General features: G+C 42.6%; 9 non-coding genes and 3 pseudogenes across 9 annotated transcripts; 4 read left to right on the top strand and 8 right to left on the bottom strand.

Moving 5' to 3' along the window:
* Positions 1–3,325: 3,325 nt before the first annotated feature.
* LOC140308070 (U2 spliceosomal RNA) lies at positions 3,326–3,502 on the bottom strand (annotated as a pseudogene).
* A 4,985-nt stretch (positions 3,503–8,487) lies between these two features.
* On the top strand, positions 8,488–8,678 carry LOC140307986 (U2 spliceosomal RNA). Its single transcript, XR_011916002.1, has one exon. It is a non-coding gene; the product is annotated as a U2 spliceosomal RNA (small nuclear RNA).
* A 14,406-nt stretch (positions 8,679–23,084) lies between these two features.
* LOC140308051 (U2 spliceosomal RNA) lies at positions 23,085–23,261 on the bottom strand (annotated as a pseudogene).
* A 4,971-nt stretch (positions 23,262–28,232) lies between these two features.
* LOC140308010 (U2 spliceosomal RNA) lies at positions 28,233–28,423 on the top strand. Its single transcript, XR_011916024.1, has one exon. It is a non-coding gene; the product is annotated as a U2 spliceosomal RNA (small nuclear RNA).
* Positions 28,424–33,187: 4,764 nt separating this feature from the next.
* On the top strand, positions 33,188–33,378 carry LOC140308009 (U2 spliceosomal RNA). Its single transcript, XR_011916023.1, has one exon. It is a non-coding gene; the product is annotated as a U2 spliceosomal RNA (small nuclear RNA).
* Positions 33,379–43,436: 10,058 nt separating this feature from the next.
* Positions 43,437–43,624, bottom strand: LOC140308039 (U2 spliceosomal RNA). The gene has a single exon (XR_011916049.1). It is a non-coding gene; the product is annotated as a U2 spliceosomal RNA (small nuclear RNA).
* Positions 43,625–43,922: 298 nt separating this feature from the next.
* LOC140307826 (U5 spliceosomal RNA) lies at positions 43,923–44,034 on the bottom strand. The gene has a single exon (XR_011915855.1). It is a non-coding gene; the product is annotated as a U5 spliceosomal RNA (small nuclear RNA).
* Positions 44,035–44,449: 415 nt separating this feature from the next.
* On the bottom strand, positions 44,450–44,640 carry LOC140307908 (U2 spliceosomal RNA). The gene has a single exon (XR_011915930.1). It is a non-coding gene; the product is annotated as a U2 spliceosomal RNA (small nuclear RNA).
* Positions 44,641–54,814: 10,174 nt separating this feature from the next.
* On the top strand, positions 54,815–54,964 carry LOC140308073 (U2 spliceosomal RNA; annotated as a pseudogene).
* A 4,653-nt stretch (positions 54,965–59,617) lies between these two features.
* Positions 59,618–59,805, bottom strand: LOC140308033 (U2 spliceosomal RNA). The gene has a single exon (XR_011916044.1). It is a non-coding gene; the product is annotated as a U2 spliceosomal RNA (small nuclear RNA).
* Positions 59,806–60,080: 275 nt separating this feature from the next.
* LOC140307818 (U5 spliceosomal RNA) lies at positions 60,081–60,194 on the bottom strand. The gene has a single exon (XR_011915848.1). It is a non-coding gene; the product is annotated as a U5 spliceosomal RNA (small nuclear RNA).
* A 411-nt stretch (positions 60,195–60,605) lies between these two features.
* On the bottom strand, positions 60,606–60,795 carry LOC140307974 (U2 spliceosomal RNA). Its single transcript, XR_011915991.1, has one exon. It is a non-coding gene; the product is annotated as a U2 spliceosomal RNA (small nuclear RNA).
* Between the last annotated feature and the right edge of the window lie 11,294 nt (positions 60,796–72,089).

Raw genomic sequence — 72,089 nt, 5'->3', positions numbered from 1 at the left:
GTGCGGTTGGATATTCGAACATTTTTTTTCATGTTTTCTAGCAATTATTGATGGACATTCAGACCTTCTTGCAGCTGAACACCTCCGCTCCCGCTTTTGATGGTGTATAGTCGGGCTTCCGAGCCTTTTCTTCCCCGGTTTTTACAAATTATGGTTGGACATTTAGACCTTCTTGCAGCCGAAAACCTCCGTTCCCTCTTTTGATCATACATTGTCGGGCATTCGCACCTTTTCTTACCCGCTTTTTACAAACCATGGTCGGACTTTCACACCTTCTTGCAGCCGAACACCTCCGCTTCCGCTTTTGATGGTATATATTCGGGCATTCGAACCTTTTCTTACCCACTTTTTACCAACTATGGTCGGACATTCACACCGTCTTTCAAGTGTAACACCTCCGCTCCCTCTTTTGATGGTGTATGTTCGGGCATTCGCACCTTTTCTTACCCGCTTTTTACAAACTATGCTCGGACATTCAAACCTTCTTGTAGCCAAACACATCCACTCCTGCTATTGATTGTGTACAGTCTGGTATTTTAACCTTTTCTTACCCGCTTTTTACCAATTATGGTGGGACATTCACACCTTCTTACAGCGGAACACCTCCGCTCCCTGTTTTGATCATTTATGGTCTGGCAATACTACCTTTTCTTACCCGTTTTTGAGTTATTATGGCTGGACATTCACAGCTTCTTGCAGCCGAACACCTCTTCTCCGGCTTTTGATGATGAATGGTCCGGCATTCGAACCTTTTCTAACACATTTTTCAGCAATTATTGTCGGTCATTCACACCTTTCTCATCAGCTTTTTACAAATTATGATCTGACATTCACAACTACTTGCAGCCGAACACCTCAGCTTCCGCTTTTGATGGTGTATATTTTGGCATTCGAACCTTTTCTTACCCGCTTTTTACAAACCATGGTCGGACTTTCATACCTTCTTTTAGCCGAACAACTCCGCTCCCGCTATTGATTGTGTAGAGTTGGGTATTTTAGCCTTTTCTTACCCGCTTTTTACCAACTATGGTCGGACATTCACACCTTCTTACAGCGGAACACCTCCGCTCCCTCTTTTGATGGTGTATGTTCTGGCATTCGAACCTTTTCTTACCCACTTTTTACAAACTATGCTCGGACATTCACACCTTCTTGCAGTGAAACACCTCCGCTCCCTCTTTTGATTGTGTATGTTCGGGCATTCGAACCTTTTCTTACCCGCCTTTTACAAACTATGGTCGGACATTTAAACCTTCTTGTGGCCGAACACATCCACTTCTGCTTGTGATGATGTATAGTTGGGCATTCACACCTTTTCTTACCCATTTTTCAGTAATTATTGGTGGACATTCAGACCTTCTTGCAGCTGAACACCTCCGCTCCCGCTTTTGATGGTGTATAGTCGGGCTTTCGAGCCTTTTCTTCAACGGTGTTTACAAATTATGGTTGGAAATTCAGACCTTGCAGCCGAACAACTCCGCTCCCTCTTTTGATCATACATTGTCGGGCATTCGCACCTTGTCTTACCCGCTTTTTACAAACCATGGTCGGACTTTCACACCTTCTTGTAGCCGAACAACTCCGCTCCCGCTATTGATTGTGTACAGTCCGGTTTTTTAACCTTTTCTTACCCGCTTTATACCAACTATGGTCGGACATTCGCAGCATCTTACAGCGGAACACCTCCGCTCCCTCTTTTGATGGTGTATGTTCGGGCATTCGAACTTTTTCTTACCCGCTTTTTACAAACTATGGTTGGACATTCAAACCTTCTTGTAGCAGAACACATCCACTTCTTCTTTTGATGATGTATGGTTGGGCATTCGCACCTTTTCTTACCCATTTTTCAGGAATTATGGGTGGATATTCACACCTACTTGCAGTCGAACAGCTCTGCTCCCACTTTTGATTATGTTTGGTTGGATATTCGAACCTTTTCTTAACTGCTTTTTACAAACTTTGGTCGGACGATCACACCTTCTTGCAGCCGAACACCTCCGCTTCCGCTTTTGATGGTATATATTCGGGCATTCGAACCTTTTCTTACCCACTTTTTACCAACTATGGTCGGACATTCACACCGTCTTTCAAGTGTAACACCTCCGCTCCCTCTTTTGATGGTGTATGTTCGGGCATTCGCACCTTTTCTTACCCGCTTTTTACAAACTATGGTCGTACATTCAAACCTTCTTGTAGCCGAAAACCTCCGTTCCCGCTTTTGATGGTGTATAGTCGGGCTTCCGAGCCTTTTCTTCCCCGGTTTTTACAAATTATGGTTGGACATTTAGACCTTCTTGCAGCCGAAAACCTCCGTTCCCTCTTTTGATCATACATTGTCGGGCATTCGCACCTTTTCTTACCCGCTTTTTACAAACCATGGTCGGACTTTCACACCTTCTTGCAGCCGAACACCTCCGCTTCCGCTTTTGATGGTATATATTCGGGCATTCGAACCTTTTCTTACCCACTTTTTACCAACTATGGTCGGACATTCACACCGTCTTTCAAGTGTAACACCTCCGCTCCCTCTTTTGATGGTGTATGTTCGGGCATTCGCACCTTTTCTTACCCGCTTTTTACAAACTATGCTCGGACATTCAAACCTTCTTGTAGCCAAACACATCCACTCCTGCTTTTGTTGATGTATGGTTGGGCATTCGAACCTACTTGTTGCCCGCTTTTCATTAATTATGGGTGGACATTCACACCTTGTCACAGCCAAACACCTCCGCTCCCTGTTTTGATCATGTATGGTTGGACATTCGCAACTTTTCTCACCCGCTTTTTGCAAACTATGGTCGGCCATTCACAGCTTCCTCTCCACCATACTTGTATGGTGGGATATTCACACCCACTTGCATCCGAAGACCTCCGCCCCCACTTTTGTTGATATTTAGTCGGTCATTCGCACCTTACCCGCTTTTGGCAAACTATGGCCTTCTTGCAGCCAAAAACCTCTGATCTCGCTTTTGATGATGTAAGGTTGGGCATTCAGACCTTGCTTCACCTGCTTTTCACCAAATATAGTCGGACATTCACACCTTCTTGCAGCCGAACACTTCCGCTCCACCTTTTAGTTTTCTATGGGGCATTCACACCTTTATTTTCACCGCATTTTATAAAAACACCACAGGAACACCGTATTGAGGCTTTGTTCTGACCGCTCATTCGGTGTCGCGTTTCTTTCAAGCATTTCTCCTGGTTAGCCCGCACTCGGCTCGCTCCCAGAGCCGTGTTAAAGTCTACTTCGCATTCACTCTCTTTTCTCAGCAGACTAAAAGAAACTTCCATCCTGCACCGCTGTTAGCTTTTTCACAAGAGCAGAGGAGAGCGCACCGTTCCCAACGGCACTGCAGTACCGGGTCGATGCTTGGAGTGAACGGAGCAAGCTCCTTTTTCAACTCCTATTGATAAAAATCCATTTAATATGTAGTCCTTGCATAGACATATCACATATTAAACTGATAAGTACAGATGGATTATGTGCAATTAGTAAAGAGAGTAGAGGACGATCTCTCTCGTTGGAAGTCCTTACCTATATCACTTATGGGGAGAGTTACAACCATTAAAATGATGATACTACCAAAAGTTAACTATTTGTTCTCAATGATCCTCATAAAACCATCTGCTACTTGGTTTAAGTCACTAGATTCATGCATCTCCAAATTTCTGTGGAAAAACAAACCACCACGTATTAGTTTAAAAACCCTACAGAAGACCAAGGACAGTGGTGGATTAGATTTACCTCATTTTCAGCACTATTCCTTAGCCAATAGGTTACAATATATATCAAAATGGTTTAAACCTTGTTGTTGTCACAGTTCCCAGAGACGTTGTAATCGTTGAGGATTCTATATTCACCCCCTCATTAGAGGCACGTGTTGCAGATTGATGACACTGAATCTTCTTCTCTGTTCATTGCTGGCATCATTCCCAGCATCGTAAGTGTTCGTGGCATTGTTAGCCTCTTCTTCTGGATCTTGATATCGAGCATCCTTTTGTATTTCTGGTTTGTAAGTCCTCTCTCTTCGTTCACCGGAGTCTTCGTCTCTTTGTCCTTGAGTTTGGTGATTTTTTCTTCTTTTGATGCCTTGACACAGTGTGACAGGTGATACCACATGGGAGATCCTTTAACTTGGACTGCTGTCCCTGTGCTGCGAAATGGCTGTGCTGCTCAAATGGTCTCTCCTTCATCATATACACAGTTATTTATACATCACCTTCCACCATGAAGCGTTGTCCCTTTTTGTTTCTCTCTTTGTTCTTAAAATGCTGTTATGCATGTCTAAACCAATCCATTAAACTAGATCATTTTGGCAGTAAAGCGATCTACAATGTGCTTGGTCGCAAAGCTGCTCATCTGTGGTAAACAGCTCTTCAGAAAGGCATTCTTCAATTGATTTCACTCATTTTATGTAATAATTTTGTGATTTCCTACAAAACTACACTTCTTCTCCCATCTGTCTGAGTATTTAATATTGTCTGGGTCCCGTTAAAACATGTATTTTTCCCATCTAATTCCTTGTTTGCTTTAAAACAAGTATTCCCCATTTTCTATCCCTTCAGTAGCCAACCAGTTTGTATGGAGTACACTGGAGCAACTTGACTGATCAGTAAAACACTGCTTTTGTTGTCACCGCAAGGCTTCCCCCGTCGGTTGTTTCACTGAGACACTACTGAGTAACTACAACTCAACACAGTTTATACACATAACATTCATATACATACTAACAAACAAACAAACAATAATTTATCGCAATTTTCTCATCTCTGTTTGAACGTACACCCAGGTAAATATTCCTGTAGTCTTCTCATACCGACTATGGACCCATTCATTGTTTAACTTCACTGTTTTGCAAATCCTAATTGAATATTACACATTGACATTGAACTTTACTGGATAAGCAGGTCTTCATTGCATTCAGCAGCCTATATGTGAGCATTTATGCGTAAGCTGTTCTTCTTTGCATTTATCAGCAGCAAGCAATTCTTCACTGCACATGCATATGTAAATAGTAAAACAATTCCAATGTGTTAGCGAAACCTTCTATATCACAGTGGTTTCTAAGGTCTATTTTAAGTTCTTTGCCATCAGTGAGATGACATTGTTTACAAAGTGTGTCAAATTATCACTGAAGATCTTTTCAGGAATTTCAAATCTAGAAATGAGTTATTTTACGCGTGATTTTGCTACTGAGAGTGCATCTGCTTGTGCACATGGAAATATTTCAGACCATTTGGTAAAAACCTCTGTTGTCACTGAGCAGAATCGTTTCCCTTAACATTAATTTAGTTCAATGAAATCTACAAAATAATGAAATAATGAAATCCAAACAAATATGTTGAAAAAGATACACTGGCTTAGGGAATTATCTTCGTTTTGGTCTTAGATTGCCCTGTGGAATGTATTTTGCACATATTTGACCTGCTAGACAAAACTTTATTCATTTATTTATTCTAAAAAAATGTTTTTAATAATTAGTAAAACCATATGCTGTAAAAACCTGGTTCATTATTGCTTCCATCCCTCCTGTTGAGACATGACATGGTCCGTGGCTCAATACTGCAGCATATTTAAACAAATTCTTTGGCAGTATGGTTTTCCTTCCGGTCATTCATACGAGTCTATTGTAGATGGCAATTGAATAACATCTAATAATGCTAAAATATTTGTAGTTTATACATTTAGCTGTGGATGTCAACATACCTGTTTTTCCAATGCTGTGTTAACACATGTACAGTTGAGAAGGCATACTGACTGTCAGTGTAAACGTTAACAACCTTTTTGTTATTTAATTTACAAGCTTCAGTTAAAGCTACCAATTCGACTGCTTGAACAGAGTAATTTTTTGGTAGTGGTTGTTTTAAGAAAACTTCAGTTTCTGTTACTACTGCAAATCCTGTAGCATTTGTGCCATCAGGGTTTTTTTCCTTGATCTGTTGAATAAATATAGTTATTTCTGCATTTTCATAATGTATATCAGTTAAGTCTGGCCTGGGTAAAACACTGATGGTTATTTCTGACATGCAATCATGAGGCTTTCCATCTGTGGGGTAGGTAGCAGTGTGGATGGATTAAGTGTAGCACATCTCTCGACAACAAGGTGTGGCTGTGAAAGAAGAACTGTTATGTAGGAGAGATGTCTGGTAAAGATATTTTGTTAAGTAACCATATCACAGCCACTGCATGAGGTACCTTAAGTGTTAATGGGTGAAATAACACCATTATTGTTGATGCCTGCACTGCCAATGGCTTCTGGCCATTGATTCAAAAGTACGATCTCGTCCCTTTTTCCCCTTTCAGTGGACACTGGCCCCTAATTACCGCAATTCAGCAGGGGGTCTTTCATTAGGAGTACTGGACTCCCCCGTGCACGGTTTCAGCTCCGACCCTGGACAGCGGAAAAAACGTTGAGATCTGGTTTGAGGACCCAATTGTTGAGAAAAGTCTCTCAATGAGACTCAGAGTTGCTGGAGTCAGTTAATGCAAAGGTTTAATCTTGCAGCAAGTTCAAGAATGTGTGTGTGTATGGGTGTATGTGTGCGAACGTGTGTGAGTTTGTGTGTGTGAGAGTTTAAAGAACCTGTAATCCACAGGCAGGCCTTAACTAGTATGGCACGGGTCCAGCCTGTCTCATCTTTTTTGGAAGGTCCAGCGCTCGGCCGTAACCCTTCTGTCTGTTTGGACTCTCACATACATTCGGTTAATCATAGAAAAACGAGAACAAAACTTTTTAGCCCCTTAAATTCATAAAACAGACATGGTGCAGTTATTTCCATTCTAGAAAATAAGAGTAATCACCACCATTCCTATAAATTCTGGATATTCTAACAATCTGAATCTTTTTTAAATGTTCGATGAAGCCCTTTGCTGTTCTGTTTAGAGACTCAGCTGATCATAAACCAAGTTTTGCTCTTGAACCAAGCTTCTAAACTCTTCACCTTTTTCATTTCTCAGTTAGTATTCACTTTAAAACTGATTAAAAGAAAAATTAAATGAATGCCTATCAACAAATGTGGGATCTAAACTCTAGTGCTTCCTCTAAAATAATTTCCTTTCTCAATTCAGAAATGTGTGTGTGTAAGTCACAACACCCGTGACACCAAAACGGCTTTCTTTTCTCTCTTTTCTCTACACTCTGCACTGTGAGCACACACAACAAATCAGAAAGGCTTTTTTCTCTCTTTTCTACATTATGGACTGTGGGGACACAAAACCGCTCTCTCTTTTTTTTTTTTTGATTGTGTGCCAGGGCGTTGTCTCACGTATTAGATTATGCTTAAGATACGAATGAGTTTATCAGTCACATCAGAATCCATATATACTGATCCTCCCGTAATAAAATGGTCGGATCTTATCAAACACACTTTGTTTCTTGTGACAAGTCAGCGAAACAGCGTATACACGTCAAGACACTGAATCAAGTTTGCCACAAGAACTCATAAGTTTGGCAGTATTGCTCTGCCGTCAGCAATCATACACCCATTTTATTTTCATGAGACATGTGCAGGCACCTGTTCATCTACTGTTCTATCACTATGAATTAGTTTATCTATTATCAATAAGGATACTTCTACAACTACTATCAAAGTATGTCCGGACTTCTTATGTTGTCAGTTGCTATATATGAATAAGTGGGTTGCTACTGAAAAGCATTAAGCATGTCACACAGCCCAAACATATAACATTTCAGGACACACCACACAGTTAACAACCACAGTGAAGCGTGTCAAAGCCCAAACATGTAACATTCAACAGGACACTTACACAACACACTCAAATCAAACAGTCAGACAACATACAAGAACCTATACCCCAGCCGGCATTGCTCCCTGCCTATTTTCCTACAACTCACTATGTGTGCGCACACCTTTATTCACAAACTCTTCAACTTATACTCTTTTACCGAAGCTGCTACAGCTCGATTGGCCAAATACCCTTAGATCCTATTTCGGTGAATTTGACATCTGCCTTGCATGTAACAGATTAGCGGTTTAGCAGTTTTAATTTAGTTTGAGTGAAGGAATTCATTTTATAGCAAAATCCGAAATCGTGAAGAACTCATGGAAGTAAGCTTATTCTCGGATTCCTGAATCTTTAGATTTGCTCTTTCTTTTACTGCAAAGTACAACGTTGAGCAGCACTAATGAGTTGTTTCTATTTTTGGCAGGCTTTACCTTTGCGGATGAAGCCCTTTCTGTCTGTGCAAAAGAAATCTTGTTACTGTGCAGAGTGACTTCTCTGAGTAGAGTCGCCTTACTTGTTGCGACTGTGCCAATGTTCGAAGCTGGAGTGCAAAGTTGTTGCTTGAATGGTGCTCGCTGGAGCGTGCGGTAGTGTAAAGTTATACCATTTAAAAGGGCTGAAGAGTGCTCAGTGCAGCGGGTGGGCGGAGGTGCAAAGTGACACTATGGCCATAAAAAGAACACCGCTACAAGTGCGCATTGTGCCAGGAAGGGCCCTCGGACGTGAACCAGTGGACAGTTATCGCTTCTCGGCCTTTTGGCTAAGATCAAGTGTAGTATCTGTTCTTATCAGTTTAATGTCTGATGTGTCCTCTATGCGAGGACTACATATTAAATGGATTTGTATCAATAGGAGTTGAAAAAGGAGCTTGCTCCGTTCACTCCAAGCATCGACCCGGTACTGTAGTGCCCCTGGGAACGGTGCGCTCTCCTCTGCTCTTGTGAAAAAGCAAACAGCGGTGCAGGATGGAAGTTTCAGGGAGCCCAAGATGAAACTTTCTTTTAGTCTGCTGAGAAAAGAGAGTGAATGCGAAGTAGACTTTAACACGGCTCTGGGAGCGAGCCGAGTGCGGGCTAACCAGGCGAATTGCTTGAAAGAAACGCGACACCGAATGAGCGGTCAGAACAAAGCCTCAATACGGTGTTCCTGTGGTGTTTTTATAAAATGCGGTGAAAAAAAAGGTGTGAATGCCCCATAGAAAACTAAAAGGTGGAGCGGAAGTGTTCGGCTGCAAGAAGGTGTGAATGTCCGACTATATTTGGTGAAAAGCAGGTGAAGCAAGGTATGAATGCCCAACCTTACATCATCAAAAGCGAGATCAGAGGTTTTTGGCTGCAAGAAGGCCATAGTTTGCCAAAAGTGGGTAAGGTGCGAATGACCGACTAAATATCAACAAAAGTGGGGGCGGAGGTCTTCGGATGCAAGTGGGTGTGAATATCCCACCATAGAAGTATGGTGGAGAGGAAGCTGTGAATGGCCGACCATAGTTTGCAAAAAGCGGGTGAGAAAAGGTGCGAATGTCCAACCATACATGATCAAAACAGGGAGCGGAGGTGTTTGGCTGCGACAAGGTGTGAATGTCCACCCATAATTAATGAAAAGCGGGCAACAAGTAGGTTCGAATGCCCAACCATACATCATCAAAAGCAGGAGTGGATGTGTTCGGCTACAAGAAGGTTTGAATGTCCGAGCATAGTTTGTAAAAAGCTGGTAAGAAAAGGTTCGAATGCCTGAACATACATCATCAAAAGCAGGACTGGATGTGTTCGGCTACAAGAAGGTTTGAATGTCCGACCATAGTTGATAAAAAGTGGGTATGAAAAGGTTCGAATGCCCAAGTTCGGCTGAAAAAAACTGTGTTCGGCTGCAAAAAGGTGTGAATGTTTGACTAAAGTTTGTAAGACAAGGTTCGAATGCCTGACAATGTATGATCAAAAGCGGGAGCGGAGGTGTTCAGCTGCAAGAAGGTCTAAATGTCCATCATTAATTGCTAGAAAACATGAAAGAAAATTTTCGAAAATCAATCTGCACATGATCATAAGTGGGAGAGGAGGTGTTCAGCTGCAAGAAGGTGTGAATGTCCTACCATAATTGCTGAAAAATGTGTTAGAAACGGTAAGAATGCCGGACCATACATCATCAAAAGCTAGAGAGGTGGTGTTCGGCTGCAAGTAGGTGTGAATGTCTGACTAAAGTTCAAATATATTAACAAAAGCGGGAGGAGAGGTCTTCGGATGAGTGGTTGAGAATTTCCAACCATAATCTATAAAATGCGGTGAAAAAAAAGGTGTGATAGAAACCTAAAAGGTGGAGCGGAAGTGTTCGGCTGCAAGAAGGTGTGAATGTCCGTCTATAGTTGGTGAAAAGCAGGAAAAGCAAGGTCTGAATGCCCAATCTTACATCATCAAAAGCGAGATCAGAGGTGTTTGGCTGCAAGAAAACGGGTAAGGTGTGAATGACCAACTAAATATCAACAAAAGTGGGGGCGGAGGTCTTCGGATGCAAGTGGGTGTGAATATCCCACCATACAAGTATGGTGGAGAGGAAGCTGTGAATGTCCGACCATGGTTTGTAAAACGCGGGTAAGACAAGGTGCGAATGTCCGACAATGTATGATCAAAAGAGGGAGCGGAGGTGTTCGGCTGCAAGGTCTGAATTTCCAACCATAATTTGTAAACACCGTTGAAGAAAAGCCTCGAAAGCCCGACTATACACCATCAAAAGCGGGAGCAGAGGTGTTCAGCTGCAAGAAGGTCTGAATGTCCACCAATAATTACTGAAAAATGGGTAAGAAGAGGTGTGAATGCCCAACTATACATCATCAAAAGCAGAAGTGGATGTGTTCGGCCACAAGAAGGTTTGAATGTCCGACCATAGTTTGTAAAAGGCGGGTAAGAAAAGGTTTGAATGCCCGAACATACACAATCAAAAGAGGGAGCGGAGGTGTTTCGCTGCAAGAAGGTGTGAATGTCCGAGCATAGTTTGTAAAAAAAGGGTAAGAAAAGGTTCGAATGCCCGAACATACACCATCAAAAGAGGGAGCGGAGGTGTTCCGCTGTAAGAAGGTGTGAATGTCCAACCATAGTTGGTAAAAAGCGGGTAAGAAAAGGTTAAAATACCCGACTCTACACAATCAATAGCGGGAGCGGAGTTGTTCGGCTAAAAGAAGGTGTGAAAGTCCGACCATGGTTTGTAAAAAGCGGGTAAGAAAAGGTTCGAATGCAAAAATATACACCATCAAAAGCGGAAGCCGAGGTGTTCGGCTGCAAGTAGGTCTGAATGTCCACCCATAATTAATGAAAAGCGGGCAACAAGTAGGTTCGAATGCCCAACCATACATCAACAAAAGCAGGAGTGGATGTGTTTGGCTACAAGAAGGTTTAAATGTCCGAGCATAGTTTGTAAAAAGCGGGTAAGAAAAGGTGCGAATGCCCGACAATGTATGATCAAAAGAGGGAGTGGAGGTTTTCGGCTACAAGAAGGTTTGAATGTCCAACCATAGTTTGTAAAAAGCAGGTAAGAAAAGGTGCGAATGCCCGAAAATACACCATCAAAAGAGGGAGCGGAGGTGTTCCGCTGTAAGATGGTGCGAATGTCCGACCATAGTTGGTAAAAAGCGGGTAAGAAAAGGTGCGAATGCCCGAATATATACCATCATAAGCGGAAGCGGAGGTGTTCGGCTGCAAGAAGGTGTGAACGTCCGACCAAAGTTTGTAAAAAGCAGTTAAGAAAAGGTTCGAATATCCAACCAAACATAATCAAAAGTGGGAGCAGAGCTGTTCGACTGCAAGTAGGTGTGAATTTCCACCCATAATTCCTGAAAAATGGGTAAGAAAAGGTGCGAATGCCCAACCATACATCATCAAAAGAAGAAGTGGATGTGTTCTGCTACAAGAAGGTTTGAATGTCCGACCATAGCTTGTAAAAAGTGGGTAAGAAAAAGTTCGAATGCTCGAACATACACCATCAAAATTGGGAGCGGAGGTGTTCTGCTGTAAGACGGTGTGAATGTCCGACCATAATTGGTAAAAAGCGGGTAAGAAAAGGTTAAAATACCCGACTGTACACAATCAATAGCGGGAGCGGAGTTGTTCGGCTACAAGAAGGTGTGAAAGTCCGACCATGGTTTGTAAAACGCGGGTAAGACAAGGTGCGAATGCCCGACAATGTATGATCAAAAGAGGGAGCGGAGGTGTTCGGCTGCAAGGTCTGAATTTCCAACCATAATTTGTAAACACCGTTGAAGAAAAGCCTCGAAAGCCCGACTATACACCATCAAAAGCGGGAGCAGAGGTGTTCAGCTGCAAGAAGGTCTGAATGTCCACCAATAATTACTGAGAAATGGGTAAGAAAAGGTGTGAATGCCCAACTATACATCATCACAAGCAGAAGTGGATGTGTTCGGCCACAAGAAGGTTTGAATGTCCGACCATAGTTTGTAAAAGGCGGGTAAGAAAAGGTGTGAATGCCCAACTATACATCATCAAAAGCAGAAGTGGATGTGTTCGGCCACAAGAAGGTTTGAATGTCCGACCATAGTTTGTAAAAGGCGGGTAAGAAAAGGTTTGAATGCCCGAACATACACAATCAAAAGAGGGAGCGGAGGTGTTTCGCTGCAAGAAGGTGTGAATGTCCGAGCATAGTTTGTAAAAAGCGGGTAAGAAAAGGTTCGAATGCCCGAACATACACCATCAAAAGAGGGAGCGGAGGTGTTCCGCTGTTAGAAGGTGTGAATGTCCAACCATAGTTGGTAAAAAGCGGGTAAGAAAAGGTTAAAATACCCGACTCTACACAATCAATAGCGGGAGCGGAGTTGTTCGGCTAAAAGAAGGTGTGAAAGTCCAACCATGGTTTGTAAAAAGCGGGTAAGAAAAGGTTCGAATGCAAAAATATACACCATCAAAAGCGGAAGCCGAGGTGTTCGGCTGCAAGTAGGTCTGAATGTCCACCCATAATTAATGAAAAGCGGGCAACAAGTAGGTTCGAATGCCCAACCATACATCAACAAAAGCAGGAGTGGATGTGTTTGGCTACAAGAAGGTGTGAATGTCCGAGCATAGTTTGTAAAAAGCGGGTAAGAAAAGGTGCGAATGCCCGACAATGTATGATCAAAAGAGGGAGTGGAGGTTTTCGGCTACAAGAAGGTTTGAATGTCCAACCATAGTTTGTAAAAAGCAGGTAAGAAAAGGTGCGAATGCCCGAAAATACACCATCAAAAGAGGGAGCGGAGGTGTTCCGCTGTAAGATGGTGCGAATGTCCGACCATAGTTGGTAAAAAGCGGGTAAGAAAAGGTTCGAATGCCCGAATATATACCATCATAAGCGGAAGCGGAGGTGTTCGGCTGCAAGAAGGTGTGAACGTCCGACCAAAGTTTGTAAAAAGCAGTTAAGAAAAGGTTCGAATATCCAACCAAACATAATCAAAAGTGGGAGCAGAGCTGTTCGACTGCAAGTAGGTGTGAATTTCCACCCATAATTCCTGAAAAATGGGTAAGAAAAGGTGCGAATGCCCAACCATACATCATCAAAAGAAGAAGTGGATGTGTTCTGCTACAAGAAGGTTTGAATGTCCGACCATAGCTTGTAAAAAGTGGGTAAGAAAAAGTTCGAATGCTCGAACATACACCATCAAAATTGGGAGCGGAGGTGTTCCGCTGTAAGACGGTGTGAATGTCCGACCATAATTGGTAAAAAGCGGGTAAGAAAAGGTTAAAATACCCGACTGTACACAATCAATAGCGGGAGCGGAGTTGTTCGGCTACAAGAAGGTGTGAAAGTCCGACCATGGTTTGTAAAACGCGGGTAAGACAAGGTGCGAATGCCCGACAATGTATGATCAAAAGAGGGAGCGGAGGTGTTCGGCTGCAAGGTCTGAATTTCCAACCATAATTTGTAAACACCGTTGAAGAAAAGCCTCGAAAGCCCGACTATACACCATCAAAAGCGGGAGCAGAGGTGTTCAGCTGCAAGAAGGTCTGAATGTCCACCAATAATTACTGAGAAATGGGTAAGAAAAGGTGTGAATGCCCAACTATACATCATCACAAGCAGAAGTGGATGTGTTCGGCCACAAGAAGGTTTGAATGTCCGACCATAGTTTGTAAAAGGCGGGTAAGAAAAGGTTTGAATGCCCGAACATACACAATCAAAAGAGGGAGCGGAGGTGTTTCGCTGCAAGAAGGTGTGAATGTCCGAGCATAGTTTGTAAAAAGTGGGTAAGAAAAGGTTCGAATGCCAGAACATACACCATCAAAAGAGGGAGCGGAGGTTTTCCGCTGTAAGAAGGTGTGAATGTCCGACCATAGTTGGTAAAAAGCGGGTAAGAAAAGGTTAAAATACCCGACTCTACACAATCAATAGCGGGAGCGGAGTTGTTCGGCTAAAAGAAGGTGTGAAAGTCCGACCATGGTTTGTAAAAAGCGGTTAAGAAAAGGTTCGAATGCAAAAATACACACCATCAAAAGCGGAAGCCGAGGTGTTCGGCTGCAAATAGGTGTGAATGTCCACCCATAATTAATGAAAAGCGGGCAACAAGTAGGTTCGAATGCCCAACCATACATCACCAAAAGCAGGAGTGGATGTGTTTGGCTACAAGAAGGTTTGAATGTCCGAGCATAGTTTGTAAAAAGCGGGTAAGAAAAGGTGCGAATGCCCGACAATGTATGATCAAAAGAGGGAGCGGAGGTGTTCCGCTGTAAGATGGTGCGAATGTCCGACCATAGTTGGTAAAAAGCGGGTAAGAAAAGGTTCGAATGCCCGAATATATACCATCAAAAGCGGAAACGGAGGTGTTCGGCTGCAAGAAAGTGTGAACGTACGACCAAAGTTTGTAAAAAGCAGTTAAAAAAGGTTCGAATATCCAACCAAACATAATCAAAAGTGGGAGCAGAGCTGTTCGACTGCAAGTAGGTGTGAATGTCCACCCATAATTCCTGAAAAATGGGTAAGAAAAGGTGCGAATGCCCAACCATACATCATCAAAAGAAGAAGTGGATGTGTTCTGCTACAAGAAGGTTTGAATGTCCGACCATAGTTTGTAAAAAGTGGGTAAGAAAAAGTTCGAATGCCCGAACATACACCATCAAAAGAGGGAGCGGAGGTGTTCCGCTGTAAGACGGTGTGAAAGTCCGACCATAATTGGTAAAAAGCGGGTAAGAAAAGGTTAAAATACCCGACTCTACACAATCAATAGCGGGAGCGGAGTTGTTCGGCTACAAGAAGGTGTGAAAGTCCGACCATGGTTTGTAAAACGCGGGTAAGACAAGGTGCGAATGCCCGACAATGTATGATCAAAAGAGGGAGCGGAGGTGTTCGGCTGCAAGGTCTGAATTTCCAACCAATAATTACTGAAAAATGGGTAAGAAAAGGTGTGAATGCCCAACTATACATCATAAAAAGCAGAAGTGGATGTGTTCGGCCACAAGAAGGTTTGAATGTCCGACCATAGTTTGTAAAAAGCGGATAAGAAAAGGTTTGAATGCCCGAACATACACAATCAAAAGAGGGAACGGAGGGGTTTCGCTGAAAGAAGGTGTGAATGTCCGAGCATAGTTTGTAAAAAGTGGGTAAGAAAAGATTCGAATGCCAAAATATACACCATCAAAAACGGAAGCCGAGGTGTTCGGCTGCAAGTAGGTGGGAATGTCAGATCATAATTTGCAAAAAGCTGATGAGAAAGGTGTGAATGACCGACAATAATTACTGAAAAATGTGTTAGAAAAGGTAAGAATGCCCGACTATTCATCATCAAAAGCAGAGAAGAGGTGTTCGGATGCAAGAAGCTGTGAATGTCCAGCCATAATTACTCAAAAACGGGTAAGAAAAGGTAGTATTGCCAGACCATAAATGATCAAAACAGGGAGCGGAGGTGTTCCGCTGTAAGAAGGTGTGAATGTCCGACCATAATTGGTAAAAAGCGGGTAAGAAAAGGTTAAAATACCCGACTGACACAATCAATAGCGGGAGCGGAGTTGTTTGGCTACTAAAAGGTGTGAAAGTCCGACCATACATCCTCAAAAGCAGAACTGGATGTGTTCGGCTACAAGAAGGTTTGAATGTCCGACCATAGTTTGTAAAAAGCGGGTAAGAAAAGGTTTGAATGCCCAAACATACACCATCAAAAGAGGGAGCGGAGGTGTTCCGCCATAAGAAGGTGTGAATGTCCGACCGTAGTTGCTAAAAAGTGGGTAAGAAAAGGTTAAAATACCCGACTGTACACAATCAATAGCGGGAGCGAATGTGTTCGGCTACAAGAAGGTGTGAAAGTCCAACCATGTTTTGTAAATAGCGGGTAAGAAAAGGTGCGAATGCCCGACAATGTATGATCAAAAGAGGGAGCGGAGGTTTTCGGCTAAAAGAAGGTGTGAATGTCCAACCATAATTTGTAAAAACCGGGGAAGAAAAGGCTCGAAAGCCCGACTATACACCATCAAAAGCGGGTGCAGAGGGGTTCAGCTGCAAGAAGGTCTGAATGTCCATCAATAATTGCTAGAAAACATGAAAGAAAATTTTCGAATATCAAACCGCACATGATCATAAGTGGGAGCGGAGGTGTTTAGCTGCAAGAAGGTGTGAATGTCCACCCATAATTCCTCAAAAATAGGTAAAAAAAAAGGTGCGAATGCCCAACCATACATCATCAAAAGCAGGACTGGATGTGTTCGGCTACAAGGTTTGAATGTCCGAGCATAGTTTGTTAAAAGCGGGTAAGAAAAGGTTCGAATGCCCGAACATACACCATCAAAAGAGGGAGCGGAGGTGTTCGGCCATAAGAAGGTGTGAATGTCCGACCGTAGTTGGTAAAAAGCGGGTAAGAAAAGGTTAAAATGGCCGTCTGTACACAATCAATAGCGGGAAGGGATGTGTTCGGCTACAAGAAGGTGTGAAAGTCCGACCATGTTTTGTAAAAAGCGGTTAAGAAAAGGTGTGAATGCCCGACAATGTATGATCAAAGGAGGGAGCGGAGGTTTTCGGCTGCAAGAAGGTCTGAATGTCCAACCATAATTTGTAAAAACCGGGGAAGAAAAGGCTCGGAAGCCCGACTATACACCATCAAAAGCGGGAGCAGAGGTGTTCAGCTGCAAGAAGGTCTCAATGTCCATCAATAATTGCTAAAAAACATGAAAGAAAATTTTCGAATATCAAACCGCACATGATCATATGCGGGAGAAGAGGTGTTCAGCTGCAAGAAGGTGTGAATGTCCACCCATAATTCCTGAAAAATGGGTAAAAAAAGGTGCGAATGCCCAACCATACATCATCAAAAGCAGGTGTGAATATCAGATCATAATTTGCAAAAACCTGATGAGAAATGGTGAGAATGCCCTATACACCATCAAATGCGGGAGCGGAGGTGTTCGGCTGTGAGTAGGTGTGAATGTCCGACCATACTTGCTGAAAAATATGACAAAGCAGTTTTCACTTTGTTTGAGTGAAGGATTTCATTTTATATAGAAATCCGAAATTGTGTAGAACTCGTGGAAATAAGTTTATTCTCGGATTACTAAAGGTTTAGTGTTGTTCTTTGGTATACTGCAAAGTAATACTTTTTATTTTGTTGAAACCGATTCAGACATGGTAAAATATCAAGGAAAAAGCAGTTTTAACTTGGTTTGAGTGAAGGAATTCATTTTATATCAAAATCCGAAATTGTGTAGAACTCGTGGAAATAAGTTTATTCTCGGATTCCTAAAGGTTTAGTGTTGTTCTTTGGTATACTGCAAAGTAATACTTTCTATTTTGTTGAAACCGATTAAGTTAAAACTGCTTTGTCCTTCATATTTATCCATGTCATAATAGCTTTAAACAAAAAAGAACGTTGTACTTTGCAGGATAGGAAAGAACAACAATAAACCTTTAGGAATCCGAGAATAATCTTCTTTTCACGAGTTCTACACAATTTCGGATTTTGATATAAAATGAATGCCTTCACTCAAACCAAGTTAAAACTGCTTTGTCCTTCATATTTATTCATGTCTAAATAGCTTTAAACAAAAAAGAACGTTGTACTTTGCAGGATAGGAAAGAACAACTCTAAACCTTTTCAGGAATCCGAGAATAAGCGTCGATTGACGAGTTCTACACAATTTCAGATTTTGATATAAAATGAATTCGTTCACTCAAACCAAGTTAAAACTGCTTTTGTCCTTCATATTTATCCATGTCTGAATAGGTTTCAACAAAAAAGAAAGTATTACTTTGCAGTATACCAAAGAACAACACTAAACCTTTAGGAATCCGAAAATAAGCTTCTTATCACCAGTTCTACACAATTTCGGATTTTGATATAAAATGAATTCCTTCACTCAAACCAAGTTAAAACTGCTTTGTCCTTAATATTTATCCATGTCTGAATATGTTTCAACAAAAAAGAAAGTATTACTTTGCAGTATACCAAAGAACAACACTAAACCTTTAGGAATCCGAGAATAAGCTTCTTTTCACCAGTTCTACACAATTTTGGATTTTGATATAAAATGAATTCCTTCACTCAAACCAAGTTAAAACTGCTTTGTCCTTCATATTTATCCATGTCTGAATGGGTTTCAACAAAATAGAAAGTATTACTTTGCAGTATACCAAAGAACAACACTAAACCTTTAGGAATCCGAGAATAAGCTTCTTTTCACCAGTTCTACACAATTTTGGATTTTGATATAAAATGAATTCCTTCACTCAAACCAAGTTAAAACTGCTTTGTCCTTCATATTTATCCATGTCTGAATCGGTTTCAACAAAATAGAAAGTATTACTTTGCAGTATACCAAAGAACAACACTAAACCTTTAGGAATCCGAGAATAAACTTATTTCCACGAGTTCTACACAATTTCGGATTTTGATATAAAATGAATTCCTTCACTCAAACCAAGTGAAAACTGCTTTGTCATATTTTTCAGCAAGTATGGTCGGACATTCACACCTACTCACAGCCGAACACCTCCGCTCCCGCATTTGATGGTGTATAGTCGGGCATTCTCACCATTTCTCATCAGGTTTTTGCAAATTATGATCTGACATTCACACCTGCTTTTGATGTTGTATGGTTGGGCATTCGCACCTTTTTTTACCCATTTTTCAGGAATTATGGGTGGACATTCACACCATCTTGCAGCTGAACACCTCCTCTCCCGCATATGATCATGTGCGGTTTGATATTCGAAAATTTTCTTTCATGTTTTCTAGCAATTATTGATGGACATTGAGACCTTCTTGCAGCTGAACACCTCCGCTCCCGCTTTTGATGATGTATAGTCGGGCTTTCGAGCCTTTTCTTCCCCGGTTTTTACAAATTATGGTTGGACATTCAGACCTTCTTGCAGCCGAAAACCTCCGCTCCCTCTTTTGATCATACATTGTCGGGCATTCGCACCTTTTCTTAACCACTTTTTACAAAACATGGTTGGACTTTCACACTTTCTTGTAGCCGAACACATCCCTTCCCACTATTGATTGTGTACAGTCGGGTATTTTAACCTTTTCTTACCCGCTTTTTACCAACTACGGTTGGACATTCACACCTTCTTATGGCGGAACACCTCCGCTCCCTCTTTTGATGGTGTAGGTTCGGGCATTCGAACCTTTTCTTACCCGCTTTTTACAAACTATGCTCGGACATTCAAACCTTCTTGTAGCCGAACACATCCAGTCCTGCTTTTGATGATGTATGGTTGGCCATTCGCACCTTTTTTTTTACCCATTTTTGAGGAATTATGGGTGGACATTCACACCTTGCAGCTGAACACCTCCTCTCCCACTTATGATCATGTGCGGTTGGATATTCGAAAAATTTTTTTCATGTTTTCTAGCAATTATTGATGGACATTCAGACCTTCTTGCAGCTGAACACCTCCGCTCCCGCTTTTGATGGATGTAGTCGGGCTTCCGAGCCTTTTCTTCCCCGGTTTTTACAAATTATGGTTGGACATTTAGACCTTCTTGCAGCCGAAAACCTCCGTTCCCTCTTTTGATCATACATTGTCCGGCATTCGCAACTTTTCTTACCCGCTTTTTACAAACCATGGTCGGACTTTCACACCTTTTAGTAGCCAAACAACTCCGCTCCCGCTATTGATTGTGTACAGTCGGTTATTTTAACCTTTTCTTACCCGCTTTTTACCAATTATGGTGGGACATTCACACCTCTTCTTACAGCGGAACACCTCCGCTCCCTGTTTTGATCATTTATGGTCTGGCAATACTACCTTTTCTTACCCGTTTTTGAGTAATTATGGCTGGACATTCACAGCTTCTTGCATCCGAACACCTCTTCTCTGCTTTTGATGATGAATAGTCCGGCATTCTTACCTTTTCTAACACATTTTTCAGTAATTATTGTCGGTCATTCACACCTTTCTCATCAGCTTTTTGCAAATTATGATCTGATATTCCCACCTACTTGCAGCCGAACACCTCGGCTTCCGTTTTTGATGGTGTATATTTTGGCATTCGAACCTTTTCTTACCCACTTTTTACAAACTATGCTCGGACATTCACACCTTCTTGCAGCGAAACCCCTCCGTTCCCTCTTTTGATTGTGTATGTTCGGGCATTCGAACCTTTTCTTATCCGCTTTTTACAAACTATGGTCGGACATTCAAACCTTCTTGTGGCCGAACACATCCACTTCTGCTTTTTATGATGTATAGTTGGGCATTCACACCTTTTCTTACCCATTTTTCAGTAATTATTGGTTGGAAATTCAGACCTTGCAGCCGAACACCTCCGCTCCCTCTTTTGATCATACGTTGTCGGGCATTCGCACCTTGTCTTACCCGCGTTTTACAAACCATGGTCGGACTTTCACACCTTCTTGTAGCCGAACAACTCCGCTCCCGCTATTGATTGTGTACAGTCGGGTTTTTTAACCTTTTCTTACCCGCTTTTTACCAACTATGGTCGGACATTCGCAGCATCTTACAGCGGAACACCTCCGCTCCCTCTTTTGATGGTGTATGTTCGGGCATTCGAACTTTTTCTTACCCGCTTTTTACAAACTATGGTCGGACATTCAAACCTTCTTGTAGCAGAACACATCCACTTCTTCTTTTGATGATGTATGGTTGGGCATTCGCACCTTTTCTTACCCATTTTTCAGGAATTATGGGTGGATATTCACACCTACTTGCAGTCGAAAAGCTCTGCTCCCACTTTTTATTATGTTTGGTTGGATATTCGAACCTTTTCTTAACTGCTTTTTACAAACTTTGGTCGGACGTTCACACCTTCTTGCAGCCGAACACCTCCGCTTCCGCTTTTGATGGTATATATTCGGGCATTCGAACCTTTTCTTACCCACTTTTTACCAACTATGGTCGGACATTCACACCGTCTTTCAAGTGTAACACCTCCGCTCCCTCTTTTGATGGTGTATGTTCGGGCATTCGCACCTTTTCTTACCCGCTTTTTACAAACTATGGTCGTACATTCAAACCTTGTAGCCGAAAACCTCCACTCCCTCTTTTGATCATACTTTGTCGGGCATTCGCACCTTTTCTTACCCGCTTTTTACAAACTATGCTCGGACATTCAAACCTTCTTGTAGCCAAACACATCCACTCCTGCTTTTGTTGATGTATGGTTGGGCATTCGAACCTACTTGTTGCCCGCTTTTCATTAATTATGGGTGGACATTCACACCTTGTCACAGCCAAACACCTCCGCTCCCTCTTTTGATCATGTATGGTTGGACATTCGCACCTTTTCTCACCCGCTTTTTGCAAACTATGGTCAGCCATTCACAGCTTCCTCTCCACCATACTTGTATGGTGGGATATTCACACCCACTTGCCTCCGAAGATCTCCGCCCCCACTTTTGTTGATATTTAGTCGGTCATTCACACCATACCCGTTTTCTTGCCGCCAAACACCTCTGATCTAGCTTTTGATGATGTAAGATTGGGCATTCAGACCTTGCTTTTCCTGCTTTTCACCAACTATAGATGGACATTCACACCTTCTTGCAGCCGAACACTTCCGCTCCACCTTTTAGGTTTCTATCACACCTTTTTTTTCACCGCATTTTATAGATTATGGTTGGAAATTCTCAACCACTCATCCGAAGACCTCTCCTCCCGCTTTTGTTAATATATTTGAACTTTAGTCAGACATTCACACCTACTTGTAGCCGAACACCACCTCTCTAGCTTTTGATGAGGTATGGTCCGGGATTCTTACCGTTTCTAACACATTTTTCAGCAATTATGGTAGGATATTCACACCTTCTTGCAGCTGAACACCTCCTCTCCCACTTATGATCATGTGCGGATTGATTTTCGAAAATTTTCTTTCATGTTTTCTAGCAATTAATTATGGACATTTAGACCTTCTTGCAGCTGAACACCTCCGCTCCCGCTTTTGATCATACATTGTCAGGCATTCGCACCTTGTCTTACCCGCTTTTTACAAACTTTAGTCGAACATTCACACCTTTTTGCAGCCGAACACAGTTTTTTGCAGCCGAATTTGGGCATTCGCACCTTTTCATACCCACTTTTTACCAACTATGGTCGGACATTCACACCGTCTTACAGCGGAACACCTCCGCTCCCTCTTTTGATGGTGTATGTTCGGGCATTCGAACCTTTTCTTACCCGCTTTTTACAAACTATGCTCGGACATTCAAACCTTCTTGTAGCCGAACACATCCACTCCTGCTTTTGATGATGTATGGTATGGCATTCGAACCTACTTGTTGCCCGCTTTTCATTAATTATGGGTGGACATTCACACCTTGTCGCAGCCAAACACCCTGTTTCGATCATGTATGGTTGGACATTCGCACCTTTTCTCACCCGCTTTTTGCAAACTATGGTCGGCCATTCACAGCTTCCTCTCCACCATACTTGTATGGTGGGATATTCACACCCACTTGCATCCGAAGACCTCCGCCCCCACTTTTGTTGATATTTAGTCGGTCATTCGCACCTTACCCGCTTTTGGCAAACTATGGCCTTCTTGCAGCCAAAAACCTCTGATCTCGCTTTTGATGATGTAAGGTTGGGCATTCAGACCTTGCTTCACCTGCTTTTCACCAAATATAGTCGGACATTCACACCTTCTTGCAGCCGAACACTTCCGCTCCACCTTTTAGTTTTCTATGGGGCATTCACACCTTTATTTTCACCGCATTTTATAAAAACACCACAGGAACACCGTATTGAGGCTTTGTTCTGACCGCTCATTCGGTGTCGCGTTTCTTTCAAGCATTTCTCCTGGTTAGCCCGCACTCGGCTCGCTCCCAGAGCCGTGTTAAAGTCTACTTCGCATTCACTCTCTTTTCTCATCAGACTAAAAGAAACTTCCATCCTGCACCGCTGTTAGCTTTTTCACAAGAGCAGAGGAGAGCGCACCGTTCCCAGCGGCACTGCAGTACCGGGTCGATGCTTGGAGTGAACGGAGCAAGCTCCTTTTTCAACTCCTATTGATAAAAATCCATTTAATATGTAGTCCTTGCATAGACATATCACATATTAAACTGATAAGTACAGATGGATTATGTGCAATTAGTAAAGAGAGTAGAGGACGATCTCTCTCGTTGGAAGTCCTTACCTATATCACTTATGGGGAGAGTTACAACCATTAAAATGATGATACTACCAAAAGTTAACTATTTGTTCTCAATGATCCCCATAAAACCATCTGCTACTTGGTTTAAGTCACTAGATTCATGCATCTCCAAATTTCTGTGGAAAAACAAACCACCACATATTAGTTTAAAAACCCTACAGAAGACCAAGGACAGTGGTGGATTAGATTTACCTCATTTTCAGCACTATTCCTTAGCCAATAGGTTACAATATATATCAAAATGGTTTAAACCTTGTTGTTGTCACAGTTCCCAGAGACGTTGTAATCGTTGAGGATTCTAATTTCACCCCCTCATTAGAGGCACGTGTTGCAGATTGATGACACTGAATCTTCTTCTCTGTTCATTGCTGGCATCATTCCCAGCATCGTAAGTGTTCGTGGCATTGTTAGCCTCTTCTTCTGGATCTTGATATCGAGCATCCTTTTGTATTTCTGGTTTGTAAGTCCTCTCTCTTCGTTCACCGGAGTCTTCGTCTCTTTGTCCTTGAGTTTGGTGATTTTTTCTTCTTTTGATGCCTTGACACAGTGTGACAGGTGATACCACATGGGAGATCCTTTAACTTGGACTGCTGTCCCTGTGCTGCGAAATGGCTGTGCTGCTCAAATGGTCTCTCCTTCATCATATACACAGTTATTTATACATCACCTTCCACCATGAAGCGTTGTCCCTTTTTGTTTCTCTCTTTGTTCTTAAAATGCTGTTATAAATGTCTAAACCAATCCATTAAACTAGATCATTTTGGCAGTAAAGCGATCTACAATGTGCTTGGTCGCAAAGCTGCTCATCTGTGGTAAACAGCTCTTCAGAAAGGCATTCTTCAATTGATTTCACTCATTTTATGTAATAATTTTGTGATTTCCTACAAAACTACACTTCTTCTCCCATCTGTCTGAGTATTTAATATTGTCTGGGTCCCGTTAAAACATGTATTTTTCCCATCTAATTCCTTGTTTGCTTTAAAACAAGTATTCCCCATTTTCTATCCCTTCAGTAGCCAACCAGTTTGTATGGAGTACACTGGAGCAACTTGACTGATCAGTAAAACACTGCTTTTGTTGTCAACGCAAGGCTTCCCCCGTCGGTTGTTTCACTGAGACACTACTGAGTAACTACAACTCAACACAGTTTATACACATAACATTCATATACATACTAACAAACAAACAAACAATAATTTATCGCAATTTTCTCATCTCTGTTTGAACGTACACCCAGGTAAATATTCCTGTAGTCTTCTCATACCGACTATGGACCCATTCATTGTTTAACTTCACTGTTTTGCAAATCCTAATTGAATATTACACATTGACATTGAACTTTACTGGATAAGCAGGTCTTCATTGCATTCAGCAGCCTATATGTGAGCATTTATGTGTAAGCTGTTCTTCTTTGCATTTATCAGCAGCAAGCAATTCTTCACTGCACATGCATATGTAAATAGTAAAACAATTCCAATGTGTTAGCGAAACCTTCTATATCACAGTGGTTTCTAAGGTCTATTTTAAGTTCTTTGCCATCAGTGAGATGACATTGTTTACAAAGTGTGTCAAATTATCACTGAAGATCTTTTCAGGAATTTCAAATCTAGAAATGAGTTATTTTACGCGTGATTTTGCTACTGAGAGTGCATCTGCTTGTGCACATGGAAATATTTCAGACCATTTGGTAAAAACCTCTGTTGTCACTGAGCAGAATCGTTTCCCTTAACATTAATTTAGTTCAATGAAATCTACAAAATAATGAAATAATGAAATCCAAACAAATATGTTGAAAAAGATACACTGGCTTAGGGAATTATCTTCGTTTTGGTCTTAGATTGCCCTGTGGAATGTATTTTGCACATATTTGACCTGCTAGACAAAACTTTATTCATTTATTTATTCTAAAAAAATGTTTTTAATAATTAGTAAAACCATATGCTGTAAAAACCTGGTTCATTATTGCTTCCATCCCTCCTGTTGAGACATGACATGGTCCGTGGCTCAATACTGCAGCATATTTAAACAAATTCTTTGGCAGTATGGTTTTCCTTCCGGTCATTCATACGAGTCTATTGTAGATGGCAATTGAATAACATCTAATAATGCTAAAATATTTGTAGTTTATACATTTAGCTGTGGATGTCAACATACCTGTTTTTCCAATGCTGTGTTAACACATGTACAGTTGAGAAGGCATACTGACTGTCAGTGTAAACGTTAACAACCTTTTTGTTATTTAATTTACAAGCTTCAGTTAAAGCTACCAATTCGACTGCTTGAACAGAGTAATTTTTTGGTAGTGGTTGTTTTAAGAAAACTTCAGTTTCTGTTACTACTGCAAATCCTGTAGCATTTGTGCCATCAGGGTTTTTTTCCTTGATCTGTTGAATAAATATAGTTATTTCTGCATTTTCATAACGTATATCAGTTAAGTCTGGCCTGGGTAAAACACTGATGGTTATTTCTGGCTTTCCATCTGTGGGGTATGTAGCAGTGTGGATGGATTAAGTGTAGCACATCTCTCGACAACAAGGTGTGGCTGTGAAAGAAGAACTGTTATGTAGGAGAGATGTCTGGTAAAGATATTTTGTTAAGTAACCATATCACAGCCACTGCATGAGGTACCTTAAGTGTTAATGGGTGAAATAACACCATTATTGTTGATGCCTGCACTGCCAATGGCTTCTGGCCATTGATTCAAAAGTACTATCTCGTCCCTTTTTCCCCCTTTCAGTGGACACTGGCCCCTAATTACCGCAATTCAGCAGGGGGTCTTTCATTAGGAGTACTGGACTCCCCCGTGCACGGTTTCAGCTCCGACCCTGGACAGCGGAAAAAACGTTGAGATCTGGTTTGAGGACCCAATTGTTGAGAAAAGTCTCTCAATGAGACTCAGAGTTGCTGGAGTCAGTTAATGCAAAGGTTTAATCTTGCAGCAAGTTCAAGAATGTATGTGTGAATGGGTGTATGTGTGCGAACGTGTGTGAGTTTGTGTGTGTGAGAGTTTAAAGAACCTGTTATCCACAGGCAGGCCTTAACTAGTATGGCACGGGTCCAGCCTGTCTCATCTTTTTTGGAAGGTCCAGCGCTCGGCCGTAACCCTTCTGTCTGTTTGGACTCTCACATACATTCGGTTAATCATAGAAAAACGAGAACAAAACTTTTTAGCCCCTTAAATTCATAAAACAGACATGGTGCAGTTATTTCCATTCTAGAAAATAAGAGTAATCACCACCATTCCTATAAATTCTGGATATTCTAACAATCTGAATCTTTTTTAAATGTTCGATGAAGCCCTTTGCTGTTCTGTTTAGAGACTGAGCTGATCATAAACCAAGTTTTGCTCTTGAACCAAGCTTCTAAACTCTTCACCTTTTTCATTTCTCAGTTAGTATTCACTTTAAAACTGATTAAAAGAAAAATTAAATGAATGCCTATCAACAAATGTGGGATCTAAACTCTAGTGCTTCCTCTAAAATAATTTCCTTTCTCAATTCAGAAATGTGTGTGTGTAAGTCACAACACCCGTGACACCAAAACGGCTTTCTTTTCTCTCTTTTCTCTACACTCTGCACTGTGAGCACACACAACAAATCAGAAAGGCTTTTTTCTCTCTTTTCTACATTATGGACTGTGGGGACACAAAACCGCTCTCTCTTTTTTTTTTTTTGATTGTGTGCCAGGGCGTTGTCTCACGTATTAGATTATGCTTAAGATACGAATGAGTTTATCAGTCACATCAGAATCCATACATACTGATCCTCCCGTAATAAAATGGTCGGATCTTATCAAACATACTTTGTTTCTTGTGACAAGTCAGCGAAACAGCGTATACACGTCAAGACACTGAATCAAGTTTGCCACAAGAACTCATAAGTTTGGCAGTATTGCTCTGCCGTCAGCAATCATACACCCATTTTATTTTCATGAGACATGTGCAGGCACCTGTTCATCTACTGTTCTATCACTATGAATTAGTTTATCTATTATCAATAAGGATACTTCTACAACTACTATCAAAGTATGTCCGGACTTCTTATGTTGTCAGTTGCTATATATGAATAAGTGGGTTGCTACTGAAAAGCATTAAGCATGTCACACAGCCCAAACATATAACATTTCAGGACACACCACACAGTTAACAACCACAGTGAAGCGTGTCAAAGCCCAAACATGTAACATTCAACAGGACACTTACACAACACATTCAAATCAAACAGTCAGACAACATACAAGAACCTATACCCCAGCCGGCATTGCTCCCTGCCTATTTTCCTACAACTCACTATGTGTGCGCACACCTTTATTCACAAACTCTTCAACTTATACTCTTTTACCGAAGCTGCTACAGCTCGATTGGCCAAATACCCTTAGATCCTATTTCGGTGAATTTGACATCTGCCTTGCATGTAACAGATTAGCGGTTTAGCAGTTTTAATTTAGTTTGAGTGAAGGAATTCATTTTATAGCAAAATCCGAAATCGTGAAGAACTCATGGAAGTAAGCTTATTCTCGGATTCCTGAATCTTTAGATTTGCTCTTTCTTTTACTGCAAAGTACAACGTTGAGCAGCACTAATGAGTTGTTTCTATTTTTGGCAGGCTTTACCTTTGCGGATGAAGCCCTTTCTGTCTGTGCAAAAGAAATCTTGTTACTGTGCAGAGTGACTTCTCTGAGTAGAGTCGCCTTACTTGTTGCGACTGTGCCAATGTTCGAAGCTGGAGTGCAAAGTTGTTGCTTGAATGGTGCTCGCTGGAGCGTGCGGTAGTGTAAAGTTATACCATTTAAAAGGGCTGAAGAGTGCTCAGTGCAGCGGGTGGGCGGAGGTGCAAAGTGAAACTATGGCCATAAAAAGAACACCGCTACAAGTGCGCATTGTGCCAGGAAGGGCCCTCGGACGTGAACCAGTGGACAGTTATCGCTTCTCGGCCTTTTGGCTAAGATCAAGTGTAGTATCTGTTCTTATTAGTTTAATGTCTGATGTGTCCTCTATGCGAGGACTACATATTAAATGGATTTGTATCAATAGGAGTTGAAAAAGGAGCTTGCTCCGTTCACTCCAAGCATCGACCCGGTACTGTAGTGCCCCTGGGAACGGTGCGCTCTCCTCTGCTCTTGTGAAAAAGCAAACAGCGGTGCAGGATGGAAGTTTCAGGGAGCCCAAGATGAAACTTTCTTTTAGTCTGCTGAGGAAAGAGAGTGAATGCGAAGTAGACTTTAACACAGTTCTGGGAGCGAGCCGAGTGCGGGCTAACCAGGAGAATTGCTTGAAAGAAACGCGACACCGAATGAGCGGTCAGAACAAAGCCTCAATACGGTGTTCCTGTGGTGTTTTTATAAAATGCGGTGAAAAAAAAGGTGTGAATGCCCCATAGAAAACTAAAAGGTGGAGCGGAAGTGTTCGGCTGCAAGAAGGTGTGAATGTCCGACTATATTTGGTGAAAAGCAGGTGAAGCAAGGTATGAATGCCCAACCTTACATCATCAAAAGCGAGATCAGAGGTTTTTGGCTGCAAGAAGGCCATAGTTTGCCAAAAGTGGGTAAGGTGCGAATGACCGACTAAATATCAACAAAAGTGGGGGCGGAGGTCTTCGGATGCAAGTGGGTGTGAATATCCCACCATAGAAGTATGGTGGAGAGGAAGCTGTGAATGGCCGACCATAGTTTGCAAAAAGCGGGTGAGAAAAGGTGCGAATGTCCAACCATACATGATCAAAACAGGGAGCGGAGGTGTTTGGCTGCGACAAGGTGTGAATGTCCACCCATAATTAATGAAAAGCGGGCAACAAGTAGGTTCGAATGCCCAACCATACATCATCAAAAGCAGGAGTGGATGTGTTCGGCTACAAGAAGGTTTGAATGTCCGAGCATAGTTTGTAAAAAGCGGGTAAGAAAAGGTTCGAATGCCTGAACATACATCATCAAAAGCAGGACTGGATGTGTTCGGCTACAAGAAGGTTTGAATGTCCGACCATAGTTGGTAAAAAGTGGGTATGAAAAGGTTCGAATGCCCAAAATTGGCTGAAAAAAACTGTGTTCGGCTGCAAAAAGGTGTGAATGTTTGACTAAAGTTTGTAAGACAAGGTTCGAATGCCTGACAATGTATGATCAAAAGCGGGAGCGGAGGTGTTCAGCTGCAAGAAGGTCTAAATGTCCATCATTAATTGCTAGAAAACATGAAAGAAAATTTTCGAAAATCAATCTGCATATGATCATAAGTGGGAGAAGAGGTGTTCAGCTGCAAGAAGGTGTGAATGTCCTACCATAATTGCTGAAAAATGTGTTAGAAACGGTAGGAATGCCGGACCATACATCATCAAAAGCTAGAGAGGTGGTGTTCGGCTGCAAGTAGGTGTGAATGTCTGACTAAAGTTCAAATATATTAACAAAAGCGGGAGGAGAGGTCTTCGGATGAGTGGTTGAGAATTTCCAACCATAATCTATAAAATGCGGTGAAAAAAAGGTGTGATAGAAACCTAAAAGGTGGAGCGGAAGTGTTCGGCTGCAAGAAGGTGTGAATGTCCGTCTATAGTTGGTGAAAAGCAGGAAAAGCAAGGTCTGAATGCCCAATCTTACATCATCAAAAGCGAGATCAGAGGTGTTTGGCTGCAAGAAAACGGGTAAGGTGTGAATGACCGACTAAATATCAACAAAAGTGGGGGCGGAGGTCTTCGGATGCAAGTGGGTGTGAATATCCCACCATACAAGTATGGTGGAGAGGAAGCTGTGAATGTCCGACCATGGTTTGTAAAACGCGGGTAAGACAAGGTGCGAATGTCCGACAATGTATGATCAAAAGAGGGAGCGGAGGTGTTCGGCTGCAAGGTCTGAATTTCCAACCATAATTTGTAAACACCGTTGAAGAAAAGCCTCGAAAGCCCGACTATACACCATCAAAAGCGGGAGCAGAGGTGTTCAGCTGCAAGAAGGTCTGAATGTCCACCAATAATTACTGAAAAATGGGTAAGAAAAGGTGTGAATGCCCAACTATACATCATCAAAAGCAGAAGTGGATGTGTTCGGCCACAAGAAGGTTTGAATGTCCGACCATAGTTTGTAAAAGGCGGGTAAGAAAAGGTTTGAATGCCCGAACATACACAATCAAAAGAGGGAGCGGAGGTGTTTCGCTGCAAGAAGGTGTGAATGTCCGAGCATAGTTTGTAAAAAGTGGGTAAGAAAAGGTTCGAATGCCCGAACATACACCATCACAAAAGCGGAAGCCGAGGTGTTCGGCTGCAAGTAGGTGTGAATGTCAGATCATAATTTTCAAAAAGCTGATGAGAAAGGTGTGAATGACCGACAATAATTGCTGAAAAATGTGTTAGAAAAGGTAAGAATGCCGGACCATTCATCATCAAAAGCGGGAGAAGAGGTGTTCGGCTGCAAGAAGCTGTGAATGTCCAGCCATAATTACTGAAAAACGGGTAAGAAAAGGTAGTATTGCCAGACCATAAATGATCAAAACAGGGAGCGGAGGTGTTCCGCTGTAAGAAGGTGCTAATGTCCGACCATAATTGGTAAAAAGCGGGTAAGAAAAGGTTAAAATACCCGACTGTACACAATCAATAGCGGTAGCGGAGTTGTTTGGCTACTAAAAGGTGTGAAAGTCCGACCATGGTTTGTAAAAAGCGGGTAAGAAAAGGTGTGAATGCCGGACAATGTATGATCAAAAGAGGAAACAGAGGTTTTCGGCTGCAAGAAGGTCTAAATGTCCAACCGTAATTTGTAAAAACCGGGGAAGAAAAGGCTCGGAAGCCCGACTATACACCATCAAAAGCGGGTGCAGAGGGGTTCAGCTGCAAGAAGGTCTGAATGTCCATCAATAATTGCTAGTCTCTCAATGAGACTCAGAGTTGCTGGAGTCAGTTAATGCAAAGGTTTAATCTTGCAGCAAGTTCAAGAATGTATGTGTGAATGGGTGTATGTGTGCGAACGTGTGTGAGTTTGTGTGTGTGAGAGTTTAAAGAACCTGTTATCCACAGGCAGGCCTTAACTAGTATGGCACGGGTCCAGCCTGTCTCATCTTTTTTGGAAGGTCCAGCGCTCGGCCGTAACCCTTCTGTCTGTTTGGACTCTCACATACATTCGGTTAATCATAGAAAAACGAGAACAAAACTTTTTAGCCCCTTAAATTCATAAAACAGACATGGTGCAGTTATTTCCATTCTAGAAAATAAGAGTAATCACCACCATTCCTATAAATTCTGGATATTCTAACAATCTGAATCTTTTTTAAATGTTCGATGAAGCCCTTTGCTGTTCTGTTTAGAGACTGAGCTGATCATAAACCAAGTTTTGCTCTTGAACCAAGCTTCTAAACTCTTCACCTTTTTCATTTCTCAGTTAGTATTCACTTTAAAACTGATTAAAAGAAAAATTAAATGAATGCCTATCAACAAATGTGGGATCTAAACTCTAGTGCTTCCTCTAAAATAATTTCCTTTCTCAATTCAGAAATGTGTGTGTGTAAGTCACAACACCCGTGACACCAAAACGGCTTTCTTTTCTCTCTTTTCTCTACACTCTGCACTGTGAGCACACACAACAAATCAGAAAGGCTTTTTTCTCTCTTTTCTACATTATGGACTGTGGGGACACAAAACCGCTCTCTCTTTTTTTTTTTTTGATTGTGTGCCAGGGCGTTGTCTCACGTATTAGATTATGCTTAAGATACGAATGAGTTTATCAGTCACATCAGAATCCATACATACTGATCCTCCCGTAATAAAATGGTCGGATCTTATCAAACATACTTTGTTTCTTGTGACAAGTCAGCGAAACAGCGTATACACGTCAAGACACTGAATCAAGTTTGCCACAAGAACTCATAAGTTTGGCAGTATTGCTCTGCCGTCAGCAATCATACACCCATTTTATTTTCATGAGACATGTGCAGGCACCTGTTCATCTACTGTTCTATCACTATGAATTAGTTTATCTATTATCAATAAGGATACTTCTACAACTACTATCAAAGTATGTCCGGACTTCTTATGTTGTCAGTTGCTATATATGAATAAGTGGGTTGCTACTGAAAAGCATTAAGCATGTCACACAGCCCAAACATATAACATTTCAGGACACACCACACAGTTAACAACCACAGTGAAGCGTGTCAAAGCCCAAACATGTAACATTCAACAGGACACTTACACAACACATTCAAATCAAACAGTCAGACAACATACAAGAACCTATACCCCAGCCGGCATTGCTCCCTGCCTATTTTCCTACAACTCACTATGTGTGCGCACACCTTTATTCACAAACTCTTCAACTTATACTCTTTTACCGAAGCTGCTACAGCTCGATTGGCCAAATACCCTTAGATCCTATTTCGGTGAACTTGACATCTGCCTTGCATGTAACAGATTAGCGGTTTAGCAGTTTTAATTTAGTTTGAGTGAAGGAATTCATTTTATAGCAAAATCCGAAATCGTGAAGAACTCATGGAAGTAAGCTTATTCTCGGATTCCTGAATCTTTAGATTTGCTCTTTCTTTTACTGCAAAGTACAACGTTGAGCAGCACTAATGAGTTGTTTCTATTTTTGGCAGGCTTTACCTTTGCGGATGAAGCCCTTTCTGTCTGTGCAAAAGAAATCTTGTTACTGTGCAGAGTGACTTCTCTGAGTAGAGTCGCCTTACTTGTTGCGACTGTGCCAATGTTCGAAGCTGGAGTGCAAAGTTGTTGCTTGAATGGTGCTCGCTGGAGCGTGCGGTAGTGTAAAGTTATACCATTTAAAAGGGCTGAAGAGTGCTCAGTGCAGCGGGTGGGCGGAGGTGCAAAGTGAAACTATGGCCATAAAAAGAACACCGCTACAAGTGCGCATTGTGCCAGGAAGGGCCCTCGGACGTGAACCAGTGGACAGTTATCGCTTCTCGGCCTTTTGGCTAAGATCAAGTGTAGTATCTGTTCTTATTAGTTTAATGTCTGATGTGTCCTCTATGCGAGGACTACATATTAAATGGATTTGTATCAATAGGAGTTGAAAAAGGAGCTTGCTCCGTTCACTCCAAGCATCGACCCGGTACTGTAGTGCCCCTGGGAACGGTGCGCTCTCCTCTGCTCTTGTGAAAAAGCAAACAGCGGTGCAGGATGGAAGTTTCAGGGAGCCCAAGATGAAACTTTCTTTTAGTCTGCTGAGGAAAGAGAGTGAATGCGAAGTAGACTTTAACACAGTTCTGGGAGCGAGCCGAGTGCGGGCTAACCAGGAGAATTGCTTGAAAGAAACGCGACACCGAATGAGCGGTCAGAACAAAGCCTCAATACGGTGTTCCTGTGGTGTTTTTATAAAATGCGGTGAAAAAAAAGGTGTGAATGCCCCATAGAAAACTAAAAGGTGGAGCGGAAGTGTTCGGCTGCAAGAAGGTGTGAATGTCCGACTATATTTGGTGAAAAGCAGGTGAAGCAAGGTATGAATGCCCAACCTTACATCATCAAAAGCGAGATCAGAGGTTTTTGGCTGCAAGAAGGCCATAGTTTGCCAAAAGTGGGTAAGGTGCGAATGACCGACTAAATATCAACAAAAGTGGGGGCGGAGGTCTTCGGATGCAAGTGGGTGTGAATATCCCACCATAGAAGTATGGTGGAGAGGAAGCTGTGAATGGCCGACCATAGTTTGCAAAAAGCGGGTGAGAAAAGGTGCGAATGTCCAACCATACATGATCAAAACAGGGAGCGGAGGTGTTTGGCTGCGACAAGGTGTGAATGTCCACCCATAATTAATGAAAAGCGGGCAACAAGTAGGTTCGAATGCCCAACCATACATCATCAAAAGCAGGAGTGGATGTGTTCGGCTACAAGAAGGTTTGAATGTCCGAGCATAGTTTGTAAAAAGCGGGTAAGAAAAGGTTCGAATGCCTGAACATACATCATCAAAAGCAGGACTGGATGTGTTCGGCTACAAGAAGGTTTGAATGTCCGACCATAGTTGGTAAAAAGTGGGTATGAAAAGGTTCGAATGCCCAAAATTGGCTGAAAAAAACTGTGTTCGGCTGCAAAAAGGTGTGAATGTTTGACTAAAGTTTGTAAGACAAGGTTCGAATGCCTGACAATGTATGATCAAAAGCGGGAGCGGAGGTGTTCAGCTGCAAGAAGGTCTAAATGTCCATCATTAATTGCTAGAAAACATGAAAGAAAATTTTCGAAAATCAATCTGCATATGATCATAAGTGGGAGAAGAGGTGTTCAGCTGCAAGAAGGTGTGAATGTCCTACCATAATTGCTGAAAAATGTGTTAGAAACGGTAGGAATGCCGGACCATACATCATCAAAAGCTAGAGAGGTGGTGTTCGGCTGCAAGTAGGTGTGAATGTCTGACTAAAGTTCAAATATATTAACAAAAGCGGGAGGAGAGGTCTTCGGATGAGTGGTTGAGAATTTCCAACCATAATCTATAAAATGCGGTGAAAAAAAGGTGTGATAGAAACCTAAAAGGTGGAGCGGAAGTGTTCGGCTGCAAGAAGGTGTGAATGTCCGTCTATAGTTGGTGAAAAGCAGGAAAAGCAAGGTCTGAATGCCCAATCTTACATCATCAAAAGCGAGATCAGAGGTGTTTGGCTGCAAGAAAACGGGTAAGGTGTGAATGACCGACTAAATATCAACAAAAGTGGGGGCGGAGGTCTTCGGATGCAAGTGGGTGTGAATATCCCACCATACAAGTATGGTGGAGAGGAAGCTGTGAATGTCCGACCATGGTTTGTAAAACGCGGGTAAGACAAGGTGCGAATGTCCGACAATGTATGATCAAAAGAGGGAGCGGAGGTGTTCGGCTGCAAGGTCTGAATTTCCAACCATAATTTGTAAACACCGTTGAAGAAAAGCCTCGAAAGCCCGACTATACACCATCAAAAGCGGGAGCAGAGGTGTTCAGCTGCAAGAAGGTCTGAATGTCCACCAATAATTACTGAAAAATGGGTAAGAAAAGGTGTGAATGCCCAACTATACATCATCAAAAGCAGAAGTGGATGTGTTCGGCCACAAGAAGGTTTGAATGTCCGACCATAGTTTGTAAAAGGCGGGTAAGAAAAGGTTTGAATGCCCGAACATACACAATCAAAAGAGGGAGCGGAGGTGTTTCGCTGCAAGAAGGTGTGAATGTCCGAGCATAGTTTGTAAAAAGTGGGTAAGAAAAGGTTCGAATGCCCGAACATACACCATCACAAAAGCGGAAGCCGAGGTGTTCGGCTGCAAGTAGGTGTGAATGTCAGATCATAATTTTCAAAAAGCTGATGAGAAAGGTGTGAATGACCGACAATAATTGCTGAAAAATGTGTTAGAAAAGGTAAGAATGCCGGACCATTCATCATCAAAAGCGGGAGAAGAGGTGTTCGGCTGCAAGAAGCTGTGAATGTCCAGCCATAATTACTGAAAAACGGGTAAGAAAAGGTAGTATTGCCAGACCATAAATGATCAAAACAGGGAGCGGAGGTGTTCCGCTGTAAGAAGGTGCTAATGTCCGACCATAATTGGTAAAAAGCGGGTAAGAAAAGGTTAAAATACCCGACTGTACACAATCAATAGCGGTAGCGGAGTTGTTTGGCTACTAAAAGGTGTGAAAGTCCGACCATGGTTTGTAAAAAGCGGGTAAGAAAAGGTGTGAATGCCGGACAATGTATGATCAAAAGAGGAAACAGAGGTTTTCGGCTGCAAGAAGGTCTAAATGTCCAACCGTAATTTGTAAAAACCGGGGAAGAAAAGGCTCGGAAGCCCGACTATACACCATCAAAAGCGGGTGCAGAGGGGTTCAGCTGCAAGAAGGTCTGAATGTCCATCAATAATTGCTAGAAAACATGAAAAAAAATTTTCGAATATCCAACCGCACATGATCATAAGTGGGAGAGGAGGTGTTCAGCTGCAACAAGGTGTGAATGTCCACCCATAATTCCTCAAAAATGGGTAAAAAAAAAGGTGCGAATGCCCAACATACATCATCAAAAGCAGGACTGGATGTGTTCGGCTACAAGAAGGTTTGAATGTCCGAACATAGTTTGTAAAAAGCGGGTAAGAAAAGGTTCGAATGCCCGAACATACACCATCAAAAGAGGGAGCGGAGGTGTTCCGCCATAAGAAGGTGTGAATGTCCGACCATAGTTGGTAAAAAGCGGGTAAGAAAAGGTTAAAATACCCGACTGTACACAATCAATAGCGGGAGCGAATGTGTTCGGCTACAAGAAGGTGTGAAAGTCCGACCATGTTTTGTAAATAGCGGGTAAGAAAAGGTGCGAATGCCCGACAATGTATGATCAAAAGAGGGAGCGGAGGTTTTCGGCTAAAAGAAGGTCTGAATGTCCAACCATAATTTGTAAAAACCGGGGAAGAAAAGGCTCGAAAGCCCGACTATACACCATCAAAAGCGGGTGCAGAGGGGTTCAGCTGCAAGAAGGTCTGAATGTCCATCAATAATTGCTAGAAAACATGAAAGAAAATTTTCGAATATCAAACCGCACATGATCATAAGTGGGAGCGGAGGTGTTCAGCTGCAAGAAGGTGTGAATGTCCACCCATAATTCCTCAAAAATGGGTAAAAAAAATGGTGCGAATGCCCAACCATACATCATCAAAAGCAGGACTGGATGTGTTCGGCTACAAGAAGGTTTGAATGTCCGAGCATAGTTTGTAAAAAGCGGGTAAGAAAAGGTTCGAATGCCCGAACATACACCATCAAAAGAGGGAGCGGAGGTGTTCCGCCATAAGAAGGTGTGAATGTCCGACCGTAGTTGGTAAAAAGCGGGTAAGAAAAGGTTAAAATACCCGACTGTACACAATCAATAGCGGGAAGGGATGTGTTCGGCTACAAGAAGGTGTGAAAGTCCGACCATGTTTTGTAAAAAGCGTTTAAGAAAAGGTGCAAATATCCGACAATGTATGATCAAAAGAGGGAGCGGAGGTTTTCGGCTGCAAGAAGGTCTGAATGTCCAACCATAATTTGTAAAAACCGGGGAAGAAAAGGCTCGAAAGCCCGACTATACACCATCAAAAGCGGGAGCAGAGGTGTTCAGCTGCAAGAAGGTCTCAATGTCCATCAATAATTGCTAAAAAACATGAAAGAAAATTTTCGAATATCAAACCGCACATGATCATATGCGAGAGAGGAGGTGTTCAGCTGCAAGAAGGTGTGAATGTCAACCCATAATTCCTGAAAAATGGGTAAAAAAAGGTGCGAATGCCCAACCATACATCATCAAAAGCCGGTGTGAATGTCAGATCATAATTTGCAAAAACCTGATGAGAAATGGTGAGAATGCCTGACTATACACCATCAAATGCGGGAGCGGAGGTGTTCGGCTGTGAGTAGGTGTGAATGTCCGACCATACTTGCTGAAAAATATGACAAAGCAGTTTTCACTTGGTTCTAGTGAAGGAATTCATTTTATATCAAAATCCGAAATTGTGTAGAACTCGTGGAAATAAGTTTATTCTTTGATTCCTAAAGGTTTAATGTTGTTCTTTGGTATACTGCAAAGTAATACTTTCTATTTTGTTGAAACCGATTCAGACATAGATGAATATGAAGGACAAAGCAGTTTTAACTTGGTTTGAGTGAAGGAATTCATTTTATATCAAAATCCGAAATTGTGTAGAACTTGTCAATCGACGCTTATTCTCGGATTCCTGAAAAGGTTTAGAGTTGTTCTTTCCTATCCTGCAAAGTACAACGTTCTTTTTTTGTTTAAAGCTATTTAGACATGGATAAATATGAAGGACAAAGCAGTTCCTTCTGTGGGTACAGTAGCTCCCGGAATATGGTGACTGCAGGCCCTGAGCCTGGTGGACATAAGGCCCTCCTGCCCTGTGTTGGGTCCCTGGTTGCGGGGATGCCTATTGCAGCCAGTCTCTGGCTGCCCTCTCCGGGGTGGGAGGGACCAGGCGGATGAATTAATTATTCTGCTAGTTTATATATTTTAAACATAAACAATAAACATTTATAAAACTTCCCTTGGCAAGGCAAATCTGTTTGGCATAAAAGGTATGCAGACTACAATTCTGCTGCCATAATGCACAACTCTGGATTTTGATATAAAATGAATTCCTTCACTCAAACCAAGTTAAAACTGCTTTGTCCTTCATATTTATCCATGTCATAATAGCTTTAAAGAAAAAAAGAACGTTGTACTTTGCAGGATAGGAAATAACAACACTAAACCTTTAGGAATCCGAGAATAATCTTATTTTCACGAGTTCTACACAATTTCGGATTTTGATATAAAATGAATTCCTTCACTCAAACCAAGTTAAAACTGCTTTGTCCTTCTTATTTATCCATGTCTAAATAGCTTTAAACAAAAAAAGAACGTTGTGCTTTGCAAGATAGGAAAGAACAACTCTAAACCTTTTCAGGAATCCGAGAATATGCGTCGATTGACGAGTTCTACACAATTTCGGATTTTGATATAAAATGAATTCCTTCACTCAAACCAAGTTAAATTTGCTTTGTCCTTCATATTTATCCATGTCTGATTAGGTTTCAACAAAAAAGAAAGTATTACTTTGCAGTATACCAAAGAACAACACTAAACCTTTAGGAATCCGAAAATAAGCTTCTTATCACCAGTTCTACACAATTTCGGATTTTGATATAAAATGAATTCCTTCACTCAAACCAAGTTAAAACTGCTTTGTCCTTAATATTTATCCATGTCTGAATAGGTTTCAACAAAAAAGAAAGTATTACTTTGCAGTATACCAAAGAACAACACTAAACCTTTAGGAATCCGAGAATAAGCTTCTTGTCACCAGTTCTACACAATTTCGGATTTTGATATAAAATGAATTCCTTCACTCAAACCAAGTTAAAACTGCTTTGTCCTTCATATTTACCCATGTCTAAATAGCTTTAAACAAAAAAGAACGTAGTACTTTGCAGGATAGGAAAGAACAACACTAATTTTTTTCATGAATCCGATAATAAGCTTCTTTTCACGAGTTCTACACAATTCCGGATTTTGATATTAAATGAATTCCTTCACTCAAACCAAGTTAAAACTGCTTTGTCCTTAATATTTATCCATGTCTGAATAGGTTTCAACAAAATAGAAAGTATTACTTTGCAGTATACCAAAGAACAACACTAAACCTTTAGGAATCCGAGAATAAACTTATTTCCACGAGTTCTACACAATTTCGGATTTTGATATAAAATGAATTCCTTCACTCAAACCAAGTGAAAACTGCTTTGTCATATTTTTCAGCAAGTATGGTCGGACATTCACACCTACTCACAGCTGAACACCTCCGCTCCCGCATTTGATGGTGTATAGTCGGGCATTCTCACCATTTCTCATCAGGTTTTTAAATTATGATCTGACATTCACACCTGCTTTTGATGTTGTATGGTTGGGCATTCGCACCTTTTTTTATCCATTTTTCAGGAATTATGGGTGGACATTCACACCTTCTTGCAGCTGAACACCTCCTCTCCCGCATATGATTGTGTGCGGTTTGATATTCAAAAAATTTTCTTTCATGTTTTCTAGCAATTATTGATGGACATTGAGACCTTCTTGCAGCTGAACACCTCTGCTCCCGCTTTTGATGGTGTATAGTCGGGCTTTCGAGCCTTTTCTTCCCCGGTATTTACAAATTATGGTTGGACATTTAGACCTTCTTGCAGCCGAAAACCTCCGTTCCCTCTTTTGATCATACATTGTCCGGCATTCGCACCTTTTCTTACCCGCTTTTTACAAACCATGGTCGGACTTTCACACCTTTTAGTAGCCAAACAACTCCGCTCCCGCTATTGATTGTGTACAGTCGGGTATTTTAACGTTTTCTTACCCGCTTTTTACCAATTATGGTCGGACATTCACACCTTCTTACAGCGGAACACCTCCGCTCCCTGTTTTGATCATTTATGGTCTGGCAATACTACCTTTTCTTACCCATTTTTGAGTAATTATGGCTGGACATTCACAGCTTCTTGCAGCCGAACACCTCTTCTCCTGCTTTTGATGATGAATGGTCCGGCATTCTTACCTTTTCTAACACATTTTTCAGCAATTATTGTCGGTCATTCACACCTTTCTCATCAGCTTTTTGCAAATTATGATCTGACATTCACACCTACTTGCAGCTGAACACCTCGGCTTCCGCTTTTGATGGTGTATGTTTTGGCATTCGAACCTTTTCTTACCCGCTTTTTACAAACCATGGTCGGACTTTCACACCTTCTTTTAGCCGAACAACTCCGCTCCCGCTATTGATTGTGTAGAGTCGGGTATTTTAACCTTTTCTTACCCGCTTTTTACCAACTATGGTCGGACATTCACACATTCTTGCAGCGAAACACCTCCGCTCCCTCTTTTGATTGTGTATGTTTGGTCATTCGAACCTTTTCTTACCCGCCTTTTACAAACTATGGTCGGACATTCAAACCTTCTTGTGGCCGAACACTTCCACTTCTGCTTTTGATGATGTATAGTTGGGCATTCACACCTTTTCTTACCCATTTTTCAGTAATTATTGGTGGACATTCAGACCTTCTTGCAGCTGAACACCTCCGCTCCCGCTTTTGATGGTGTATAGTCAGGCTTTCGAGGCTTTTCTTCAACGGTGTTTACAAATTATGGTTGGAAATTCAGACCTTGCAGCCGAACAACTCCGCTCCCTCTTTTGATCATACATTGTCGGGTATTCGCACCTTGTCTTACCCGCGTTTTACAAACCATGGTCGGACTTTCACACCTTCTTGTAGCCGAACAACTCCGCTCCCGCTATTGATTGTGTACAGTCGGGTTTTTTAACCTTTTCTTAACCGCTTTTTACCAACTATGGTCGGACATTCGCAGCATCTTACAGCGGAACACCTCCGCTCCCTCTTTTGATGGTGTATGTTCGGGCATTCGAAGTTTTTCTTACCCACTTTTTACAAACTATGGTCGGACATTCAAACCTTCTTGTAGCAGAACACATCCACTTCTTCTTTTGATGATGTATGGTTGGGCATTCGCACCTTTTGTTACCCATTTTTCAGGAATTATTGGTGGACATTCACACCTACTTGCAGTCGAACAGCTCTGCTCCCACTTTTGATTATGTTTGGTTGGATATTCGAACCTTTTCTTAACTGCTTTTTACAAACTTTGGTCGGATGTTCACACCTTCTTGCAGCCGAACACCTCCGCTTCCTCTTTTGATGGTATATATTCGGGCATTCGCACCTTTTCTTACCCGCTTTTTACAAACTATGGTCGGACATTCAAACCTTCTTGTAGCCGAAAACCTCCACTCCCTCTTTTGATCATACTTTGTCGGGCATTCGCACCTTTTCTTACCCGCTTTTTACAAACTATGCTCGGACATTCAAACCTTCTTGTAGCCAAACACATCCACTCCTGCTTTTGTTGATGTATGGTTGGGCATTCGAACCTACTTGTTGCCCGCTTTTCATTAATTATGGGTGGACATTCACACCTTGTCGCAGCCAAACACCTCCGCTCCCTGTTTTGATCATGTATGGTTGGACATTCGCACCTTTTCTCACCCGCTTTTTGCAAACTATGGTCGGTCATTCACAGCTTCCTCTCCACCATACTTGTATGGTGGGATATTCACACCCACTTGCATCCGAAGATCTCCGCCCCCACTTTTGTTGATATTTAGTCGGTCATTCACACCTTACCCGTTTTCTTGCCGCCAAACACCTCTGATCTCACTTTTGATGATGTAAGATTGGGCATTCAGACCTTGCTTTTCCTGCTTTTCACCAACTATAGATGGACATTCACACCTTCTTGCAGCCGAACACTTCCGCTCCACCTTTTAGGTTTCTATCACACCTTTTTTTTCACCGCATTTTATAGATTATGGTCGGAAATTCTCAACCACTCATCCGAAGACCTCTCCTCCCGCTTTTGTTAATATATTTGAACTTTAGTCAGACATTCACACCTACTTGCCGCCGAACACCACCTCTCTAGCTTTTGATGATGTATGGTCCGGCATTCTTACCGTTTCTAACACATTTTTCAGCAATTATGGTAGGACATTCACACCTTCTTGCAGCTGAACACCTCCTCTCCCACTTATGATCATGTGCGGATTGATTTTCGAAAATTTTCTTTCATGTTTTCTAGCAATTAATGATGGACATTTAGACCTTCTTGCAGCTGAACACCTCCGCTCCCGCTTTTGATCATACATTGTCAGGCATTCGCACCTTGTCTTACCCGCTTTTTACAAACTTTAGTCAAACATTCACACCTTTTTGCAGCCGAACACAGTTTTTTGCAGCCGAATTTGGGCATTCGAACCTTTTCATACCCACTTTTTACCAAATATGGTCGGACATTCACACAGTCTTACAGCGGAACACCTCCGCTCCCTCTTTTGATGGTGTATGTTCGGGCATTCGAACCTTTTCTTACCCGCTTTTTACAAACTATGCTCAGACATACAAACCTTCTTGTAGCCGAACACATCCACTCCTGCTTTTGATGATGTATGGTTGGGCATTCGAACCTACTTGTTGCCCGCTTTTCATTAATTATGGGTGGACATTCACACCTTGTCGCAGCCAAACACCTCCGCTCCCTGTTTTGATCATGTATGGTTGGACATTCGCACCTTTTCTCACCCGCTTTTTGCAAACTATGGTCGGCCATTCACAGCTTCCTCTCCACCATACTTGTATGGTGGGATATTCACACCCACTTGCATCCGAAGACCTCCGCCCTCACTTTTGTTGATATTTAGTCGGTCATTCGCACCTTACCCGCTTTTGGCAAACTATCGCCTTCTTGCAGCCAAAAACCTCTGATCTCGCTTTTGATGATGTAAGGTTGGGCATTCAGACCTTGCTTCACCTGCTTTTCACCAAATATAGTCGGACATTCACACCTTCTTGCAGCCGAACACTTCCGCTCCACCTTTTAGTTTTCTCTGGGGCATTCACACCTTTTTTTTCAACGCATTTTATAAAAACACCACAGGAACACCGTATTGAGGCTTTGTTCTGACCGCTCATTCGGTTCGCGTTTCTTTCAAGCAATTCTCCTGGTTAGCCCGCACTCGGCTCGCTCCCAGAGCCGTGTTAAAGTCTACTTCGCATTCACTCTCTTTTCTCAGCAGACTAAAAGAAACTTCCATCCTGCACCGCTGTTTGCTTTTTCACAAGAGCAGAGGAGAGCGCACCGTTCCCAGCGGCACTGCAGTACCGGGTCGATGCTTGGAGTGAACGGAGCAAGCTCCTTTTTCAAATCCTATTGATAAAAATCCATTTAATATGTAGTCCTTGCATAGACATATCACATATTAAACTGATAAAAACAGATACTACACTTGATCTTAGCCAAAAGGCCGAGAAGCAATATCTGTCCACTGGTTCACGTCCGAGGGCCCTTCCTGGCACAATGCGCACTTGTAGCGGTGTTCTTTTTATGGCCATAGTGTCACTTTGCACCTCCACCCACCCGCTGCACTGAGCACTCTTCAACCCTTTTAAATGGTATAACTTTACACTACCGCACGCTCCAGCGAGCACCATTCAAGCAACAACTTTGCACTCCAGCTTTGAACATCGGCACAGTCGCAACAAGTAAGGCGACTCTACTCAGAGAAGTCACTCTGCACAGTAACAAGATTTCTTTTGCACAGACAGAAAGGGCTTCACCCGCAAAGGTAAAGCCTGCCAAAAATAGAAACAATTCATTAGTGCTGCTCTCCACGGAAGTCTTTAGTAAAAGGCGAAAGACGTACATTATGAAGAGAAACCAGAGTACGATTATCCATCACTGCGGGAGCAGGGCATCAGGCTAGTTGGCATAGCCACCTTCCCCATGGTGAGCTTTGCTTGGTTGAGACGCTTGCCCCCCCCCCCCCCTTGCTCCTCGGCTGACCAAGTAGGAACAATCGGGCCCTATTCGATGGCTGCCTTGTCTTTTACTCTGTGCAAAAGACAAGGCAGCCACAAACAACATGGGAACACCGTATTGAGGCTTTGTTCTGACCGCTCATTCGGTGTCGCGTTTCTTTCAAGCAATTCTCCCGGTTAGCCCGCACTCGGCTCGCTCCCAGAGCCGTGTTAAAGTCTGCTTCGCATTCACTCTCTTTTCTCAGCAGATTAAAAGAAAGTTTCATCTTGGGCTCCCTGAAACTTCCATCCTGCACCACTGTTTGCTTTTACACAAGAGCAGAGGAGAGCGCACCGTTCCCAGCGGTACTGGAGTACCGGGTCGATGCTTGGAGTGAACGGAGCAAGCTCCTTTTTCAACTCCTATTGATAAAAATCCATTTAATATGTAGTCCTCGCATAGAGGACATATCAGACATTAAACTGATAAGAACAGATACTACACTTGATCTTAGCCAAAAGGCCGAGAAGCGATAACTGTCCACTGGTTCACGTCCGAGGGCCCTTCCTGGCACAATGGGCACTTGTAGCAGTGTTCTTTTTATGGCCATAGTGTCACTTTGCACCTCCGCCCACCCGCTGCACTGAGCTCTCTTCAGCCCTTTTAAATGGTATAACTTTACACTACCGCATGCTCCAGCGAGCACCATTCAAGCAACAACTTTGCACTCCAGCTTCGAACATCGGCACAGTCGCAACAAGTAAGGCGACTCTACTCAGAGAAGTCACTCTGCACAGTAACAAGATTTCTTTTGCACAGACAGAAAGGGCTTCATCCACAAAGGTAAAGCCTGCCAAAAATAGAAACAACTCATTAGTGCTGCTCAACGTTGTACTTTGCAGTAAAAGAAAGAGCAAATCTAAAGTTTCAGGAATCCGAGAATAAGCTTACTTTCTTCTTTCTTCTTCACGATTTAGGATTTTTCTATAAAATGAATTCCTTCACTCAAACTAAATTAAAACTGCTAAACCGCTAATCTGTTAAATGCAAGGCAGATGTCAAATTCACCGAAATAGGATCTAAGGGTATTTGGCCAATCGAGCTGTAGCAGCTTCGGTAAAAGAGTATAAGTTGAAGAGTTTGTGAATAAAGGTGTGCGCACACATAGTGAGTTGTAGGAAAATAGGCAGGGAGCAATGCCGGCTGGGGTATATGTTCTTGTATGTTGTCTGACTGTTTGATTTGAATATGTTGTGTAAGTGTCCTGTTGAATGTTACATGTTTGGGCTTTGACACGCTTCACTGTGGTTGTTAACTGTGTGGTGTGTCCTGAAATGTTATATGTTTGGGCTGTGTGACATGCTTAATGCTTTTCAGTAGCAACCCACTTATTCATATATAGCAACTGACAACATAAGAAGTCCGGACATCTTTGATAGTAGTTGTAGAAGTATCCTTATTGATAATAGATAAACTAATTCATAGTGATAGAACAGTAGATGAAGAGGTGCCTGCACATGTCTCATGAAAATAAAATGGGTGTATGATTGCTGACGGCAGAGCAATACTGCCAAACTTATGAGTTCTTGTGGCAAACTTGATTCAGTGTCTTGACGTGTATACGCTGTTTCGCTGACTTGTCACAAGAAACAAAGTGTGTTTGATAAGATCCGACCATTTTATTACGGGAGGATCAGTATGTATGGATTCTGATGTGACTGATAAACCCATTCGTATCTTAAGCATAATCTAATACGTGAGACAACGCCCTGGCACACAATCAAAAAAAAAAAAAGAGAGAGCGGTTTTGTGTCCCCACAGTCCATAATGTAGAAAAGAGAGAAAAAAGCCTTTCTGATTTGGTGTGTGTGCTCACAGTGCAGAGTGTAGAGAAAAGAGAGAAAAGAAAGCCGTTTTGGTGTCACGGGAGTTGTGACTTAAACACACACATTTCTGAATTGAGAAAGGAAATTATTTTAGAGGAAGCACTAGAGTTTAGATCCCACATTTGTTGATAGGCATTCATTTAATTTTTCTTTTAATCAGTTTTAAAGTGAATACTAACTGAGAAATGAAAAAGGTGAAGAGTTTAGAAGCTTGGTTCAAGAGCAAAACTTGGTTTATGATCAGCTGAGTCTCTAAACAGAACAGCAAAGGGCTTCATCGAACATTTAAAAAAGATTCAGATTGTTAGAATATCCAGAATTTATAGAAATGGTGGTGATTACTCTTATTTTCTAGAATGGAAATAACTGCACCATGTCTGTTTTATGAATTTAAGGGGCTAAAAAGTTTTGTTCTCGTTTTTCTATGATTAACCGAATGTATGTGAGAGTCCAAACAGACAGAAGGGTTACGGCCGAGCGCTGGACCTTCCAAAAAAGATGAGACAGGCTGGACCCGTGCCATACTAGTTAAGACCTGCCTGTGGATAACAGGTTCTTTAAACTCTCACAAACTCACACACGTTCGCACACATACACCCATACACACACACATTCTTGAACTTGCTGCAAGATTAAACCTTTGCATTAACTGACTCCAGCAACTCTGAGTCTCATTGAGAGACTTTTCTCAACAATTGGGTCCTCAAACCAGATCTCAACGTTTTTTCCGCTGTCCAGGGTCGGAGCTGAAACCGTGCACGGGGGAGTCCAGTACTCCTAATGAAAGACCCCCTGCTGAATTGCGGTAATTAGGGGCCAGTGTCCACTGAAAGGGGGAAAAAGGGACGAGATCGTACTTTTGAATCAATGGCCAGAAGCCATTGGCAGTGCAGGCATCAACAATAATGGTGTTATTTCACCCATTAACACTTAAGGTACCTCATGCAGTGGCTGTGATATGGTTACTTAACAAAATATCTTTACCAGACATCTCTCCTACATAACAGTTCTTCTTTCACAGCCACACCTTGTTGTCGAGAGATGTGCTACACTTAATCCATCCACACTGCTACCTACCCCACAGATGGAAAGCCTCATGATTGCATGTCAGAAATAACCATCAGTGTTTTACCCAGGCCAGACTTAACTGATATACGTTATGAAAATGCAGAAATAACTATATTTATTCAACAGGTCAAGCAAAAAACCCTGATGGCACAAATGCTACAGGATTTACAGTAGTAACAAAAACTGAAGTTTTCTTAAAACAACCACTACCAAAAAATTACTCTTTTCAAGCGGTCGAATTGGTAGCTTTAACTGAAGCTTGTAAATTAAATAACAAAAAGGTTGTTAACGTTTACACTGACAGTCAGTATGCTAAGTGTGACCAAATTTCATCTGCAGAGGCAAAAGTTTGCAAAGCATGGAGATCTGTGAGGGAGTCTTCTGCCTGCAAAGAGAGGGAAGCGAAAACAGGAAAAGATTTAGCTGCTTGCTTAGCTGCAGCATCAGCTCTGGCATTGCCACAAGCAACAGGATCGTCTGAGTTAGTGTGAGCCGCACACTTACAGACCGAGATTGCTGTAGGCAAAAGGATCGCATCAAGAAGATCAGAAACCTGCTTGGAGTTCAGAATAGTTTTACCATCTGATTTAAGGAAATGCCTGTGTTTCCACAGCGCACCAAAGTCATGAACAACACCAAAAGCATATCTGGAATCTGTGTAAATAGTGACTTACCAGCTGCCAACTTACAAGCTTCAGTAAGTGCAATAAGCTCAGTAGTTTGAGCAGAGAAATGTTTAGGAAGAGAACCAGACAACAAAGTGTCATGTGAAGAACATACTGCAAACCAAACACAGTTAATACCTGTGGCTGGATCACGCAAAGCTGATCCATCTACAAAAAGAATCATGTCAGAGTTTGGAAGAGGAGTCTCTAAAAGATCAGGTCGGGGTGTACAAACTTGTTCCAAAACAGCTTCACAGTCATGAGGCTCCCCATCCTCAGGAGTTGGAAGCAAAGTAGCAGGATTCAGAACAGTACAACGTTTAACAGTGACATTTGGCATATCACAGAGGTGTATCTGAGCCAACGAGCAGTTGAAAGATGTGAAGTTTTCTGCTCGAGAAGAATAAAGGCAACAGCATGAGGAACCAAAACAGTCAAATTAGCGTAGCCCACAATATCTTGGGAGGCCAGGACAGCTTTCTCTGCAGCTGCAACAGCACGAAGACAACCAGGCAGGCCTGCAGCCACAGAGTCCAGTTTTGCTGAGAAATGAGCCACTGGCCTTTGCCTGCCCCATGTTCCTGCATAAGAACAGATGTCATACAACCATGCTTCTCATCAACTGCCTGTATGAAAGGTTTATGAGGATCTGGAATGCCAAGTGTTGGTGCTGTTTGAAGAGCCAGCTTAAGCTGACTAAAGGCTGATTCAGCCTCAGGAGTCCATGGAACACGATCAGCTGACTGGAGGCCTTTACCATGGATAAGAGCACCTAAGAGAGCTTCGAGAAAAGAGTAGTTAGGAATAAAGTTCCTGCAGTAAGATGTTATACCTAAGAATGACATAAGCTGTTTTTTAGTAACCGGTTTAGGAATGATCTGAACTGCAGCAACACGTTTAGGAGAAAGTGAGCGCCCATCCTTAGAAATCACATGACCCAAAAAGGTGACTTCGTCCTGTACAAACTGTAAATTAGAAAGGCTGGCTTTATGGCCATAAGAAGGAAGATGTTTCAACAGATTCACTGTCTTTTTCACACTGTTGTTTAGATGGACTACATAAAAGGATGTCATCCACATACTGCAAAAGAGCAGAGCCTGTGGTTGATTGAAGTTAATCCAGACTAGCTTTGAGGGCAGCATTGTAAATAGTGGGACTTTCACAGTACCCCTGGCATAACCGGGTAAAAGTCCAAGATCTCCCTTCAAACTAAAAAGCAAACCAAAATGGGCTATCAGGGTGCACTGGCGACAAGTCAACCACTGAGAAAAACTGTGCATCTGATGTAATTTGAGACAAAATAGTGTGTGGGTTGGGCACAGTAGGAGCATGTGGCTGAACTGCAGCATTCACCGCTTGGAGGTCCTGTACAAAACGCCATTCATCTGGCTGGCCAGCATCTTTAATCTTTTTAACAGGAAACAATGGAGTAAGCACAGGTGAATTTTCAAAAGGAACAATAACGCCTGTTTTCTGAAAAGATTGAAAAACAGGTTTAATCCCTTTAATTGCTTCAGGCTTAAAAGGGTATTGTTTTTTACATGGACAAAAGTCTGATTTAGGGGTGACAATTACTGGTTCACAGCCTTTTATCAACCCCACATCATATTTGCTCTTAGCCCAAAGATCATTGGGCACTTCAGCCAACATGGGTATCGAAGACAAATCTGTTTCAGATAAAAAACATGCTTCAAAATGTGATTCTGTGGTAGGAATTAAGTCCACAGTTCTTTGACAATGCATTGTACTCAAAAATGTTTTTTTGTACGCTGACAATCGTTCAGAAAACATCAAATTTGGATCAGCAGGTGAAACGGTCCACTCCATTTCTCTCTGACATGTAGCAACAAACTCTCCCACACCTTGTCACTGCCAGTGTGTACGTTTGGCCAAGGAAATGTGAGGGCGAGTACCACAAACATTAAAAAAATCGAAGTGCTCTGGAGTGAGCGACACAGCCAATAAAGTAGGCGCACATATTTTTTCACTTCTTCTCATAGTCATTGTCAGGCCCCAAAGAAATGTGTGATGTGCAGTGCAAATCAGTAGGTTGCATGAAATCAGAAAGGGGTGAAACTAACGCTTTTGCTTCTTCCACTAGTTGTTGTGAAAAAGGAGAGCTGGGAAGTTTCCACTCATAAGCATATGTAAGTGCCGATGAATCAAACTGCACTGCTGTGAAAACTTTGTCAGACTGTAACATAACCTTAACACCCTCTGGTGTAGAAGTTAAAATAATGCCTAATTTACACATGAGATCACAGCCCATCAGGTTAATGGGACACAACTCTGATAACAAAAATGAGTGTTTGAAGGAGAGCTCATCGGGAGTGACAACACGCAATGGGCATTGTCATTTTCTCCTTCACAACCTGGCCTGATGCAGACATAGAGTAAACGTGGTTTCCACTTAACTTTGGAGGACAATCAAACTCCCCTGACGTCACTACTGATGAACATAATTTCCTATATTCTGAGAGAAATATCTTTGCTCTAGGACGGAAATAGCATGCAAAACTTTACTACGTGAATCACAGTCGGCAAGCGTTTCTTCACTACACAGAGCAGGAAAAATGTGTGAGTGTGTTTATGCTATCACCCATTAGTGGAGGCTCCGCTGCCGCGTGACGTCCAGAACCTGCCTCCCACCCTCAGTCAGCCTTTTGCCCAATTTCATCACTTTTCAGCTGTGGACAGTCCTTCTTCCAGTGTCCAGTCTGGCCACAGTAAAAACAAATATTCGGATCATAGCTCTGGCGTGGCCCATTTCGACCTCCTCTCCCACATGTCCACGTCTTCGACTTCGGCCTCGTCCTCTGTTTACACACACTGCGTAATACATGGTCATGGCTGCCAAATGCAGCTCCTTTTCACACTTGTCCCTTTTGGTTGTCTTACGCGTCTCAACTTGGTTATGAGCATGGCGAGCATATCGGCGAACGTCAGCCAAACGAGGACCCTCACACCATCCCACGTAAATGTTCTTTACTTCAGTGGCGACATCTGGCATGAGGCCTTTAATTATTGCATCGCAAACTGTGGCCTTCTCTCAGCCAAACACCTCTGATCTCGCTTTTCATGATGTAAGTTCCTGCGTATGCTGCCGCTTACCTGGATGACGTCATCATCCATAGCAACAGCTGGGCGGAGCATGTTCAGCAGATGGCGGCAGTGCTGGAGTCACGGGGCTCACGGCCAAACCAAAGAAGTGTGCAGTTGGATGGAGGGAGGTACGGTATCTGGGGTACCACTTGGGCGGCGGACAGGTGCGTCCACAGGTAGACAAGACAGCAGCGATTGCAGCCTGCCCAAAACCTAAGACCAAGAAAGAGGTGAGGCGGTTTTTGGGGCTGGCCGGATATTACCGGCGATTTATTCCCAACTTCGCGGAGCTGACCAGCCCTTTGACCAACCTTACCCGAAAAGGTGCCTCTGATCCGGTCCGGTGGACGAAGCAGTGCCAGGTGTCACTTGAGAGGGTAAAGCAGACCCTCTGTGGGGAGCCTCTTCTCCACACACCTAACTCCTCTCTCCCATTTGTCCTGCAGACTGATGCATCGGGAAGGGGGTTGGGGGCTGTTCTGTCCCAGCAGGTGCGGGGCGTTGACCACCCAGTGCTTTACATCAGCCAGAAACTATCCGAGAGGGAGACCAGATACAACACGGTGGAGAGGGAGTGCCTGGCCATCCGTGGGTGGTCGGCGCTCTGCGGTATTACTTGCTGGGGCGCCCATTCACCCTTTGCTCGGACCTTGCTCCCCTCCAGTGGCTCCACCGAATGAAAAATGTCAATGCACGGATCACCCGCTGGTATCTGGCACTACAGCCTTTTAAATTCAAAGTGGTCCATAGGCCGGGGGCACAGATGGCTGTGGCCGACTTCCTTTACAGCTCGCATGGCGAGGTGTGTGTGTGTGTGTGTGTGTGTGTGTGTGTGTGTGTGTGTGGGGGGGGGGGGGGGGGGGGGGGGGGGGGTTAGGCCGGACCGCTCCCCGGCCAAGGTCAGGCGGTGGAGGTATGTGGAGGGGGCGTGGTGCATCAGCTGCAGGAGAGAGCTGTGGAGAGAGCTCTGGGGAGCAGGACTAGGTGAGTGATTAGTACACCGGCAGTCACTTGTCTAATCACTCTCCTCTTTAAAAAACTCAGAGCTGTAAGGAGGATTGAAGTGGAGTCGGCAGCACGAACCGGGAGGGAAGGCCTGCGAACGACTCCACATTCATGAAAAAGGGTTAAATAAACTATACGTTGAACCGTCCTCTGTCTCTGAGTCTCTCTGAAAGAACCCGCAGTGGCAACAGGCCGCCTCAATGTGGAATTATTAAAGACAGTAAAGGACGATCTCTCTCGTTGGAAGTCCTTACCTATATCACTTATGGGGAGAGTTACAACCATTAAAATGATGATACTACCAAAAGTTAACTATCTGTTCTCAATGATCCCCATAAAACCACCTGCTACTTGGTTTAAGTCACTAGATTCATGCATCTCTAAATTTCTGTGGAAAAACAAACCACCACGTATTAGTTTAAAAACCCTACAGAAGACCAAGGACAGGGTGGATTAGATTTACCTAATTTTCAGCACTATTCCTTAGCCAATAGGTTACAGTATATATCAAAATGGTTTAAACCTAGCCCAATAGATGAACATGGATAAGTATAGAACAAGCATTGTGTGATAATCTGGAAATCTCTGACCTGCCACTTATTAGTCAAATAGTGAAAAATCACAAATGTTTCAAAAGCATTAACATCAGCACCTCTCTGACAGCCTGGTGGGAATTTCTTAAAATAACAAAGTCTTCACTTGTCCCGTGTAAGCTTACACCCATCTGGAACAATCCTGACATCCTGCAAAACAAAAAAATGCTAAACTTTACTCTGTGGAAGATCAAAGGAATCAAACATCTGGAACATATAATCCAAAATGGACATTTTATTTCATTTGATGAGCTCATATCACAACATGAGATAGGCAGCAATAAATTCCTAGAATATCAACAACTTAAGTCTATAATAACAAAGAAATATATCCTCCACCAACCAGACTTACAACTCCCGATTAGGGTAGCAGAATTTCTAAGCATCTGCACCCCTAAACTACTATCAAAAATATATAAATTATTGTCTAAGATAGATGACACAATGTCTCTACCGTCCTCAAAATGGGAGGCAGATTTATCCATCAGTTCTAGTCATAGCTTCTGGCCACAAATATGTTTGAACACCTTCACAATGACTCGAAATCCTAATTTACAGCTCATACAATACAAAATTCTTCATAGAACACACTATACAGGACAAAGGATGTTCAGGATGGGTCTAACACACTCAAACATCTGCTCACATTGCACAGATAACACACCTGATGATTATGCACACGCTTTGTGGTTTTGTGCGCCTGTCCAGAAGTTCTGGCTTGAAGTCTGTGCGGACCTATCAACATGGCTAAAGTGTAGCATTCCTGCATGCCCCACACTGTGCATACTGGGTGACTTAGACAACATCAACGTGGAATTTAGCTTAGCACACATGATCCTCACAGTGTTATGTATAGCAAAGAAAACTATTCTCATGAACTGGAAAGCGAAGAACAATCTGTGTATTAACCAGTTTAGAAATTTTCTTTTAGATTATATTAGCATGGAAACAATGTCTGCTTCCTCAAAACATCAATTGGCTGAATTTAATTCTCTCTGGTCCCCTCTGATTAGCTTGATCACATAGTGTTGGTGGTGGGTTGATGTCCCGTCGCTCTGGGCGGTTGGGTGTGTGCTGGGGGGGGGCTGTGTGGCTTCGGGCGTCTGGTGGTCTCTCGGGTCGTGGGGACCGGGTTGGTCATTGCTGGGGGGGACTGTGTGTCGGGCTTGGAGGGCAGTTTTGGGGGCTTGCGGGTGGGGCTGTCTTGCGGTGTGGGGCGGGGTCCCTTAGGGGCCTTGGGGTGGTGGCTGCTGGCTCTGTACCGGGTGACGGGGCCGCTCTGGCGTGGGTGGTGGAGCTGGGCCTTGACCTGGTGGCTTGCCGCTGCCTTGTGCCCGGGGCGGGGCCCTGCCTGTGCCTGGGGGGTCTGGGTTGCCCTGGACATGCCACAGTATGCGTGGGTTGGTGCAGGTCCTGGTGCCGGCCTTGTTGCTCTGGGAACTCCAAGGTGTCCGCAGGTGGTTGTTTTTTTTAGGGTGTTGGGGCGTGCGGTGAGGAGGAGGGGGTCTGTATGGGGGTGTGCTTTTCCCCTGTTGGGGGGGGCCTGGGGGGGCCTGGGTGATGGTGGGTCTCAGGCCCGGGCTGCTGCGACTGGTGTAACCGGGTGATTTGTTTGTTTGTTTGTTTGATTTTTGTTGTTGTTTGTTTGTTTTTGTAGAGGTCCTCTGGGGTGGGGTTGGGTTGAGTGGGGTGGGGCGGGATGGGTTCCTTCTGGGGGTACAGTAGCTCCCGGAATATGGTGACTGCAGGCCCCGAGCCTGGTGGACATCAGGCCCTCCTGCCCTGTGTTGGGTCCCAGGTAGCGGGGATGCCTATTGCAGCCAGTCTCTGGCTGCCCCCTCCGGGGTGGGAGGGACCAGGAGGATGAATTATTTATTCTGCTAGTTTATATATTGTAAACATAAACAATAAACAATTATAAAACTTCCCTTGGCAAAGCAAATCTGTTTGGCATAAAGGTATTCAGACTACAATTCTGCTGCCATAATGCACAATTCCGGATTTTGATATAAAATGAATTCCTTCACTCAAACCAAGTTAAAACTGCATTTTCCTTCATATTTATCCATGTCTAAATAGCTTTGAACAAAAAAGAACGTTGTACTTTGCAGGATAGGAAACAACAACACTAAACCTTTAGGAATCCGAGAATAAGCTTATTTTTACGAGTTCTACACAATTTCGGATTTTGATATAAAATGAATTCCTTCACTCAAACTAAGTTAAAACTTCTTTGTCCTTCATATTTATCCATGTCCAAATAGCTTTAAACAAAAAAGAACGTTGTACTTTGCAGGATAGGAGAGAACAACACTAAACCTTTTCAGGAATCCGAGAATAAGCGTCGTTTCACGAGTTCTACACAATTCCGGATTTTGATATAAAATTAATTCCTTCACTCAAACCAAGTTGTGATATGTCTATGCAAGGACCACATATTAAATGGATTTGTATCAATAGGAGTTGAAAAAGGAGCTTGCTCCGTTCACTCCAAGCATCGACCCGGTACTGCAGTGCCGCTGGGAACGGTGCGCTCTCCTCTGCTCTTGTGAAAAAGCAAACAGCGGTGCAGCATGGAAGTTTCAGGGACCCCAAGATGAAACTTTCTTTTAGTCTGCTGAGAAAAGAGAGTGAATGCGAAGTAGACTTTAACACGGCTCTGGGAGCGAGCCGAGTGCGGGCTAACCAGGAGAATTGCTTGAAAGAAATGCGACACCGAATGAGCGGTCAGAACAAAGCCTCAATATGGTGTTCCTGTGGTGTTTTTATAAAATGCGGTGAAAATAAAGGTGTGAATGCCCCATAGAAAACTAAAAGGTGGAGCGGAAGTGTTCGGCTGCAAGAAGGTGTGAATGTCCGACTATATTTGGTGAAAAGCAGGTGAAGCAAGGTCTGAATGCCCAACCTTACATCATCAAAAGCGAGATCAGAGGTGTTTGGCTGCAAGAAGGCCATAGTTTGCCAAAAGCGGGTAAGGTGCGAATGACCGACTAAATATAAAGTAAAAGTGAAGTAAAATATAAATAAAAGTGGGGGCGGAGGTCTTCGGATGCAAGTGGGTGTGAATATCCCACCATACAAGTATGGTGGAGAGGAAGCTGTGAATGGCCGACCATAGTTTGCAAAAAGCGGGTGAGAAAAGGTGCGAATGTCCAACCATACATGATCAAAACAGGGAGCGGAGGTGTTTGGGTGCGACAAGGTGTGAATGTCCACCCATAATTAATGAAAAGCGGGCAACAAGTAGGTTCGAATGCCATACCATACATCATCAAAAGCAGGAGTGGATGTGTTCGGCTACAAGAAGCTGTGAATGTCCAGCCATAATTACTCAAAAACGGGTAAGAAAAGGTAGTATTGCCAGACCATAAATGATCAAAACAGGGAGCGGAGGTGTTCCGCTGTAAGAAGGTGTGAATGTCCGACCATAATTGGTAAAAAGCGGGTAAGAAAAGGTTAAAATACCCGACTGTACACAATATATAGCGGGAGCGGAGTTGTTTGGCTACTAAAAGGTGTGAAAGTCCGACCATGGTTTGTAAAAAGCGGGTAAGAAAAGGTGCGAATGCCGGACAATGTATGATCAAAAGAGGGAACGGAGGTTTTCAGCTGCAAGAAGGTCTAAATGTCCAACCATAATTTGTAAAAACCGGGGAAGAAAAGGCTCGGAAGCCCGACTATACACCATCAAAAGCGGGAGCGGAGGTGTTCAGCTGCAAGAAGGTCTGAATGTCCATCAATAATTGCTAGAAAACATGAAAAAAAATGTTCGAATATCCAACCGCACATGATCATAAGTGGGAGAGGAGGTGTTCAGCTTCAAGAAGGTGTGAATGTCCACCCATAATTCCTCAAAAATGGGTAAAAAAAAAGGTGCGAATGCCCAACCATACATCATCAAAAGCAGGACTGGATGTGTTCGGTTACAAGAAGGTTTGAATGTCCGAGCATAGTTTGTAAAAAAATTTCCAGTTCACTCCATTAAATGCTTTTTCTGCATCTAGAGAGTCGATTGTGGTTTCCAAGTTGTTGATGGTAGAATAGTCTATGAGATTAATGATCCGGTTTGTGAACGAACTGTTGTGCCTACTGCTCTTCAGCCTGTCAAATGAAACGTAGAATTTAAAACGTGACAAATGAACGAAGACCCAAGGAGTTGAGTCGTAACCTAATCAATACTGTTTCCTGTGCGAGGACCTGTCAGTCGAGGAGTTGAGTCATGAACGAATCAATACTGTTTCCTGTCCTGCTGACTGAGCTTATGAAGCTGCCGCCTGCCATGTGGTGAGGAAGGGTACTGCATGAAAATGAACGAATCACTCACTGAGACAACTCGTTACTCCCGAGTCATATAAAAAATTTGTTCATGTCGAACGAATTGCTCACGAACGACACATCACTATCTATTTGACGAGTTATGCATGAATTCGGATTTTGCAATAAAATTAATTCCTTCTCTCAAACCAAGTTCAAACTGCTTTGTCCTTCATATTTATCTACTTCTAATCTAGTTTCAACAATAAACAACCCCACATCATATTTGCTCTTCGCCCAAAGATCATTGGGCACTTCAGCCAACATGGGTATCGAAGACAAATCTTTTTCAGATTAAAAACATGCTTCAAAATGTGATTCTGTGGTAGGAATTAATTCCACAGTTCTTTGACAATGCATTGTACTCAAAAATATTTTTTTGTATGCTGACAATCGTTCAGAAAACATAAAATTTGGATCAGCAGGTGAAACGGTCCAATCCGTTTCTTTCTGACATGTAGCAACAAACTCTCCCACACCTTGTCAATGCCAGTGTGTAGGTTTGGCCAAGGAAATGTGAGGGCGAGTACCACAAACATTAAAAAAATCGAATTGCTCTGGAGTGAGCGACACAGCCAATAAAGTAGGCGCACATATTTTTTCACTTCTTCTCATAGTCATTGTCAGGCCCCAAAGAAATGTGTGATCTTCAGTGCAAATCAGCAGGTTGCATGAAATCAGAAAGGGGTGAAACTAACGCTTTTGCTTCTTCCACTAGTTGTTGTGAAAAAGGAGAGCTGGGAAGTTTCCACTCATAAGCATATGTAAGTGCAGATGAATCAAACTGCACTGCTGTGAAAACTTTGTCAGACTGTAACATAACGTTAATACCCTCTGGTGTAGAAGTTAAAATAATGCCTAATTTACACATGAGATCACAGCCCATTAGGTTAATGGGACACAACTCTGATAACAAAAATGAGTGTTTGAAGGAGAGCCCATCGGGAGTGACACACGCAATGGGCGATATCATTTTCTCCTTCACAACCTGGCCTGATGCAGACATAGAGTAAACGTGGTTTCCACTTAACTTTGGAGGACAATCAAACTCCCCTGACATCACTACTGATGAACATGTTCCTATATTCTGAGAGAAATATCTTTGCTCTAGGACGGAACTAGCATGCAAAACTTTACTACGTGAATCACAGTCGGCAAGCGTTTCTTCACTACACAGAGCAGGAAAAATGTGTGAGTGTGTTTGTGCTATCACCCATTAGTGGAGGCTCCGCTGCCGCGTGACGTCCAGAACCTGCCTCCCACCCTCAGTCAGCCTTTGGCCAAATTTCATCACTTTTCAGCTGTGGACAGTCCTTCTTCCAGTGTCCAGTCTGGCCACAGTAAAAACAAATATTCGGATCATAGCTCTGGCGTGGCCCATTTCGACCTCCTCTCTCACACGTCCACGTCTTCGACTTCGGCCTCGTGCTCTGTTTACACCAACTGCGTAATACATGGTCATGGCTGCCAAATGCAGCTCCTTTTCACACTTGTCCCTTTTGGTTGTCTTACGCGTCTCAACTTGGTTCTGAGCATGGCGAGCATATCGGCGAACGTCAGCCAAACGAGGACCCTCATACCATCCCACGTAAATGTTCTTTACTTCAGTGGCGACATCTGGCATGAGGCCTTTAATTATTGCATCGCAAACTGTGGCCTTCTCTCAGCCAAACACCTCTGATCTCGCTTTTCATGATGTAAGGTTGGGCATGCAGACCTTGCTTCACCTGCTTTTCACTAAATATAGTCGGACATTCACACCTTCTTGCAGCCGAACACTTCCGCTCCACCTTTTAGTATTCTATCACACCTTTTTTTTCACCGCATTTTATAGATTATGGTTGGAAATTCTAAACCACTCTCATCCGAAGACCTCTCCTCCCGCTTTTGATCATAGATTGTCAGGCATTCGCACCTTGTCTTACCCGCTTTTTACAAAATTTAGTCGAACATTCACACCTTTTTGCAGCCGAACACAGTTTTTTGCAGCCGAATTTGGGCATTCGAACCTTTTCATACCCACTTTTTACCAACTATGGTCGGACATTCACACCGTCTTACAGCGGAACACCTCCGCTCCCTCTTTTGATGGTGTATGTTCGGGCATTCGAACCTTTTCTTACCCGCTTTTTACCAACTATGCTTGGACATTCAAACCTTCTTGTAGCCGAACACATCCACTCCTGCTTTTGATGATGTATGGTTGGGCATTCGAACCTACTTGTTGCCCGCTTTTCATTAATTATGGGTGGACATTCACACCTTGTCGCAGCCAAACACCTCCGCTCCCTGTTTTGATCATGTATGGTTGGACATTCGCACCTTTTCTCACCCGCTTTTTGCAAACTATGGTCGGCCATTCACAGCTTCCTCTCCACCATACTTGTATGGTGGGATATTCACACCCACTTGCATCCGAAGACCTCTGCCCCCACTTTTGTTGATATTTAGCCGATCATTCGCACCTTACCCGCTTTTGGCAAACTATGGCCTTCTTGCAGCCAAAAACCTCTGATCTCGCTTTTGATGATGTAAGGTTGGGCATTCAGACCTTGCTTCACCTGCTTTTCACCAAATATAGTCGGACATTCACACCTTCTTGCAGCCGAACACTTCCGCTCCACCTTTTAGTTTTCTATGGGGCATTCACACCTTTTTTTACACCGCATTTTATAAAAACACCACAGGAACACCGTATTGAGGCTTTGTTCTGACCGCTCATTCGGTGTCGCGTTTCTTTCAAGCAATTCTCCTGGTTAGCCCGCACTCGGCTCGCTCCCAGAGCCGTGTTAAAGTCTGCTTCGCATTCACTCTCTTTTCTCAGCAGATTAAAGAAACTTCCATCCTGCACCGCTGTTTGCTTTTTCACAAGAGCAGAGGAGAGCGCACCGTTCCCAGCGGCACTGCAGTACCGGGTCGATGCTTGGAGTGAACGGAGCAAGCTCCTTTTTCAACTCCTATTGATAAAAATCCATTTAATATGTAGTCCTTGCATAGACATATCACATATTAAACTGATAAGTACAGATACTACACTTGATCTTAGCCAAAAGGCCGAGAAGCGATAACTGTCCACTGGTTCACGTCCGAGGGCCCTTCCTGGCACAATGCGCACTTGTAGCGGTGTTCGTTTTATGGCCATAGTGTCACTTTGCACCTCCGCCCACCCGCTGCACTGAGCACTCTTCAACCCTTTTAAATGGTATAACTTTACACTACCGCACGCTCCAGCGAGCACCATTCAAGCAACATCGGCACAGTCGCAACAAGTAAGGCGACTCTACTCAGAGAAGTCACTCTGCACAGTAACAAGATTTCTTTTGCACAGACAGAAAGGGCTTCACCCGCAAAGGTAAAGCCTGCCAAAAATAGAAACAATTCATTAGTGCTGCTCTCCACGGAAGTCTTTAGTAAAAGGCGAAAGACTTGTACATTATGAAGAGAAACCAGTGTATGATTATCCATCACTGCGGGAGCAGGGCATCAGGCTAGTTGGCATAGCCACCTTCCCCATGGTGAGCTTTGCTTGGTTGAGACGCTTGCTCCCCCCCCTTGCTCCTCGGCTGACCAAGTAGGAACAATCGGGCCCTATTCGATGGCTGCCTTGTCTTTTACTCTGTGCAAAAGACAAGGCAGCCACAAACAACACGGGAACACCGTATTGAGGCTTTGATCTGACTGCTCATTCGGTGTCGCGTTTCTTTCAAGCAATTCTCCCGGTTAGCCCGCACTCGGCTCGCTCCCAGAGCCGTGTTAAAGTCTGCTTCGCATTCACTCTCTTTTATCAGCAGATTAAAAGAAAGTTTCATCTTAGGCTCCCTGAAACTTCCATCCTGCACCGCTGTTTGCTTTTTCACAAGAGCAGAGGAGAGCGCACCGTTCCCAGCGGCACTGCAGTACCGGGTCGATGCTTGGAGTGAACGGAGCAAGCTCCTTTTTCAACTCCTATTGATAAAAATCCATTTAATATGTAGTCTCGCATAGAGGACATATCAGACATTAAACTGATAAGAACAGATACTACACTTGATCTTAGCCAAAAGGCCGAGAAGCGATAACTGTCCACTGGTTCACGTCCGAGGGCCCTTCCTGGCACAATGCGCACTTGTAGCGGTGTTCTTTTTATGGCCATAGTGTCACTTTGCACCTCCGCCCACCCGCTGCACTGAGCACTCTTCAGCCCTTTTAAATGGTATAACTTTACACTACCACACGCTCCAGCGAGCACCATTCAAGCAACAACTTTGCACTCCAGCTTCGAACATCGGCACAGTCGCAACAAGTAAGGCGACTCTACTCAGAGAAGTCACTCTGCACAGTAACAAGATTTCTTTTGCACAGACAGAAAGGGCTTCATCCGCAAAGGTAAAGCCTGCCAAAAATAGAAACAACTCATTAGTGCTGCTCAACGTTGTACTTTGCAGTAAAAGAAAGAGCAAATCTAAAGTTTCAGGAATCCGAGAATAAGCTTACTTTCATGAGTTCTTCACGATTTCGGATTTTGCTATAAAATGAATTCCTTCACTCAAACTAAATTAAAACTGCTAAACCGCTAATCTGTTACATACAAGGCAGATGTCAAATTCACCGAAATAGGATCTAAGGGTATTTGGCCAATCGAGCTGTAGCAGCTTCGGTAAAAGAGTATAAGTTGAAGAGTTTGTGAATAAAGGTGTGCGCACACATAGTGAGTTGTAGGAAAATAGGCAGGGAGCAATGCCGGCTGGGGTATATGTTCTTGTATGTTGTCTGACTGTTTGATTTGAATGTGTTGTGTAAGTGTCCTGAAATGTTATATGTTTGGGCTGTGTGACATGCTTAATGCTTTTCAGTAGCAACCCACTTATTCATATATAGCAACTGACAACATAAGAAGTCCGGACATACTTTGATAGTAGTTGTAGAAGTATCCTTATTGATAATAGATAAACTAATTCATAGTGATAGAACAGTAGATGAACAGGTGCCTGCACATGTCTCATGAAAATAAAATGGGTGTATGATTGCTGACGGCAGAGCAATACTGCCAAACTTATGAGTTCTTTTGGCAAACTTGATTCAGTGTCTTGACGTGTATACGCTGTTTCGCTGACTTGTCACAAGAAACAAAGTGTGTTTGATAAGATCCGACCATTTTATTACGGGAGGATCAGTATGTATGGATTCTGATGTGACTGATAAACCCATTCGTATCTTAAGCATAATCTAATACGTGAGACAACGCCCTGGCACACAATCAAAAAAAAAAAGAGAGAGAGCGGTTTTGTGTCCCCACAGTCCATAATGTAGAAAAGAGAGAAAAAAGCCTTTCTGATTTGGTGTGTGTGCTCACAGTGCAGAGTGTAGAGAAAAGAGAGAAAAGAAAGCCGTTTTGGTGTCACGGGTGTTGTGACTTACACACACACATTTCTGAATTGAGAAAGGAAATTATTTTAGAGAAAGCACTAGAGTTTAGATCCCACATTTGTTGATAGGCATTCATTTAATTTTTCTTTTAATCAGTTTTAAAGTGAATACTAACTGAGAAATGAAAAAGGTGAAGAGTTTAGAAGCTTGGTTCAAGAGCAAAACTTGGTTTATGATCAGCTGAGTCTCTAAACAGAACAGCAAAGGGCTTCATCGAACATTTAAAAAAGATTCAGATTGTTAGAATATCCAGAATTTATAGGAATGGTGGTGATTACTCTTATTTTCTAGAATGGAAATAACTGCACCATGTCTGTTTTATGAATTTAAGGGGCTAAAAAGTTTTGTTCTCGTTTTTCTATGATTAACCGAATGTATGTGAGAGTCCAAACAGACAGAAGGGTTACGGCCGAGCGCTGGACCTTCCAAAAAAGATGAGACAGGCTGGACCTGTGCCATACTAGTTAAGACCTGCCTGTGGATAACAGGTTCATTAAACTCTCACATACACAAACTCACACACGTTCGCACACATACACCCATTCACACACACATTCTTGAACTTGCTGCAAGATTAAACATTTGCATTAACTGACTCCAGCAACTCTGAGTCTCATTGAGAGACTTTTCTCAACAATTGGGTCCTCAAACCAGATCTCAACGTTTTTTCCGCTTTCCAGGGTCGGAGCTGAAACCGTGCACGGGGGAGTCCAGTACTCCTAATGAAAGACCCCCTGCTGAATTGCGGTAATTAGGGGCAAGTGTCCACTGAAAGGGGGAAACAGGGACGAGATCGTACTTTTGAATCAATGGCCAGAAGCCATTGGCAGTGCAGGCATCAACAATAATGGTGTTATTTCACCCATTAACACTTAAGGTACCTCATGCAGTGGCTGTGATATGGTTACTTAACAAAATATCTTTACCAGACATCTCTCCTACATAACAGTTCTTCTTTCACAGCCACACCTTGTTGTCGAGAGATGTGCTACACTTAATCCATCCACACTGCTACCTACCCCACAGATGGAAAGCCTCATGATTGCATGTCAGAAATAACCATCAGTGTTTTACCCAGGCCAGACTTAACTGATATACGTTATGAAAATGCAGAAATAACTATATTTATTCAACAGGTCAAGCAAAAAACCCTGATGGCACAAATGCTACAGGATTTGCAGTAGTAACAGAAACTGAAGTTTTCTTAAAACACCAACTACCAAAAAATTACTCTGTTCAAGCAGTCGAATTGGTAGCTTTAACTGAAGCTTGTAAATTAAATAACAAAAAGGTTGTTAACGTTTACACTGACAGTCAGTATGCCTTCTCAACTGTACATGTGTTAACACAGCATTGGAAAAACAGGTATGTTGACATCCACAGCTAAATGTATAAACTACAAATATTTTAGCATTATTAGATGTTATTCAATTGCCATCTACAATAGACTCGTATGAATGACCGGAAGGAAAACCATACTGCCAAAGAATTTGTTTGAATATGCTGCAGTATTGAGCCACGGACCATGTCATGTCTCAACAGGAGGGATGGAAGCAATAATGAACAAGGTTTTTACAGCATATGGTTTTACTAATTATTGAATTTTTTTTTTTAGAATAAATAAATGAATAAAGTTTTGTCTAGCAGGTCAAATATGTGCAAAATACATTCCACAGGGCAATCTAAGACCAAAACGAAGATAATTCCCTAAGCCAGTGTATCTTTTTCAACATATTTGTTTGTATTTCATTATTTCATTATTGTGTAGATTTCATTGAACTAAATTAATGTTAAGGGAAACGATTCTGCTCAGTGACAACAGAGGTTTTTACCAAATGGTCTGAAATATTTCCATGTGCACAAGCAGATGCACTCTCAGTAGCAAAATCACGCGTAAAATAACTCATTTCTAGATTTGAAATTCCTGAAAAGATCTTCAGTGATAATTTGACACACTTTGTAAACTATGTCATCTCACTGATGGCAAAGAACTTAAAATAGATCTTAGAAACCACTGTGATATAGAAGGTTTCGCTAACACATTGGAATTGTTTTACTATTTACATATGCATGTGCAGTGAAGAATTGCTTGCTGCTGATAAATGCAAAGAAGAACAGCTTACACATAGATGCTCACATATAGGCTGCTGAATGCAATGAAGACCTGCTTATCCAGTAAAGTTCAATGTCAATGTGTAATATTCAATTAGGATTTGCAAAACAGTGAAGTTAAACAATGAATGGGTCCATAGTCGGTATGAGAAGACTACAGGAATATTTACCTGGGTGTACGTTCAAACAGAGATGAGAAAATTGCGATAAATTATTGTTTGTTTGTTTGTTAGTATGTATATGAATGTTATGTGTATAAACTGTGTTGAGTTGTAGTTACTCAGTAGTGTCTCAGTGAAACAACCGACGGGGGAAGCCTTGCGGTGACAACAAAAGCAGTGTTTTACTGATCAGTCAAGTTGCTCCAGTGTACTCCATACAAACTGGTTGGCTACTGAAGGGATAGAAAATGGGGAATACTTGTTTTAAAGCAAACAAGGAATTAGATGGGAAAAATACATGTTTTAACGGGACCCAGACAATATTATATAGATGTCGCCACTGAAGTAAAGAACATTTACGTGGGATGGTGTGAGGGTCCTCGTTTGGCTGACGTTCGCCGATATGCTCGCCATGCTCAGAACCAAGTTGAGACGCGTAAGACAACCAAAAGGGACAAGTGTGAAAAGGAGCTGCATGTGGCCACCATGACCATGTATTACGCAGTTGGTGTAAACAGAGGACGAGGCCGAAGTCGAAGACGTGGACGTGTGGGAGAGGAGCCACGCCAGAGCTATGATCCGAATATTTGTTTTTACTGTGGCCAGACTGGACACTGGAAGAAGGACTGTCCACAGCTAAAAAGTGATGAAATTGGGCAAAAGGCTGACTGAGGGTGGGAGGCAGGTTCTGGACGTCACGCGGCAGCGGAGCCTCCACTAATGGGTGATAGCACAAACACACTCACACATTTTTCCTGCTCTGTGTAGTGAAGCAACGCTTGCCGACTGTGATTCACGTAGTAAAGTTTTGCATGCTATTTCCGTCCTAGAGCAAAGATATTTCTCTCAGAATATAGGAACTTATGTTCATCAGTAGTGACGTCAGGGGAGTTTGATTGTCCTCCAAAGTTAAGTGGAAACCACGTTTACTGTATGTCTGCATCAGGCCAGGTTGTGAAGGAGAAAATGACAATGCCCATTGCGTGTTTTCACTCCCGATGAGCTCTCCTTCAAACACTCATTTTTGTTATCAGAGTTGTGTCCCATTAACCTGATGGGCTGTGATCTCATGTGTAAATTAGGCATTATTTTAACTTCTACACCAGAGGGTGTTAAGGTTATGTTACAGCCTGACAAAGTTTTCACAGCAGTGCAGTTTGATTCATCGGCACTTACATATGCTTATGAGTGGAAACTTCCCAGCTCTCCTTTTTCACAACAACTAGTGGAAGAAGCAAAAGCGTTAGTTTCACCCCTTTCTGATTTCATGCAACCTACTGATTTGCACTGCACATCACACATTTCTTTGGGGCCTGACAATGACTATGAGAAGAAGTGAAAAAATATGTGCGCCTACTTTATTGGCTGTGTCGCTCACTCCAGAGCATTTCGATTTTTTTAATGTTTGTGGTACTCGCCCTCACATTTCCTTGGCCAAACGTACACACTGGCAGTGACAAGGTGTGGGAGAGTTTGTTGCTACATGTCAGAAAGAAATGGAGTGGACTGTTTCACCTGCTGATCCAAATTTGATGTTTTCTGAACGATTGTCAGCATACAAAAAAACATTTTTGAGTACAATGCATTGTCAAAGAACTGTGGACTTAATTCCTACCACAGAATCACATTTCGAAGCATGTTTTTTATCTGAAACAGATTTGTCTTCGATACCCATGTTGGCTGAAGTGCCCAATGATCTTTGGGCTAAGAGCAAATATGATGTGGGGTTGATAAAAGGCTGTGAACCAGTAATTGTCACCCCTAAATCAGACTTTTGTCCATGTAAAAAACAATACCCTTTTAAGCCTGAAGCAATTAAAGGGATTAAACCTGTTTTTCAATCTTTTCAGAAAACAGGCGTTATTGTTCCTTTTGAAAATTCACCTGTGCTTACTCCATTGTTTCCTGTTAAAAAGATTAAAGATGCTGGCCAGCCAGATAAATGGCGTTTTGTACAGGACCTCCAAGCGGTGAATGCTGCAGTTCAGCCACATGCTCCTACTGTGCCCAACCCACACACTATTTTGTCTCAAATTACATCAGATGCACAGTTTTTCTCAGTGGTTGACTTGTCGCCAGTGCACCCTGATAGCCCATTTTGGTTTGCTTTTTAGTTTGAAGGGAGATCTTGGACTTTTACCCGGTTATGCCAGGGGTACTGTGAAAGTCCCACTATTTACAATGCTGCCCTCAAAGCTAGTCTGGATTAACTTCAATCAACCACAGGCTCTGCTCTTTTGCAGTATGTGGATGACATCATTTTATGTAGTCCATCTAAATAACAGTGTGAAAAAGACCAAATGACTCAAATAACTTTCTTGCTTTCAAAATTTTTCCTCTAGTGACGCTGACTTAGAGAGGGATGAAGATAATCATGTTTAATTGTTCATGTTTTGATTGTTTATCATTGGACCCTTTATTACTATGATGCCTGCATTTTAAACTCACGTTGTGTGCAAATGCAGGCTGATGTTTTACAGATAAAGTTATTATTTTCCTTGTTTCTTTTGGGTTGATTAATATAATGGTATTATTATAATCAAAAGGGAGGAATGTAATGGAAAATAATTCTTATATGCATTGTATTGAGTGTTACTGTGTATAACCTGCAAATGACCGAGCTGCAAGGTACCACCCTGCCCTGTTTTCTTAAATTCCTCTTTACAATGGTGGGCTTGTTATAATGAGATAGCTGCACTTTAGGGGGGACAGGGTTAGGCTGGTATTTACGAGTGTGTCTGGGTAACCTCAACTGATGGTTGGGGAGGAAAGTTAGAAGAACAATCAATTATACCCAAAAACAGATGACGTGATGAGCGGGCAATATAACTGTGTGTTTTTGCTTCAGTGGTCAGAGCAACTCTGTATTCTGTACTGTGTTGTTCTCTCTTGCAAGATATTATTATTAAAGTCTCTTATCTCCTCACAAGAAAATAACTGACTCCCCAAATGCAAGTGTCAGGACAAATGATCAAACTTCTCCAAGCTTCAGTCTGCAGAGAAGTACAAGACAGGGTTGCTCACTTTCTCCCTCACTTTTTGCTATTTTCATCAAACCTTTAGCAGCTGCTATCAGACAAGATAGAAATATTAAAGACATCCAACCCCAAAATATTGATGTATTGATGTATTACTTTTCCTTCAGAACTCACAGACGTCTCTCACTCACGATCACACTCATAAATAAATTCTCAACACTTTCTGACTACTCTATCAATTGGTCTAAGACCACAGTTCTGCCCATTAACTGTAGGGTCCAGAATATACCTGCGATCACTTTACAGTCAGGAAAGATTAGATATTTAGGCATAAACATTTCCTCCAGGCTCTCAGAGCTAACAAAGCTAATTTATGTGCAATTATTAAAGACAGTAGAGGACAATCTCTCTCGTTGGAAGTCCTTACCTATATCACTTATGGGGAGAGTTACAACCATTAAAATGATGATACTACCAAAAGTTAACTATTTGTTCTCAATGATCCCCATAAAACCAACCTGCTACTTGGTTTAAGTCACTAGATTCATGCATCTCCAAATTTCCGTGGAAAAACAAACCACCACGTATTAGTTTAAAAACCCTACAGAAGACCAAGGACAGTGGTGGATTAGATTTACCTAATTTTCAGCACTATTCCTTAGCCAATAGGTTACGGTATATATCAAAATGGTTTAAACCTAGCCCAATAGATGAACATGGATAAATATAGAACAAGCATTGTGTGATAATCTGGAAATCTCTGACCTGCCACTTATTAGTCAAAACGTAAAAAATCACAAATGTTTCAAAAGCATTAACATCAGCACCTCTCTGACAGCCTGGTGGGAATTTCTTAAAATAACAAAGTCTTCACTTGTCCCGTGTAAGCTTACACCCATCTGGAACAATCCTGACATCCTGCAAAACAAAAAAATGCTAAACTTTACTCTGTGGAAGATCAAAGGAATCAAACATCTGGAACATATAATCCAAAATGGACATTTTATTTCATTTGATGAGCTCATATCACAACATGAGATAGGCAGCAATAAATTCCTAGAATATCAACAACTTAAGTCTATAATAACAAAGAAATATATCCTCCACCAACCAGACTTACAACTCCCGATTAGGGTAGCAGAATTTCTAAGCATCTGCACTCCAAAACTACTATCAAAAATATATAAATTATTGTCTAAGATAGATGACACAATGTCTCTACCGTCCTCAAAATGGGAGGCAGATTTATCCATCAGTTCTAGTCATAGCTTCTGGCCACAAATATGTTTGAACACCTTCAGAATGACTCAAAATCCTAATTTACAGCTCATACAATACAAAATTCTTCATAGAACACACTATACAGGACAAAGGATGTTCAGGATGGGTCTAACACACTCAAACATCTGCTCACATTGCACAGATAACACACCTGATGATTATGCACACGCTTTGTGGTTTTGTGCGCCTGTCCAGAAGTTCTGGCTTGAAGTCTGTGCGGACCTATCAACATGGCTAAAGTGTAGCATTCCTGCATGCCCCACACTGTGCATACTGGGTGACTTAGACAACATCAACGTGGAATTTAGCTTAGCACACATGATCCTCACAGTGTTATGTATAGCAAAGAAAACTATTCTCATGAACTGGAAAGCGAAGAACAATCTGTGTATTAACCAGTTTAGAAATTTTCTTTTAGATTATATTAGCATGGAAACAATGTCTGCCTCCTCAAAACATCAATTGGCTGAATTTAATTCTCTCTGGTCCCCTCTGATTAGCTTGATCACATAGTGTTGGTGGTGGGTTGCTGTCCCGTCGCTCTGGGCGGTTGGGTGTGTGCTGGGGGGGGCTGTGTGGCTTCGGGCGTCTGGTGGTCTCTCGGGTCGTGGGGACCGGGTTGGTCATTGCTGGGGGGGACTGTGTGTCGGGCTTGGAGGGCAGTTTTGGGGGCTTGCGGGTGGGGCTGTCTTGCGGTGTGGGGCGGGGTCCCTTAGGGGCCTTGGGGTGGTGGCTGCTGGCTCTGTACCGGGTGACCGGGCCGCTCTGGCGTGGGTGGTGGAGCTGGGCCTGGACCTGGTGGCTTGCCGCTGCCTTGCGCCCGGGGCGGGGCCCTGCCTGTGCCTGGGGGGTCTGGGTTGCCCTGGACATGCCACAATATGCGTGGGTTGGTGCAGATCCTGGTGCCGGCCTTGTTGCTCTGGGAACTCCAAGGTGTCCGCAGGTGGTTATTTTTTTTAGGGTGTTGGGGCGTGCGGTGAGGGGGAGGGGGTCTGTGTGGGGGTGTGCTTTTCCCCTGTTGGGGGGGGCCTGGGTGATGGTGGGTCTCGCTGCTGCGACTGGTGTGACCGGGTGATTTGTTTGTTTGTTTGTTTGATTTTTGTTGTTGTTTGTTTGTTTTTGTAGAGGTCCTCTGGGGTGGGGTTGGGTTGAGTGGGGTGGGGCGGGATGGGTTCCTTCTGGGGGTACAGTAGCTCCCGGAATATGGTGACTGCAGGCCCCGAGCCTGGTGGACATCAGGCCCTCCTGCCCTGTGTTGGGTCCCAGGTAGCGGGGATGCCTATTGCAGCCAGTCTCTGGCTGCCCTCTCCGGGGTGGGAGGGACCAGGAGGATGAATTAATTATTCTGCTAGTTTATATATTGTAAACATAAACAATAAACATTTATAAAACTTCCCTTGGCAAAGCAAATCTGTTTGGCATAAAGGTATTCAGACTACAATTCTGCTGCCATAATGCACAATTCCGGATTTTGATATAAAATGAATTCCTTCACTCAAACCAAGTTAAAACTGCTTTGTCCTTCATATTTTTGCATGTCTAAATAGGTTTCAGGCATAAAATTCTTCATATTACCCTGTATGTGAAAGAAGCATACTTGTGATGGAGCAATACACTCCTTTTGGGTAACCTAAACTGATGGTTGGGGAGGAAAGTTAGAAGAACAATCAACTATCAACCAAAGACAGATGACGTGATGAGCGGGCAATATAACTGTGTGTTTTTGCTTCAGTGGTCAGAGCAACTCTGTATTCTGTACTGTGTTGTTCTCTCTTTCAAGATATTATTATTAAAGCCTCTTATCTCCTCAGAAGAAAATAACTGACTCTGTGCGTTACTAAATTTCCACCACAATTTTGGCGTCACGAACAGGATCCCTCGACTGGTGTCTCTGGACCGGATCGCAGTGCATGGCCAGCCTGGACTGAAGTAGCTGTTCCAGCCTCATACCTCCAAGGCCTTTTCTGAGAGAGAGGACTGGCAGGTCCTTTTCTTGAATACCAGCGCTGGGATCATTTTTGAAATATGATAGTCTGAGACGATAGGACTGCTTTTTAGTTTTTATTTGAATAAAAGTGTTTCCCGGTTGTGTCATCAGTGAGACAGAGATTTCATGAGTAAGTGAAACTTTTGAAGCAGTCCGAAGAAGTGTGAAGTACTCCGAAGAAGTGTGAGTACAGATTAAGGTCCTCATTGGAGACGTCCTTTGAGTGAAGGAATATATTTCCCCATTCCAAGTCTGAGAATGGGAAACAGTAGGTCTCAGACTTTTGACCCTACCGGGGGACCTAAGCATGATGAAATGAAAAAGACATATGGTCCAGAGGTTTTCCACCTGAAGGTTCTTTTAGTATGTTAGAAATAAGAAAATTAGAAGAAAAGTTTTGCAAATATGAGAAAGAGATGAAGCAAAAAAAAGAAAATTAAGTTTAAATAAGAAGTAAGAAAGGTATAGAATTTTGGAAAAAATAAAGTGTATTAAGAGAAAGAAAGGAAAATGTTAAACAAATGCCATGACGGAATGATGATAATAATTTAGTATTAGCTGTGCCGGATCCAGACCTGGACTCCTGCCCTGCAACAACAACAGCCAGCCCTGCCACAAGCCTCTGGCTCTCGGGAAGAAGGGACTTCTTCCATCCTCCCTCTGGAAGAAATTCCATCATTCTCACAACATCAGTTACATAGGTCTGATGATGAGGAAAAGGAAGACGTTTGGTTCTCCAGCGTACCTGCCCAAGAACTTTTAACGCAAGTGACAAAAATCCTTTACCCACAATCTGGACTTCAGAGATCTAAACGTGAGAAAAAACAAAACCAGATTCAAACCATGCCTATGGTTAAAGTTGCAGTTCCCACTGGACCATTACTGGTTTATCGACCCTGGACTGAGACTGACATCATGGAAGCATAACAATGCTTACCAGATCCAGAGATTTCTGGACCCCATTTTGCTGACGAGTTGCGAGATTTCTGCGCACAATCTGCCCGACTGGGGTTGAATTGCGTCGCACATTGGCAAAAAAGTTCAAACCGACTGACCTCTGCAAAATAGAGGCCAGTATGCTACAACTGGATTTGCGACCTACCAACAGTGAACGAGGACATAATGATAACGCTCAATATGAAGCAGCCATCCAAAGACTGTGTCAAGCCATCACCACTCAATTTCCAACCAAAATCAATATGTCCCACATTTACACCTGCAAACAGAAACCCGGTGAAGGGACTGATGATTTTGTACACCGCATCCTTGAGGAAGTCAGCAAGCACAGCGGTCATCAGAGACCAAGGGATTTGGGTAATGAATCAGGACCATGGGAGAGTATTGCATGCAATGCAATAATTAAAGGCCTCATGCCAGATGTCGCCACTGAAGTAAAGAACATTTACGTGGGATGGTGTGAGGGTC

Source organism: Leuresthes tenuis, unplaced genomic scaffold (genome assembly GCF_036924035.1).
Source record: "Leuresthes tenuis unplaced genomic scaffold, fLeuTen1.0.hap1 SCAF_5, whole genome shotgun sequence".
NCBI lineage: Eukaryota > Metazoa > Chordata > Actinopteri > Atheriniformes > Atherinopsidae > Leuresthes > Leuresthes tenuis.
This window is presented reverse-complemented; position numbering and strand designations above follow the sequence as displayed.